A 72,089-nucleotide genomic window follows, 5' to 3' on the forward strand; every position below is an offset into this window, starting at 1 on the left:
TTGTCATTGGGTCCATTAAAAGGTATTTTTAATTTTAACACAATAAATATAAATATTTGAATACCTTTACCTTATTACTGTCACAATTTACTTTAGAGTACACCTCGTCATAGGAATGGAACACACAATAATTTTGCAATTTACAATGGTGTACTTAGTTAACAAACAATTTCGTTATTACCCATTGAACTCCATTTATAGGATCGCCATTTATGTGGAGACGGGTGTCCATTGTTGCAACTAGTTGATGGACTTTAGTCCCATACCCCTCGACGATTCAAGTACTTATTGACGCGTCAACCCTTTTGTGAGTGGATCCGCAAGATTATTTTCAAACCTGATAAAATTAACAGAAATAACACCATGAGTTATCAAATTTCTAATAAATTTGTGTCTTATTCTCAAGTGCCTTCTTTTTTCATTAAATTTTTTGCTAGTAACTTTAATAATGGCAACTTGACTATCACAATGCATTGAGATTGGAGGTATATGTTTATTTAATAATGGCAAGTCATATAATAAATTTTTAAGAAATTCGGTCTCACTACTAGTAGTATCTAAGGCAATTATTTCAGCTTTCATAGTAGAACGAGAAATAATAGTTTGTTTTTCAGATTTCCAAGCTACTGCACCTCCAACTAAAGTAAAGACATAACCACTAGTAGATTTAGTTTCATCAGAGTCATAAATCCAATTTGCATCACTAAAGCCTTCAATTACAACAGGATAACATGCATAGTGAATGCCATAATTAATAGTTCCTTTAAGATATCTAAATAACCTTTCTAGAGCAAGCCAATATGAATGATCAGGATTATGAGTATATCTTCTTAACCTACCAATAGCATATGCAATGTCTGGTCTTGAGAAGTTAGACAAATGCAACAAGGAACCAATAATTTGAGAATATTTAAGAGGAGAGACACTTTCACCAATATTTTTCTTCAATTTAATACTAGAATCAAATGGGGTAGAAACTGGTTTCACATCAAAATAATTAAACTTTTTAAATAATTTTTCAATATAATATGATTGTGTCAAAACAATTCCATCATGATTCTTAATCAACTTAATACCTAAAATAACATCAACAAGACCAAGATCCTTCATTTCAAAATTACTAGACAAGAAAGACTTCATATCTTTTATAACATGTAGATTACTACCAAAGATTAAAATATCATCCACATAGAGACATAAAATAACACACGAATTATCATCAAATTGTTTCACATAAACACATTTATCACTATTATTAAACTAAAATCCATATGAAGAAACAACTTGATCAAATTTATCATGCCATTGTTTAGGAGTCTGTTTTAAACCATACAAGAATTTAACAAGTTTGCAAACTTTATTTTCCATTCCAAGTTCTATAAAACCTTCAGGTTGATTCATGTAAATTTCTTCTTCCAAGTCACCATTTAAGAAGACATTTTTTACATCTATTTGATGAATTTCAAGATGAAAAACACATGCAAGTGTAATTAAAACTCTAATAGTAGTAACTTTAGAAACAAGAGAATATGTATCAAAGAAATCTACACCTTCTACTTGTTTATAACCAATAACAACAAGTCTTGTCTTAAACTTATCTATGGAGCCATTTGTTCTTAATTTTTTTCGAAAACCCCATTTACAACCTATACTCTTGCAGCCAGGAGGAAGGTCAGTCAAAAACTAAGTTTTATTGATTTTAAGAGAATCTATTTCATCATTAATAGCTTCTTTCCAAAAAGGTGCATCAACATATCTCATAGCTTCACTATAAGTTTTAGGATCATTTTCAAGTAAAAAAGAATTAAATTCAAGACCAAAATCTTTAGCTTTTCTAATTCTTTTACTAATTCTAGGTTCAAAATCCTTGTTAACAGTACTACTAGAAGGTAAAACAAAGCTAGAAGTATCATAAACAAGTTTAGACAATTTATTCTTCAAAGGAAAAATATTTTCAAAGAAAACAACATCTCTATATTCCATAATTATATTATTAGAAATTTCAGCAACTTTAAAATTAATAACTAAAAATCTATAAGTAGTACTATGTAAAGAATATCCCAAAAAAACACAATCAACCGTCTTGGGACCAATTTTTCTTTTCTTATTAATAGGAATATTCACCTTTGCAAGACTCCCCCACATTTTGAGATATTTCAAATTTGGTTTTCTATTTTTCCAAAGTTCATAAGGGGTTTTATCTGAATTTTTATAAGGAATTATATTCAAAATGTGACATGTAATAAACAAAGCTTCCCCCCACAAATTATCAGGCAAACTAGAACTTATAAACATAGCGTTTATCATGTCTAATAAAGTACGATTTTTTCTTTCAGCAATTCCATTAGATTGAGGAGCATAAGGAGGAGTGACTTCATGAATAATGCCATCTGTTTCAAAAAATTCACTCATTTCATTAGAAGAATATTCCCCTCCTCTATTAGAACGAAGAATTTTAATACTCCTTTCTAATTGATTTTCAACTTCTGCTTTATAAACCTTGAATTTTTCAAATAACTCACTTTTATGAATAATCAAGTATATATAGCAATATTTTGAGAAGTCATAAATGAAGGTAATAAAGTATTTCTTTCCACCACAAGTAATAACACCATTACTATCACATATATCACTATGAATGAGTTCAAGCAAGCAAGTTTCCTTTCAGACAGAATTTTGAAAAGATTTTCTAGGTTGTTTGGCTTGAACACAAACTTCACATTTTTGTTTCAATTCATTAAAAGATTTAGGAATAAGATCAAGTTTCATCATTCTTTTAATAGAATTCAAGTTAACATGTCCAAGTCTACCATGCCAAATGTCACAACATTCAACATTTGAAATAGAAGATGAAGAAATGCTAGAATTTTTATTAATAAAGGAAGACATGATATTAAGTTTAAATAAACCATCACAAATATATCCTTTCCTAACAAAAGAACCATGTCGAGAAATTACAACTCTATTGGATTCAAAAATAACTTTAAAACCTTGTTGAACTAACAAAGCAGCACTAATCAAATTTTTTCTAATTTTAGAAACATGAAAAACTTCATCTAAAACAAGACAATTTCCTGAAGATAATTCTAATTCTACTCGGCTTAGACCAATGACACTTGCTAGGCTCCCATTCCCCATGCTTACAGTACGTGTGCCACATTCTTGATATGAAGAAAATAATTTTTTATCAACACACACATGAACATTAGCTCCAGAGTCAATCCACCAATCATTTGAGTTATAAATAAAATTTAACTCCGGGCTAGTGACATGATACCTGTTAGATGAGGAATCCGAGCTAGCATTAGCAGTAATAACATTAGCTTGAGGCTGAGACAATGATTTGGGATCAGATGTAATGTCTTTTGGTTGACGACGATGATGAAAACAATCCCTAGCAAAATGATTGTTTCTTCCACAAACAAAACAGAAGGACTCATTTCCTTGAATTTTACTCTTTGGTTTGTAGTTGTTATTAAAAGCCTTGTTTTTATTTTTGGAGAAATGAGAGCTTTGACCAAACTTATTGTTATTGGAAAAACCAAATATTTTGAAAAAATTTTGTTTAGGCTTATTAGCGTTTTCCACTAAATGAGCCTTAGCCTGAAAAAAGGGTTTATTAGAATCCTTTTGTGAAATACGATGCTTATCTTCAATTCGCAAGGTAACCAATAAATCAGATAAAGTGAAGTGATCAGGTTTATGCTTAAGGCTTCTTGCAAACTCAGACCAAGAAAGAGGCAATTTAGAAATTAATAAACTAATAAGCATTATGTCAGGAAAAGTAATTTCTTTCATTTTCATACCATAAATAATATTTTCAAATTCATGAACTTGGTCAGAGAAAGGTTTTCCATCTTCCATTTGAAAATAAATCATTCTTTCACAAAAGTATTTTCTTAAACCCTTTTCAGCAGAACCATACTTTAGTTCAAGAGCGTCCCATAACTCCAAAGCAATTTTTGTATGACAAAATATTTTATAAATATTATCAGATAAAACACTCAAAATACGACCATGACACAAAATATCTTTATCACTAGAAGAACTAGCTTCAACCAAGGCACATTCAGAACAATTTTCAGATTTTCCATTTAAAATAACAAAAAATAAACTCAACTCTGTAAGCCAAAATTTCATCTATTGTTGCAAACATAAAAAAAATTTCACCATTAAATTTTTCTAGCTTACTACTCAAAGACTTTAAAATTTCCATTGCAGACATGTTGATATTGAACAAGAAAAGAAAAGATTTTTCTCTCTAAGATTGTTAAAAAAAAAAATTTAATAGAGCACAAGAAAAAATAAAATATTTAGATTTATTAATAAAACCAATATCAACAATACAATGAATACTATAAAATTAAAAGCAAAACAATAAGTAACAACTAATTAAACACAAAGAGTAAATTAAAATATTAATAAGTTTAGAGTAGCCTGGATTGAAGCACGCAGAGCGCTATCCTTAGAGAGAAAACGCCCCCACTGCATTGGTAATTTTGAGTCTTATAATGCACGCCTCTCCCAAGATACGTCAACCCGTTAGATCGTTAAAGTGCAGTGAAAGATTCCCGAACCAAAGAACACCGCTCCAAAAATATATTTTAGTAGTAAAAATAATTTTGAGGGAGAAATAGATGAACTTGTGTGTTTTTTCGTATGTATTTTTCTCACCTACTAATGTATATATATAGGCACTATTAGATACCTTTCTTCAATAAAAATGAGACGTGCATGCATCAGTTTTAATTGTTTGTTTATTTAGCAAACTTTCCGGTGGTAACAGTAAAATAGTGGATGCACATTGTGCTAACCACTTTGAAACAAAAGCAAGACTTGGTCAGGAGAAAAATCGTATCATATCCATTTTTTGGTTTTGGAACGTTAGAATAAAAAGGAATTAATTAGATTAAATATTTAATTTAAATTTTAAATTATAATATAATTTCTCAACATGATCTATCACCAATTCATTCTTCATTGAAGGATTTTTACTACAACTTGAGACTACAAACCAAATATTCTCTATCTTTTTAGGGTTTACAAATTATTTGTCATAATCTTGCACTAGACTTTACCAAGTATTCTTTCTTACCAACCTCTTTAGGCTTTTACAACACAAAAGCTGAAGGTTTGCAAATGTTTAGCTCATGAGGGTGAGGGTATGAAAGTTACAAAGTTGAGATACAAAGATCACCCACTCAAAAATTGAGTAAAATCTTGATAGCTTCTTCGAAAATGACTTGTATGAAATTTGCTTAAGAATATTGTTTCAAATTCACTTGAATTGATCAACATCTTTAATGTTGTAGGGTCTTTTGTGTATAACATTGAGAATATGAATGTCAAAGACATAATATGGGGACAAAACATTCACAACAAACACTACCAAACACGTCCTGAACAAAGTATAATACTCTTCTTATATATATTTTCAATGTTAATTGTTATCATCAAAACTTTTTTAAAGATATAAACATCAATTTTTTTATTCCAACAATCTCCTTTTTTTTTTTATGAAGACAAATATTACAACTTTATGTTCATCTGTTATAAAAGAAAATAATGTTTTTACAGTGAACTTAATTGATTTGCTATATTTTCAAAAACTTTCTTTGGCCAAATTAGTTTTAGAAATACATCACTACACCAAAATTAGGTTTTTGTGGCAATTAATTTATTCTTTAGCGACCATATAAATGGTCATTATTTTTTTTACCAGCATTTAAATAATGGCTGGTGTATCCAGTGTCGCTAATACTATTACCGACATTTATATAAAATGCTGGTAAAGACCTACTAAATTGTCGGGAAAACTTATTTTTTTTAGTGGCAATTTTAGTAGCCATTTTAAAGGCTATTAAACGTTATTTTTTCAATTGTCTCCTTTCCATCCATTTAGTGACTTTTATTCCTTTTTAATTTATTTTTTTAATTGTCTTATCTCTTAAGAGATGTGAGATTTATAAGGTGAAAGTTGCTCTCTAATTGTTTTATAGCACTATTGAACTTGGTAATAGTGGATGGTTTTATACTAATTTATTATAGTGAATTAAGAGTCTAACTCAACCCTATAAATTAACTTATAAGATGATAGTTATTACTCACTTATATACTATTTAATTATCTTATCTCTAATCGATATAGGACTAGTTTTTTTCAATAAATAATTATCGCTAATAGTAAACTTTAGTGTAATATAAATACACTTTTAGTGGCTATTATATATTAGCCATTAATATTTTTATTATATAATTAAATAGCGGCAATTAAATTATTGCCATTAAACAATTGTCGTTAAAAACAATTTTTGTTATAGTGCATTAATTGTTTTTTTGAGTGTCGGACTCTACTTTTTTGAAAAGCAACATAGTTCAAGTTATATGTTAGGATGTTTACGTATATATGAGAGCATATGAAAACAAAATATATATATATATATATATATATATATATATATATATATATATATATATATATATATATATATATATATAAAAGACCAAATATCAAGACTATTACAAGTAAAATATCCATGCAACTTAACATCAATTTTATGCTACCAACATATATTAGAGCTAAAAAAAAAAGATATGTATCATATTCATAGTATAGCATAGAATAATGATTACATCATAACAATCAGTAGAAGCATAACATTGTATATACATAAATATCGAACAACAAGAGTTATATACATCAAAACAAAGGACAAATAAGTATGCTTATTTTTTTTATTATTATTTTTTTTACAACAATTGATATAAACGTCTATTTTTTCCTTTAATCCCCTTTTATCATTAGACAAATAGCATAGGAATCACATTATTCTCTAAAAAACCAAAGTTTTAGAAAAATATATATTATTGTATGTCTAAAAATCTTACATTATTTAAAAATCAAGATTAAAAGTAAATTATAAATATCTTTCCTTTTTAACTTAGTTGAACATTTTTTCAAACGCAAAATTACAACAGTTAATATCAAAGCGAACAATACTCTAATAGTACTGACTGACTTATGATTAGAACAACATAGCAGAAAAAGGTTAAGGTGAAAGTATAGGTAGTTGAGTAAAGGGGGATCAAAGCCTTCAAACATGACGCTGGACATCAACAAAGTCCTTTTTATCTTCTTCTTGTGCCACAAGAAGGTGTAGAGGTGCTTCATTGGATGCACTGCTTGTGTGCTCCCAAGAGGTTTAAGGGCATGTAAAATTATCATGGCTGTGCACCATATCACAAGCTCCAAAATTCTTTTTCTTTTGTCCAAGTGCTTCTCTCATGATTGAACTTCATTTCCTTTGCTTTAATTTGAATAATAATAGCACCCATTTATGCAACTTGCCTAAGTGCTTTGTAAAAATTATGATGATATGTGGTGCATCATTTTTACGAGAACCAAAACCTAAACAAGACCATTTTTTTTTTGTTGGTTTCAATTAGGTCAGTTTATTTATTTATTTTTCAATTTGGTGATTTAAAATGGTTTGGTTCGATTCTTAACAACCCAACATGTATCTAGTTAAAAAAAATTAAAATGATTATTTATTAACTTATTTTTATCTATATATTTAATTTTTTAACAACTTTTTATTTTGACGTGAATCAAGGATATTCTCAATTGATAATTAGAAATTAATTCTTTTCAACAAAAAAAAGTAGAGATCACTTAAATAAATTTTGTCTCTTTTAACAAAATCTTCTGCAAAATCAAAAACTATCTACTTATTTTAATTATAATTTAAACTATTTTTTATAAATCTAAAACATAATTTATAAGTAAACATGGATTAATTATATTTTTAATCCTTCAAATTTAATAAGTTTTTTTGCCCCTAAAATATAAAAAATTATTTTTGTCATACAAATTCACGATTTATCTTCTTAATTCCTGTAATTTCAAAGAAAAATAATTTTATTTCTTACATATATCTTTTTGTCCTCAAATTTAAAATATATGTTTTTTAGCTTTTAAAATATAAAAAAATATTATCGTGTGGGGCATGACCAACTTTTCCATGATCCTCTGCTTCTCCTACAAAATCTTAATCATAGATCAAATTCTCTCTTTTGTTTTCCTTACTCGTCACTGTTGCAATTATGATTCAAGGGTTCAGATTTTGATAGATGGTGGTGAAGTATTTAGCCAGAGAGGATCCAAACCTTAAGTAGTTGAGGAAGCTGACCCCATGCCACTACAGAAACACACTATTACATTATTCACAACATGAGACACAGACAAACATTTCTAGTACCCTACCCTACCCATTGGCATTGCACAAGATCTCTCTCCTCCTCTCTCTACCATCACCTTTAAAATAATAATAACTCTCAGACCAAAACAGAAGACAAAACAAATAATAATATTATTTTTTATCACAAACGTGTATTTATTGATTTACATCATATTATATACACCACCTTATTATATAAACTATATATGTAAACCACTTACAAATTACAATTCTTTCTAAACTCATAAATTTTTTGCCCCAACCACACTATGGATGCCCTGCGCGTCACACCTACACCCGCGCCACTGCTCCGCCGCCACCACAGCCGCGAAATGGCGCGCTGCCCCGTTCCGCCGCGCCCCCGTATTAAGCCCTTCGTCGCCGCCAAGCTGTCCAAACCGCCGGAGGCTGCGCACTCTTCCACCGCCTCCGCCGTGGTTGTGGAGGATCTCTCGGCGGTGGCTCCTCCGCGGCCCCGGGTGTCGCCGGAATCCCTCCAGTACCCGCCTGGCTACGTCGGCGCGATTCCGAGCCGGTCGGGTTCCGAAACGAGCGAGGGCGTGATGGGTGCGATGACTTATTTGACGAATATTCTCTCTTCCAAGGTCTATGACGTGGCCATTGAGTCCCCTCTTCAATTGGCGCCAAAGCTTTCTGATAGACTCGGTGTTAATGTTTGGCTCAAGAGGGAGGATTTGCAGCCTGTAAGTTCCCACCTTGTTTACATACATGGGTCCATGTCAAGTTTTCATTTTGATGTGCAATCATTGTTCAAAATTTTATTTTTGTAGCTACGTTACACTCTGTACTAATCAGAAATTACCCTATTTTTATTTATTATAAAATCCAATAATTTGAAATTCTTAAAAATAAATCTTTTGCTCTTTTAAAAGATTTTTTTTTTTTTTTTTTGCTCCAGTTTTTCTTGTTTTTGTTTATAAGTTTTAGCCATGGCAGGCTTAATGTGTTTCCTTGGATTTTGTCATAGTGGGGTTTTGTTTTGTGTTTTAGAGATACTATCTAGTTTGCTGAAAAATGAGTAAGCAACATACGTTTGTGTGTTACTGAATGAGTATTTGAAATTGCGGTGTAGGTTTTCTCGTTCAAGCTTCGTGGAGCTTATAATATGATGGCAAAGCTTCCGAGTGAAACGTTGGAGAAGGGGGTTATTTGCTCGTCTGCTGGGAATCATGCTCAAGGAGTTGCATTATCTGCCAAGAGGTTGAATTGCAGTGCGGTGATTGCTATGCCTGTTACCACTCCAGAAATCAAGGTGTGTTTTGTTTGTGTTTGTTATTGCTTTCTTGTTTCTTAAGAGAAAGAAAACATGTTCAATTAAGTTATTTGTTTTTGTTTCTTGTAACTTTACAGTGGAAATCTGTGGAGGCGCTGGGTGCCACGGTTGTGCTTGTGGGAGATTCCTATGATGAGGCACAAGCATATGCTAAGAAGCGGGGGCTAGAGGAGGGTAGGACATTCATACCTCCTTTTGATCACCCCGATGTCATTATGGGTCAGGGGACGGTTGGGATGGAAATTGTGCGCCAAATGCCTAATGAATTGTTTGCAATCTTTGTGCCTGTGGGAGGTGGTGGTCTCATTGCTGGTATTGCAGCTTATGTGAAGAGGGTTTCTCCAGAGGTTTACATGATTTTATGTTATTGGTTGTTTTGATTTTGATTGTCTTTCTTCATTTTAAGATATGATTGTTGATGTCTAGTATGAACTCACAGGTGAAGATTATTGGGGTGGAGCCCACTGATGCAAATGCAATGGCATTGTCACTCCATCATGACCAGAGAGTGATTCTGGACCAGGTTGGAGGATTTGCAGATGGTGTAGCTGTTAAAGAGGTTGGTGAAGAAACTTTTCGCATATGCAAGGAGTTGATAGATGGTGTTGTTCTAGTAAGCCGTGATTCAATATGTGCATCGATAAAGGTGAGATGTTCATTTGCTTGTGAAGTTTGCATTCTAAATCTCTGATGCTTATCAGATTTATATTAACTTCATATATATGATATTCTCCTTAGTGCAATTCATATATTTGCAAAGTATTTGATTGTATTAATAATTGAGATTTGCTTGATGACTTATGAAACACACAGCAAGTAATATCAATTTTCAAATTGGATGCTGGAGGAGTATAGTTCATACAATAGCTAGAGGAACTAGAATATCTTGGCAAACTATTTCTAGTTGCTGTGTAATTAAAGAATAATCAAATACTTTGTGTTTATACATCTTTGGTTATGCTTTTTTTCTTCTGTATCTCGGTTGAGGTTGGATGAAGGATATTTGAGAGAATGGTGGCAGTAATTAGAAGAGCCTGTTAAGAATTTCTTAACACCAGATTTATCTTTATCTGTTTCCCGTTTCCCGTATCTATATCTGTTGCTTACTCGCCGTCTCTAGGTGCATAGCTGTTCAGCTGTTGGAGTTTTTATTGGTCCCAATATAGCTCTTCTATTCATACTATCATAAATGTGAACTTAATTTTATGTAGAATTTTGATTGCCTAGTCCATTGAATGAAAAGAAGTACATATTTGTGTGACTTAAATTTTTGGGATATAACAAGAGTAAAACTTGTTGCAGGATATGTTTGAGGAGAAAAGGAACATATTAGAACCAGCAGGTGCACTTGCACTAGCTGGAGCTGAGGCATACTGCAAGTATAATGGGATCCAGGGGAAGAATATTGTAGTAATAACCAGTGGAGCAAACATGAATTTTGATAAACTTAGGGTTGTAACTGAACTTGCAAATGTTGGTCGTAAACAAGAGGCTGTGCTAGCAACTGTTATGCCAGAGGAGCCTGGCAGTTTTAAACAATTTTGTCAATTGGTATGTCTGCTACTTTGACCAACATTTTTTCTAGAAGTGTTCATGTTTGTACTTATTTTCTATCTTGCCTTGCAGGTGGGGAAGGTCAACATCACAGAATTCAAATATAGATATAACTCTAATGAGAAGGCGGTGGTCCTATACAGGTCAGATCAATAATTTTTTCTTATTTCAGATGTTTAAAAAATTCTTAAGAAGTGGATTAAAATCTAACTTAACCTTACAAAACCTCTTAAGAAGTAGATTGGAACTTAACTCATCTTTACAGAACTAACTTAAAATGTGAAGATTATCCTCATTCATATACTATATATATTTTTCATATCACTAGTCAAACATGGGATCTCCAACAAAATCAATATGTACCCTCAATGTTGACATCTGTGTCCCAATTTATTAGTTTCCATTGACTATCATTTTCTCTAGGGCAACTATCTGTTTACCACTAGTATTATGTTAATTGACATCTCTCTGTCCCAATTTATTAGCTTTTATTAACTTCCATTTTCTCTGGGGTAAATATCTGTTTAAACTGGTATATGTTAAGGCGGCTCATAATATTTTATTGTCTATTGTATTTGCATGCAGTGTTGGAGTTCACACAGTCTCAGAACTAAGAGCAATGCAAGAGAGGATGGAATCTTGTCTTCTCAAAACTTACAATCTCACAGAAAGTGACTTGGTGAAAGACCACTTGCGTTACCTGGTGTGTAGGCGACAAAACTTTCTTTTCTAGTGAAGCTTATTATATCTTTACCTTTTTCTCAACACTATTCCCAACCACCAAACACTGTAAAAATATTGATGTTAGGTATATAGGATTTTTCTGATAATTCCAGTCCAAATTAAGCTAACATGTTGAAAATTATGTAACATCACATGACTAGGCCGCCCCATTTGATTAGTTTGTCTCGTCTTCTTGGTACAGTCATATTAAATATGTAACTATCATGAAAAGTTGAATAACTGATCCTGTGTTTGTGTTGTTGTACTAAGTTAACTTTGTTCTGAACACATTTCAGATGGGAGGCCGGTCAAACGTTCAGAATGAGGTTCTTTGTCGTTTCACCTTTCCAGAAAGACCTGGTGCTTTGATGAAATTTTTGGACTCCTTCAGTCCACGTTGGAATATTAGTTTATTCCATTACCGAGGGGAGGTGGGAAATTTTTGACTTTCTATCCTTTTTTTGCATGGTGTTTTACTGTTTTTATGCATATCTGATGATTTTATGGCCAACAGGGTGAAACTGGAGCAAATGTACTAGTTGGAATACAGGTGCCCAAAAATGATATGGATGAGTTCCACGGTCGTGCCAACAGACTTGGCTATGATTATAAAGTGGTGAATAATGATGATGACTTCCAGCTTCTAATGCATTGATGATGGTGTTAGGCACTAGTCATTATTGTGTATTTTAGTGGACAAGTTTGTCATATTTAATTCCACGGTCGCTTCCAAGAGTTGGAAAGGAAGTGGCCCCTTCGGGCATGTCATTAGTTAATTAGAGGAAACTAGTGCTTTTTACCTAGTGTGACAGCTTGTTACATTTTTATAATATGTAACTTATGTTTTGTTTTTGGAACCTTTGAAATACCCTATTGTTGACTAGTCTTTTGTGTCTGTAATGTAATATAAGCGCCCTCAAAAGGTTGTTGTTTGCTTAACAGCAGCCTGAGCATTGTGGTGCTGCGTTTTAACTTTTAAATGCTGAAAACCTTGAATGAAACAGCCTTGTGTTCGCAGAAGAACACTAGTCGTGAAGGACTAGTTTGAGAAGAACCAAGGGAATAACCTTCACATGAGCCTCACGAGAATGACATGACTAAAGGAGCTGTTTGATTTGAGAAATTCTTATCAATTTATATATTTTTTTTTCCACTTTTTCTATAGAAATTTTCTTAAATAAAAATAAGGTAAAACCAGAAAATGCAAATATTTTTTCAATTATGTAGTCCATATGTGACGACATGTCATAGTCATTCATGCAAATGGCCTCGGCTAAACATTGTTGTCAATTTTCTTGTTCTTATTATAGTTATTCCGTTCTTTTAACAAATAGTAAGTATCAGGCTCTTAGTAAAGAAAGGCTTCTCGAGTATAGTAGTGAAGGTATGTTTATTATCCTTGAAATAAAATGGATTAAATTTACGAGATATTTTTATTTAAATAAGAAATCAAGTATACAGTATACTGCGGTTAGTTGGGTTGAGATTTGAGATCGATGCTAGTGGGCCTAAGGCATGGTTCATTGTAATTGTCACCTCTGCTGTAACTTTGTGTTTTATTTTATTTATGAAAAAAAATGAAAGGAAAGAAAGTGAAAAATAAAAAATAAAATTACTTTTAGATTATATAGTAGCAGAAAAAATAAGGGGAAAGAAGGTTTTTTTTTTATTTTATTTTATCGTTTGATTGTGTAAAAAATAGAATGAAAAATAATTATATACATATAAAATATGAATATTTTAAATAGAAAGGAAGTATATAGAAGAAATAGTGTTTGAACCAGGGATTTTAAGAGTGTAGTTTATATATATATTTTTTTATCAATTTGAAATGTCTTAGGATGAAATGTTACATTTGGGTGAAAAATTTATAAAGAATTAAAATTTAAGTATTTGTAAATTATTTTAAATTTTTTTCTTCATGTTTTTCATTATTATCTCATCTATATGTCTTTCATTTTCTTTTTTTTTTTCTTTCTCTATCCTCTCTCTTATAATTTAAGTATTTGTAAATTATTTTTAAGATTTTTTCACCTATATTTTTCATTTATTATTTTTATTAGCATCTCTCACTGTCCTTTCTCTAAGTTCTTTGAGAAAATAAGTTTTTAAAGTTCAAGTCTCAAAAGAAACTTTAAATATCTTCTCTTTAAGATCAAATTGAATCTCTGCCTAGAGAAATATCTTTAGATACCAAAAGAACTCATAAGAAATTTCATAATTTCAGAGTTTCTCAACAATCAATATTAAATCATCACAATAAAATAATTAAATAAAATCAATAACATCTAGTAAAAATGTATAATTTTACATCTAAAATAAAGAATTTTATTTTAAAAAATAAAATACAATAATAATTATTAATTAAAAATTTAATGATTATTATTATAATTAATTTTAAATTTTATTATATATATGTGTGCATTCGATTTTATCATTATTAATAATTGTTAATTTTTTTAATTAATAATTATGAATGTACTTTATTTTTTAAAGCGCACTCCTTCATTTCAAAGGAGTGTACTTTAAAAAATTTGTTAATAAATTTTTTTTGAGATTAAAATTAAATAAATATATTTAAAAATTAGAAATAAAGATTAACAAAAGTTCGTAGATTAAAAGTATATTTAATTTGAAAGAATAAAAGTAGTCCATTTACCTTTTGATGAGTTTCTTTCTTTCCATGTAAAAAACTAATGGTGGAGTGACTGATTTTCAAAATCATTCCGTTTCATTCTGTTCTTTTTTTTCGTTCCATTAGTTTAGCAATTTGAGATATATTTTATCCTTAAAATAGGTGACTAGGTAGGAGGAAATTATATTTCAAAAGAAAAAACTAATACTAATTATGGTTTATTCTTTAAAATTTGGTTATCTTCCTTTATTTGGTTACTCTGCTAGTAATTGAGGAAATAAATTTGTGTGGGACCCGCTCTAATTTTTGTTCTTCCCAAATCTGAAAGATAGCTGCTGAAAGGTTGCTTTTTTGAAAGGGAAAAACCAATTTAACCTTATTTTATACACTTCTTTTTATTGGCCATATTTATGTCATTGTACGTACATTTTTTCTTTATTTTTATTTTATTCAATTAAACAAGAGACAAAATATTTTCCCTTTTTTCTTTTATTTTTCTATATCCAAACAACTTAAATTATCTTATTTTATTTACATTTTTTTTACCCTTCTTTTCTTTCCATTTTTTTTTTCTAGTCCAAAAAGTCTTTTACAACTTGAGCCTGTAAAAGACGAACGAGTTAATCTCTGGGATCAATTGTTGGTGGAGGTTTCTTTATTGGGAGTTGATATAATTGTGGTGGTGGTGGATTAAATGTCATCACAATCAAATGATTCTAGCAATTAAATTACAATACAAAACTACCACCTTACCTCTTCAATGGTGCTACATTTTTCTCCCCATCCTAATTCACGTTGGATAATAATTAGGAAAAGTTTGGGGAAGACTGCTAATACGAAGCATTTACATCCTTTCGGATTGAAAGCTTAAAAAAAATTGTACATATTTTTAATGGTATTAATTTGATAAGTTCTTATTAAACACAATTCTTTTTACATCACGATGTCTTATTAAATTTTATTATGAGAAAACTCATTCACCATGTATTCCTATGTAGCAGTTTCAGTTAGTGGCACAAAAACTTGTGACTTGTGAGTTCTTTGAGGTCTATTCAATTAATATGAAAATGAATGCATGCTACGTAATTCTTCACTTCAGTTTTAAAACAACACGTAAAGAAAAGTACATGCAGGAATGACACGTGGGAACAAAAGGGCAAAAAGAAAAGCTCATTACTCGTTTATAAACTTAAAAGGCTGAAAAGCGAAAATATATTAGGAAAAATCCAACAAGAAAAACCCAATCCAAAAATTACATGGCGAGTGCTGAAACTGAAACTGCGGTATATGAGTCATATATCTGTATAATTAAGGTGTCAAAAAATAGCAAAAATACAAAGATTAAAATGTTTTTAAGCTATAATTTCACTTATGTTATATTTTAATTTTTATAAAATAAATATTTTTAGTTTTCATATTTATTTTTATTAATTCTTTTTAGTCTCATAGTTTAAGATATATTTTTTTAGTCATTGTACTTATTTTTTATAAGAGTTAATCACTTATACACTGTCGGTGTAAAGTTTTTTTTTGTACTAGCAACTAATTATATCTTTTAATAGTGTCATATCATTTTTTTAATAGTGTCATATCTAGAAGTGGAGAAACGACTGGATTTTCAACAATAAAAAGGAAGATATAAATGACATTTTGGAGATGGTGCAAATTAGAGTCTGGCACTGCCTCAAAGCAAAATGTAAAGGATTCACTTTCTCTATCCACGATTGGTGTTCAAATCTTATTCCATGCTTTGATTCTCTTAAAGACTGTTAATTGTACTACGATTAAGGCACTTTAATTTTGTTAATGTAGAAGGTCCTCTCTGATTATAACTATGGAGGTACAAGCTAAGTAATCCATAGTAAGTTATTATTTAGGCTTGCTTTGTGACTTTTTACATATGTAATTGAGTACCTCTGGTACTTCCATATTATATATAATACTTATTGCTTGGCTGATCAAAAAAAAATATCATTTTGCTTATTTAATGAACTAAAAATAAAATAAAATAATTTAAAAGATATGATTGGTTGCCAGTGTAAAAAAACTTTACACTAGCAGTGTATGGATGATTAACTCTTTTTATAATCTTTGTTTAGTCTTTATCTTAAGGGTACGGTCTTTTATAATTCAGTATGTAAAAAGTGCAATCATTTAGAGGGTCTCTAACTTTGTGACACTAAGCTTTGGTGGAATGGCATCCAACATGATCAAGCTAAAACTCTTTGCCTAAATAATGTTGGATGTTAATATGGTGATGTTGTGAGTCGGATAGAGACTCTTTGGCTGAAATGAAGACGGACATGGAACTTTGCCACACTAGGAGTGAGGTCCCAAGGGTCTCTATCGTATCCATGTCAAGTGCAAAGTGTGTAGTGTCGAGCGTGGACGAGGTAGAGAATTCTCTATCTCGATGGTGTTGAACATAGGGTGTGTGACATCGAGTGTTGGTTGCTTGATGAAAACTAGTTGTCTAATTTCACAATTTGTGAACATAAGTATAGTAGATTAATCTATTGAAAGTTTTAATTTGATAAATGTTTATTTTGTACACAATGATAGAGGATGATAATTATAGACAATTGATGGTTGGAAGTTGAAAGTGAGTTGAGTTGTATGTAGGGTGTTGTATGTTCTATGTTGGTTGTGTAATTATGTTGAATATGCTTTAAGCATGTATGTTGTTGTGTTACTTAGATGATGAATGTTAAAAATGTTTTAGACATTTAGATATTACGTTGATCAACCTAGGACTAGAGGAGGAAATTTTTTAAAGTTGCATATCCCGTCGTATGGATATTGTCTTGTGGTGCTTGGAAAGCCCAATTTTGTTGAAAACCCTTCTTGGATAGTTGACCCTAGAAAAAGATAGTTGAGTCTCCTTTAGGACTTTAGTTGATGCCATATGTGGGCAAGGTTGATGCACATGTATATAAAGTGACTATAGTATAAGGACAAAGTTGAGTTATACTAATTACAAGTGACCAACCAAGTAAAGTATGAAGTCGGAAACTTAGTTCCTAGCTAATTAAGTATTGAAAGAGCATAGTATTTAGAGGGTAATCAATGGGTTAATCCTATGAGAGACTTAGTTGAGCTAGTTAATGTCATCATAGACGCATATTCAAGTTATTCTACCTTAACAATAGTACTAAACTTATTAGTTTAAATGGTAACATCCAAGAAACCATGTTGTGTTGTGAATTAATATTCAAATTTATTGTTGATCTAACAAGTTTAAAATGATCACCTTGTGTTATTAGTTTGATATGATCAAACTATTTAAATTACTCACTTATAAGAGATCTCTAAATTAGGATGAGTGACAAAACATATAAATAATGAAAACAAGTATATTAATAAATAAATTATTAATATATAGTGGTCTCGAAAAATTCTAGATATATAATTATGTAAAATCATTATGATGAAGACTTTTTACAGTAATTTTTGAATAATCTAAATTATTAAACTCTAGTAGTTTGATTTTGTTTTATATATATATATATATATATATATATATATATATATATATATATATATATATATATATTTATTTATTTGTTGATACATCATATTGTCAATATGATATTTGCATTAACAATTTAACTTTTTATTAGTACATAGTATATTAAAAAAAAGCAATATCTCAAAAGCTTAGCCAATTGAGTAGAAAGTGTCCAGACTTGTTTTTATTATGATAATCTCGTGAAGAATTTATGAGAAGCATTAGAATGGTTTGTGGTCTAAGGACAAAATACAGGACAAACACACAACAACTTGGATCTGATTAGAATGTCCTCAACTGTAGAAATCCCTTATCGAGATAAGAATATATCAAGGATCAAGCCTATGTTATGAAGACTTCATTAGAAATAATCTCTATCAGAGTAGAACTCTCATCAGATTCATCAAAATGACTTTATGATGAATGATCAGAATGAAACATATTCAAAATGACTCTTTGGAACAAGTTCCAATTCATCACATCATGTTTAACTGGCAACATTACTAGAATTTCTCTTATTACATGCAACTTTTTCTGTGAATTTTGTGCTAAAATTCGTAGCAAACACTACAAGAAAAACGCAAATTTCCGACGGATGCAAATCTGTCGAAAATTTTATATTTCGACGGATATAAATCCGTCAGAAATTATCGACGGATATAAATCTATCAAAAATTTCCGACGGATTTAACCGTCGTCAAAAATTACCGACGGATATATTCGTCGAAAAATTTATTTTTATGATGAAAAAAAAATTCGTAGGAAAAGTTATATTACTGATGGAATATTTCCGACAAATTTATATTTGTCAAAAATGTAAGAATTTTTTTATAAAAATTGACAATCATATATTAAAAAAGATCAATAAAATTATATATATATATATATATATATATATATATATATATATGAGAAGGGTTATAATAACACCGGTATAACTTTTACTAAGTATTACACCAATATAACTTTTGCTAAGTATTATACCGCTCAATAACTTTATATTAACTGAGAATTTTGTGAATCCAACTATTAAATTGAAAATTCTTTACTCTTAAATCATATATAAATTTTTTTTATATATATATATTAATCGAAGATGATTTCTTATAAAACAAAATTAATAATGTAATATATACATTTCAAAATATACTAAAATATGAACATTTTGATTACCTTCACATTGTTGTTCAATTTTAACAAAATTTGATATAAACATATAAAGTGATATGAAATTTTAATCAAACAGTTGGATTTACAAAATTCACATTTAATATAAAGTTATTGAGTGATGTGTAATACTTAATAAAGGTTACACCGGTATTAGTATAACACTTCTTTCTCTCTCTCTCTCTCTCTTTATATATATATATATATATATATATATATATATATATATATATATTCTCTCTCTCTCTATATATATATAAATATATATATAGAGGAGGAATCAAATAATTTATAAAATAACTCTTGGTAAAGTTATTCCGCTTAATAACTCATGGTGTGTATTAAATTTCATCGATCTAATTGTTAAATTAAAAGTTATTAAATTTTACTAATAATTAATATAGAAAAAATTAATTAGCTTTGAAATAAATTTTTTGCTAATTAACAATATAATTGAAATATTAATTATTTTAAATTATTTAACTAAAATCTTATTGACAATTTACTATATGATCTTGATATTTTTGTATAACTAATATTTGATTTTAAATTTGATATAAAAATATTATTATACAATTAGATAAGATTTTAAGTTAGTATTTTATTAATGGTCGATAATTAGAAAATAAAATAAGGATAAATACATTTTTTTAAATTTTATATGTTTGATTTAAGATAAATAAATATATTATATTAATTTATAATTTATTTAAAATATTAGAATTTAATTTACAAGTATGCAATAAATAAATATTTATAATTTTATAAATTATTATCATTATAAATTATAAAAATAAATAATTTAAATTATAATTTTAAATAGAAATAAGTAGATTGTTAATTATAAAAGTAAGTATATACAAATAAAGATTAACTAAATATATTATTATTATTCGTAATATAATTATTATATATTATTATATTTTTATAGTAATCTAACGGTTGAATTTACAAAATTCACATTTAATATAAAGTTATTGAGCGGTGTATAATACTTAGTAAAAGTTACAGTGGTGTTAGTATAATCTCTCTCTCTCTATATATATATAGAGAGAGAGATAGAGAGACACAGAAAATGAATGGAAGATAAATAGTTAAATAGTTATTTTATTATCTATAATAATAGATAAAGGAAAATATACGTCATCTTGTAACTGATTTTTGTCTCCAAAATAATGGATAATTATACCCTTAATTCTTAAGAAATAAATAAGTAATTTTTAATTATTTTACTTTTAAAAATATTTAAAGACAAGAAGTGTCTGTTTCCTCTTTTTCCTAGTATATATAATGGTACGTGATAACCTAATTTAATATATGATTTGATACTTCATTCTTATAAAAAAAAACTTAACGTAATATATACATTTCAAAATATACTAAAATATGAACACTTTGATTACCTTCAAGTTGTTGTTCAATTTTAACAAAATTTGATATAAACATATAGAGTGATATGAACTTTCAATATAATGGTTGGATTTACAAAATTCATTTAATATAAAGTTATTGAGTGATGTAATACTTAGTAAAAGTTACACTGGTGTTATTATAATCCTTCTCATTTTAAAATATATAAATTATTATTTAAACTTTTAAATATATAATAAATAATTTAAATTATAACAATATTAATTTTAAATATAAATAAATATATTTTTAATTATAAAAGTAAGTATATATATAAATAAAGATTAATTAAATATAATATAATTATTTTTATTGGTAATATAATTATTATATATATTATTATATTTTTATAACGGTCCGGATACATCAAAATGAGAGGGATCCAAAGGTAATATAAGTATGAGATTGTATAGTTGATGATGACTTAAATGAATTAATTTGTACTACCTATATTGACAACATGCATCTGCCTTTCTATAACTTATTAGAACTCCACAGTTAAGCGTGTTTGACTTTGAGTAGTAAGGGAAAAATACGCTGAAAAGTGAAGTGTTGTGAAATAGAATCCTTGAGAGGCCAAATATGAGCGTTGCTACGTTAATAAATTTATTAAAATTAAACAACAAATTTCTGATGGATATATCCGTCGGAAATTTCCGACAAATGTTTCCGTCAGAAATTTTCGATAGATTAAATTTTTTCGACGGATTTTTTTTTTTCTGATGCCCATTTTTTTGACGGATTTGGATCCATCGAAAATAGAGAATTTTTGAAAGACTTTCCTTCTTTCCAACAGATTATGTTCGTCAGAAATTTGCGTTTTTCTTGTAGTGAAATATTATTCCTACGAATTTTTTGTGAAATTTTATCTACAGGTAATACTGTTATCTCGTTTGGCAAGTGTACCAAATCGTATACGTAGTTCAATGAAAGTATGAGTATCGTCTCCCAAGGGACTTGCGCAACACTTTGCAATTTCACTTGAGCAATAACAATTCTTTTTGGTATTTTGGTAAACACTTAGAGTGCAAAACTTGATCCTAATGCAATATTAATAAATTGTTGGGGTTTGACTTCACTAAACCTTCCTCTCATGCTTATCACTAATTAGATAAGAGTTTGATTTGCTGCAGTAAATAATGTAAACAAGCAATAACAATTCTTTTTGGTATTTTGGTAAACACTTAGAGTGCAAAACTTGATTCTAATGCAATATTAATAAATTGTTGGGGTTTGACTTCACTAAACCTTCCTCTCATGCTTATCACTAATTAGTTCACAATAGTTATTATTCAGAATTTATCAATCACTCTCAAAAGTAACCAACCCTAATCTCTTACAAGTTGGCATCTAAGTTGCTAGCTTAAACTATCAATCTCTTGCATAGTTTAACCTAGAAACCAGCTTTAAAAACAAGAGCTTAAGAAAGACCAATGACATTTACTCTATCTCTAGCAATAAGCACCATTAGCTGCTCTATTTCAAGTCAAAGGTTTAAAATCATTTCTCAATCTCTTAAAAACCTTAAGTTCAAGTTAAGGGTGATCAAGCCATAACAAGCATTATGCACAGAAAAAGAGCAATAAAACTGAATAACAACTTAGATTGATAGCTTAGAATTTACACATGAGAATGGGTTTAGTTACATCAAACCCCAACAAGGGTGAGTTTAGCTACACATAGACATGTAGAACTCTACAAATGATGAAGAAAGGAAGAAGCTTGATCTTGAAGGTTCTAGAGCTCTCTAGCCGCCACACAAAGTCCAAGAATGATCCTCCTTCCTTCTCTCCTAGCTTTCTCCTAAACTACAAAATAACAACCAAATACTTGTAAGTTACCTAAAAACATGATTCAAAAACAAAATGTGATCACCTAACAATTTAGATATGTTTTGAGTTAAAAACAAAGTCTAAAGCAAGGAAAATTGATATAAGTGCTTCAAACTAGGCCATAAACTTAATGAAATCATAGCACTTATCAAATACCTTCGTGGATAGTATGTTTTTGCGTATATTAAAATTCGCAAGAAATTTTCCAGCAAAATTTCTTGCGAAAAAAATTCGAAAGAAAGTTTCCTGCGAATTTTTTCGCAAGAAATTATGTAGGAATATTTTTTACGAAAAGAATTAAAGAAATTACTACAAATTCTATCAATAATTCTTCAACTTTCAAATGCTCCTAATGAATTCATTCGAAGCATTTGTTTTCACACCTCCAACATGTGATACATAATCTTTTAAACTCTAAGGTACGTGTTGCCCCAACTTATATACATTTTAATTGTTTTATTTTCAATCGATATGGGACTTGAAGCTTTTTTAAAATATTAAACTTATAAATTTAAATGTGGATTAAAATTGGTAGGAAAAGTTACTTGCGAAACTTTTCTACCATTTAGTAAACATTACTTGCGAATTTATTTTTGCAAGAAAATCTACAAGAAACAAAATAAAATTCTTACAATATTTTTTGCAAATTTTTACCATGAAAAAAAATTTCTATGATCATTAAAATTATAGCAAAATTTACAAAAATTTCTTGTAGTTTATTTTTCATAAAAAAATTTGTAAGAAATATCTATAAATTTTTTTTTGCAAATAAATTTGTAAAAAAAATTTGTGAAATTATTGTTGCAAGAATATTCATAAAAAAATTTACGAATATTATTTTGTAGAAAAATTCGCAGGAAAATGACACTTTTCTAGTGGTGCAAGTTTTTTTGAACATTTATTTTCCAACGTGCTACCTACGTTTCCCTCAACGGATAATTTTTCAATATTATACATAATTATTATCAATGGACAGTAAATACATATTCTATAAGTAAAGTATCTTTTTAATAAATTTCATTAAAAATAAATAAAAGAAATGTTAAAATTAATAATTTTTAAAAGTGAACTCTTTTTTAAGGGGAAAATTTAAAAGGTGACTCATTTTATAATCATAATAAAATAAAAGTATATATATATATATATATATATATATATATATATTTTATTTTATTTTTTGTTTCTCAAGAGTGTATATTATAAGCAAGCTTTATTTGATTTAAAAGGGAAATTTATGAAGGGGGTGTGAACGAAAGGATATGGATGGAGTAGTGTGTTTCTATATAACGTAGGATTCTTTCTCATTTTCTTTAGAAATGTAGGCTTTTAGTTTTTCCATAATATTGACTTCAAGTTTGCACATTTATTTATTAAGTTTATATTTGGACAAATAATCTATTTAAAATCTTATTTTTTTTTATAATTTAAAATTTTATATAATAAACTCTTTTGTAATAAGAACTTATTTTATAAGTGTTTAAAATTTAATATATTATTGTATTTGGATATATATATATATATATATATATATATTAATAAATACTTATATAATTTCAAAGTATTTGAATGTATTATTATTTAAGTACTTATAAGATGTTATCTCATTTTAAAAATTAAAAAAATTATAAAGTTAATTTTGATCGAAAGTAAAATAAAAATATAAAGAGTAATTAAATAATTTTGATCCTTTGTCGTGTAGGTTTGGTGGCTTATTATTTAGCGTTACCTCCAGTTTTGTCTAACCTACATGATGTATTTCACGTTTCACAGTTGAGGAAATACATTAGAGACCCGAGTCACATGGTGGAGATGGATGAGGTGCAAGTTAGAGAGAACTTGACCTATGAGAAGAAATAGATAGTTGTGGTCGATCACAAGTTGAAGGAGTTTCGGGGCAAGTCCATCAGCTTGGTGAAAGTTCTTTAGGATGCAACTACTGGTGAGGTGACTTGGGAGGTGGAGTCAGTTCAGGAAACAGTATCCATTCCTCTTTACAGGTAGGCCTATATATTTTCGAGGACAAAAATTCCTATTTGTTGGGGGGTATTGTAACAGTTTACATAGTAAGTTAATTGTTTAGAGTTTAATTAACGTTAGAGAAAAGAGTGTATAAGGTTTTCTCTAAAAACAGAGTCTCATAAGCTTATTCTCAAAGAAATTCTATAAAGAGAAGTTTTAGATAAAAGGGTTTTGGGTCTATGAGCTCTTTTCTCTCCCAAATTTCTCTATTTGATTCTTCTTCTTTTCTAGATCACTAATCTCTTCTGTCTCTTCTTTGAATTCAGGATAGGAAGCTTGATTTTGGCGGATTGAAGTCTGTGGGTTGATCGTTCAAAAATTGTTCTCCTTCTTCCTCTTCCTGGCTGTTATGAGCCAATTTTCAGGTAAGAGAAGTTATGATTGTGATAGATTGGTTGCATGTGAGTTTAGAAACTCAATTGATGCACAAATTGAAGATTGAATTGCTTATTTGAGGGTTTTTTTTTCCCATTTTCAAAGTTTTCAAGCTAAAACGGGATTTTGATTGATTTTGATGCATCGGATGAGTCTATGTTGTTTCTAAGACTTGAATTGAATTGTTTTTGGTGTATGGGTGTTATCTCTTCCATTGCATGTGAAATTTTTCTGAGTTTCAAGTGTGGAGGTCTAAAAATGGTGAACAACATGATGTCCTTTATCATCAAACGACTCAACCGTTTCAAAAATGTTGAGCCCTTTGGGGGTTGCGTGAGAGGGGAGAATCCCTATAAGCAAAGTGTTGAGCGTTATGGGAGGCGCTAAGTGGTTTGGTGTTTCCAAATTAGACTTTGATGTCTTCATAAAAGTTGTAGCCTTGGATTTTAACTTTCCGATGGCGTCGAAATCACCTAAAAAGGAGGTATAGAACTCCAATTATGGTTGTTTTAGTGAACAAGGGTCAAGCTGTCAGCATTGATTATATCTGTTGCAATTTTTGACATTTTTAGCTAAGTAGATGATTTGTTTATAATTTCATATCTTCATTAGAGTTATAAATTATCCTCTTATTTTTCTTTTGAGATAGATTTGAGCTTATTTGGATGAGTATAACTATCTGTGTGTTATTTTCTTTGACAATTGTTGAAGGGAGATGCATGTTATTTTGATGTTCTAAGGTGTTATCATGTGGATTAAAAAGTTGTATGATACTATGTTGTATAGTTGGTTCATATATGTATGATATATGATGTAAATTGGTGCTTGATTCATATGTATGCTTGGTAATGATATATATGAATGTTTAAACATGATATGATATGTATGCATGTTTATATGAGGATGATATTGATCATAGTGGTGGATTGACCATGTATGATGCATTATTTGCATATGATGCCTTATGGCATCTGATTAGCCTAGGACTTGAGGAGAGGGAAAAATATTTTTAAATTAGAAGAGCTCCCATAGAGTTTCTTGAGAGTGATGCTTAGATAGACCACTGGTTTGGATGAGAGTGACGCTTGGATAAGTCACTGATTTTGGGTGAGAGTAGTGCTTGGATAGGCCACTTGTTTGGGTGATATGATGATTGTATAACATAAATGTGGACCATTTTTCTTGTATGATAGATTTTTGAACTCTATCTTACCCTTTTGTTTTCATGTGGATGGACTGTGATGATCATACTTTATATGGGAGCATGTCAGGACTAGCTTGGAACTGTGATAACCATTGCGAAGGTGTGGGATTTTGGTCCTGATGTCATATTGACATAGGATGTATTAATTATAGGGTTTGACTGACACTAAGACATTACCATGATTTTTGGATGACTATATATATTTATATACATATTTTCTGGGGTAGTTTGTATATATAAACAAAGATTTTATTTATTTTACTCATATATATCCATATGTGCATTATTATTGACTCAATGATTATATTGGTCGACTAGTATAGTTGCATGATTCACATGGTATAAAAACCTTGGCGGGTCGTTACAAAAATACTCCTATGATAATAAATAAGAACACTTTCTATCATAAGTATAATTAATGATATTTTAGGAAATGTATTGTATATTTTATGTCAAATTATAAAAATTAAATATATCTAATAACTTTTTTAATTTATATAAAATTAATTATTTTTATTTATATATAAATTCAAGGAAAGTATGAGTTTTGAGACACCGTATAAATTTTATAATAAAAAAATATTAAAACCCTGACTCCACCTCACCTGCCTCACCACTCTTTTGTTTTGGTTTTGGATCCTATGTTTCCATACCCTCTCTCTCTACTGTTTTATCAACAAAAAGAGACAAGAAAACAAACAGCTACATGCATGAATTTTCTGCTGCCATCAAATATAACTATAGGTAAGAGAAAGGCATCCAGCTGTGGCAGGAGTGAAGGCATGCTTGTTGAGTTGAGTTAATTGTCCCTTTTCCCAATTCTGCAAAAGCTGTGTTATCACAATGGATGGTAGCAGAAGATGGAGTTGGTGTTCACAAGCATGTTCAACAATCAACCTCTTCATCTTCATGGTGCCTCTCATTCTGCTTGCTGCCTTTGCCTCTTTAAAGGGTCCAACCGTTTGCAGATGGGGTTTCATTGCAAAATGTTCTTTCTCTTTCACTCCTCCTTCAAATTCTTCTCTACAATCTGTAAGACCTCACTTCTTCTTTCTATTTCTGCTTCTGTGGAAGGTTTTGTTTTTGTTGTTTAATTTATTTTTAGTTAGTCAAACACAGGGAAGATAATTGATGCAATGTGAGATGAAATTATTACATTTCATAAATAAATAGATGTAATTAATGCCACCCTACCCATTTTGGCTTAAGACACTTTATTTTGTTCTTACGGAACTACGCCACTAAACCCTTGTTTATTTTCATTCTTTCCTAATTTAGAAACAAAAAATAAGTTGGAAAAAAAAGGTAGGTAATCAAAAAGTGCAAAAGAAAAATTAATCACATGCATCTTAATCTGACTTTTTTTCATTTTTTTTAGAGGATCTGACTTTTTCATTGAATAATAAATAATGGTTTTTAATTAACTTGTTAGCATAATAATCGTTTTTAATTAACTTTTTAAAAGGGAAATTCTTTTAAAGTTGAGAAATTTAACTGAGTTAAATCCAAATATTTGTAAAAAAATTTAAAATAGTATAATTTCAAATTTTCCTAAAAAAATAATAATTTAAAGTTCTTTATATTTTTTTCTTCTCATCTCACCCATATATATATATATATATATATATATATATATATATATTATATATTTCTCTCCTATCTATTAATTATTGGAAATTCAATTTTTAAAAATTATTAAATATTAACTAATATTAATTTTTAAAATGATTAATTATTTAACAATTAACTAATATATTTTTTTTATAAAATTTAATCTTAAAACCTCAAAAAAAAAAAAAAAATATATATATATATATATATATATAAATAAATTTTACTCATGATAAAAATGAATTTAACTCTATAATCCTTCTTGCATCCAAAATATAAGAGTTAAATCTTTGGGCTTTACAAGCTAACGAGGCTCGAGTTTTTGCACTCACAAGTCACAAATGCTTTTTCCCCAATTTTAATGCTTTCTTATTGGGTCCAAAAATGTTAATCACTCACATGCTTTGCGATTTTCTGATATTCGTTATGCATCTTTTTTTACACATTTTCTGCTACACAGTGATATATATTTTTGGTTTTGTTTCTTTTATGGTAAAATCAATTATTAGAGCATGCTCTTGCAACAAAAATCAAATGGATTTTGGTATCGTTGATTTACTTTCTTCTTTGAATTTACCGTCTGAAATGCAATTTTTTTCTTTCAATCAAAGGATTTGAACCAACGGAAACTTGTGTTTCTAACTTGGATGTTCCTTTCTAATCGTTGCCTTATTTTACTCTTTAATTCATATTTATAAAAACAATTAAAAAGGTAAATATATCTCTTCGATTATAATTGGTTTCACAATTTATTCAATCCACTTATTCCACTAAATCCTCATGTTAGGAGACTATTCTTTTTTAATATGCGCCATGAATGTTTTCTCTCTTTTCTGATTTCTCATTTTTTTAGATAACATAAAATTTAAATTTTCATTCACACTTATTTTCACTCCAAGAAATGTTACATATAATGACATACAAAAAGTGTCACTATAAGTATAATATATGTACGTATATATCTATTTGACATATAGTTACACACAATTTTAATATTAATTTTGAATGAAATTTAATAATATATTATCTGTGTCACTATAACTTATATCAACACTTTTTAACAATATATCAACATATATTATATTTATTGTGTAAGTAAAAATAATTTTTAATGACACTATTATATTACTATATGGTGTGTGTCATTATATGACAAATCTTTTCTTGTAGTTTCACTTTCTAAAATCACACCAAAATAAAATATTAAATTCAATTTTCATTATTTGATAGCGATAGGGTGAAATATAAAGATTTCAATTCGATTTTTTATTGTACTTAAAGATCTATAAACAAAACTGGAAATGGGATATGGTTGGAAGTATAATTGCAGGGTGTGCAGTTTCATCGTGTACCATTGGTTATATTTTAATTATGTTTTTTTTATTAATATTTTGTATAAGTAAAATTTCATTTCAATGTGTTTGAAAACTGATGAAAACTCCATAGGATCGTGTGACCCACCGGAAATTTGTTTGAAATAACGGTTGCAAATTTTATATGTGTTTGAGTTGTATTAATAAACGTTAGGTAAAAAATTGATATATTTTCTCAATCAAATTAACTCTTATATATTAAACACATATTTTAGAACTATTCTTTAATAGAAGTATTTATAATTTTTAAATTTTTATCTAATTTAATTTATGTTTTAGTATTTTTAAATAAATCATCAATAAATAAATATATTTTTGAATTGTAATATAAATTATTTATTTTAAATTTAAAATATAGTTCTTATATTTAAAATTCATTTACACAAATTTGAAATTATAAATATATATATATATAAATATAGAATTTATTCATATATATACATATATATATATATTATGAATGTGAGTTATATATGATAAATATTTAATAAAATGTATATATTAAGATATTAATTTTATTAAATGTCATTAATTTTTGTGAAGCAATTTTTTTTTCTATGGCATAGTTAATTATGGCGTGAGACTCATTATTTTTTTTAAAAAAAAAAGTAATTATATATTTACACATTAAAATGATTTTACTCTTTTTAACAGAAACGATTCTACTTTATCTTCAAATTTAAAATGAATTATTTTAAATTCATTTTTAAAATAACATTTTCTAATTTCATAAAATATATACATGTATTTACATCTTAGATGATTATACTTTATCTGTTCATTAAAATTAATTATTTTGAATTCATGCTTAAAGTAATATTTTCTGACACAATAATTAGAATATAATTTTTTTATATATGAAAATCAAAGTTAATATTAAGAAATTTAATTAAAATATTCACACACTTATTAAATCGATCAAGTTATACTTTATCGATATTAGAATATATTGACAATATGATATTTTTTAGAATATCAACTAATTATATATTTTATGTATTATAAATTTATTAATTTTTATAGTAGTTAATTTCAAAATAATTGATTAGAAAATAAAATAGAATAAAAATCTTTGATTAGAAAAATCAACAATGAAGGAATGTTTAGAGGTGGTTTTTGTTGATTGATAGTATAAAAAGTTCATACAAATTAAAATCTTAATTTTTAAAACATTTTTTTTCCCATTTGAATAAGAGTAACCTAAATTTTTTGGAACCGTTGATAATGCCGCATAAATTGTTTTCTACTGCCTCACTGTCTATGGTTTAAGATTGTGGTACTACATTAAGAAACATAATTAATTTTTTATTAAAAATTTAAATAATTTTTAATATAGTTATATATCTTATATTGATTGCTTTTTATTTATTTATTTATTTTGGTAACCACAGTATTGGAATAGATACTTCGCGAACAATTAATTTCCATTGAGAAGTTTGATTGACTATCTTTAGTAGAGTCTTGACAATAATTTTTTTATACATAAAATTTAAACTTGAGATCTTATTTAAGATAATTGAGTTTAATACCATTAAAATTAACAACTTATTGACCGTTTATATTTCTTTATGTTCGTCAATGAAAGTCACATCTTATAGGTGCAAACTAATTTTTAGTTGTCAATTTTGGAACACTGTCCAAATTAACTATGCTCATGTATAAAATAAAATTCTAATTATTTATTTCACTCTCTTTATTTTGATAATAAACTTATAAAATAATTTAAAAAATAAGTAAAAATTGAGTAATTAAATTTTATTTCAAACTTTAAAAAATGACAAATAATTTTTTTTTCTCTCTCTTAAAAATCCATCCTTAAAAAAGAATGGAGGTGGTATATTAATTTATCCCATTCTACTTTTTAAACATGGCTTGGTTCATATGAATTGGAGGGTACGAAGATAACCTTATTCGGCCAAATTGAATGTATTTTCATTTATTTTAGGAAGTTTTATCCTCAAACTAAAAGAATTGAGGGCAAAAGATAAGCATGCTCTGCCCTTGAAATCAGTCATTAAGATTACATTATTGAATACACAAGGGGTGTTTCTATTAAAAGCTAGGATAAAATCAATTTCTGCTTGAAATCGGTTATTGATATTACTATGGTCAATTAATGATTGAGTGATTGATTTCATTTGTCTATTTTTTCTTATCATAGTTTTAAATTTTGTATATGAAAAAATTGCCGGTTGAAATGCTAGATAATTCTATCAATTAACCATATCTAATAATAAGTTTTAAGATAAGATACACACGGTTTTAAATTTTGTTGCTGTTATTATAACTCTTCCAAATAAAAAAAATAATTCTATCAGTTTGCCATTTAAATCAAAATCTTAGCATTCGACAGTTTGACCTAAAGTTGATGACTTATTTTTGAACAGCACGAACCTAAAGTTCTCAATGTCTCCAAACCATGGTTCAATTCATCAGCTCCTGTGAACGAATCTGATGAACCCAAACCAAGACACAAGCAAAAGAGAAAGTTCAGCATCTTAGATAGAACTGAAGCTATTCTAGCACAAGCTCGATCTGCTATCAGAGAAGCCAGACACGAGAATCAAACACAAGATTCAGATTACGTTCCAATAGGTCCAATGTATTGGAATGCTAAGGCATTTCACAGGTACATGAATGCACCACTTCATTTTCTCCATCAACTATTTGATATCCTTCTAACATGTCTTCTGTCAAATTTGCCGCTGCTCTTCATAATAACCAATTACAAATATATGCATCGTAATATTATATATCCCTATGAATATTGGAGAATGGCAAATATGGTCACACCCTTATATATATGTGTTGTCAGTGTAATATCAAAGATTTTATTAAATGTTAACATATATTATCTAATATTGCTGACAGGAGCTACTTAGAAATGGAGAAAGAGTTCAAAGTGTATGTGTACGAAGAAGGGGAGCTTCCAGTTTTCCACAATGGACCATGCAAAAGCATATACTCCATGGAGGGTAACTTCATCCATGCTATTGAAATGAATGACCATTTTCGAACAAGGGATCCAGAGAAAGCACACGTCTTCTTCCTTCCTTTTAGCGTAGTCATGATGGTGCGATTCGTGTATGAAAGGGACTCGCGCGACTTTGGCCCCATAAAGAAAACTGTCACAGACTATGTCAACCTCATTGCTCATAGATATCCCTATTGGAACCGAAGCCATGGAGCCGATCACTTCATGCTTGCATGCCATGACTGGGTCAACACTCAACACCACTATTTCATAATCCATGCATTCTTCATTCATAATTTAGTGTTTTTGTTTATGTTGTTAATTGTTACCATGTTTAGGGGCCAGAGACATCATTGTCCTTACCTCACCTACACAAGAACTCCATTCGAGTGCTTTGCAATGCCAACACATCAGAAGGATTCGAGCCAGCAAAGGATGTTTCATTTCCGGAGATCAATCTTCAAACGGGTTCGATAAAGGGCTTCCTTGGTGGGCCATCAGCATCGAAAAGGCCCGTTTTGGCCTTCTTCGCAGGGGGGGTCCACGGGCCCATTAGGCCCGTTCTCCTGGAGCACTGGGAAAACAAGGACAAAGACATTGAGGTCCACAAGTACCTGCCGAAGCATGTTTCGTACTACGGCATGCTGAGGAAGAGCAAGTTCTGTCTCTGTCCCAGCGGGTACGAGGTTGCTAGTCCGAGAGTTGTGGAAGCGATCTACACAGGGTGCGTTCCTGTGCTGATTTCGGAGCACTATGTTCCTCCCTTCGGTGACGTTCTGAATTGGAAGACGTTCTCGGTTGAGCTTTCGGTGAAGGACGTTCCCAAGTTGAAGGAGATTTTGATGAGTGTTTCTCCGAGGCAGTATATAAGAATGCAGAGAAGGGTGGGGCAGATTCGGAGACACTTTGAGGTGCATTCTCCGCCCAAGCGATTCGATGTGTTTCATATGATACTGCATTCTGTGTGGCTTAGGAGACTCAATTTCAGACTCCATCATCATCATCAATGACTTGCAAGTAGTGTTGTGGCCATCTTTGACAAATTAGTGAAATTACTTGGTACAGTTTCTCAATGCAATAATGTAATAATGCAGCAAAGTTATAAGAATTCACGACAACAAATGAAGCACATGGGAGTAACAAGATAGAAATCATCGTAACATTTTCTCTAATTAATATTTTCTTTTTAACATTATTTTTATTGACCAAAATTTATTAAAAATAATAAATTATGATAGGTTTTATTTTAATATTTTTAATGGTGACCAAAATTTATTGAAAATCAAATTTTAATGAGTCTCAATTCTCATTTAAAGAGTCTCTCCTAATTAAGAGGTGAGATTTGTTAAAATATGTAATGTTAATAAATTTCAGTTGCAATGTTAGGAAGAATGTTAAAGATTGTGTCACTAACATTCTTCTAACAACTTATATATGATAGTCACAACTTATATATGATAGTCACTCCGTGAAACTTATGATCACTATAAGAAATGTTACATCAAGTGAAATAAAAAATGTTATTGTAGATACAGTATATGTATTCATAAATCTATTGACATGTATTTACACATAATTTTAGTGTTGATTTTAAATGAGATTTAATAAAATATATTGTGTCATTATAGTTTATTCATAAACCTTTTAACAATTATGAAAATATATTTACTAACATATACTAACATAAAGGTAAAAATAATTTTTAATGACAAATATTGTGTCACTATAGGGTGTATATTACTACACACTAGTGTGCATGATACTTTTAATGATAGGTAAAAATAACTTTTTATGTCAATTTTGGACCTATTATAGATTCCGACAATATAGAAAGTATTAACTTTTTATGTCGATTATAAAAATAATTGATATAGAATGTCTTAACTTTCTATGTTAGTTATAAAAATAGTTGATATAAAAAGTCTTATTTTTTAGGTTAACAAATGCTTCTCTGTTGCGCTCTTTCTCTTATGTTATATCTCTTTGTATTTCATTGTCCCATAGTTATTTTGTTCTCATTATCGTTTCTCTTTGCATTTCGTTGTCACACTTTTTCTCTCTTGCCACTCTTCATGTTTTGTCGCATTTTTTTTTCTCGTTGCGTTTTGTTGCCACGCTCTTTCTCTATCATTGCATCTCTTTCTTTCTCGCTAAACCAACAACATTAAACAACACCAACACCATACTCAAAATGCATGAAAAAGAGAAGAGAATGAACCTGGGAGAATAAAAACGAACAAATGGTTATGAGAACAAAAACAAATCGGAGAAGAGTATGAGCGAACAAAGGGTTTTGTTGAAAATGGCCTCGATAGTCAGTTGGTGTCATTGGAAATCGCCTCAACAGTTGACAAATGTTTGTCGTTAGAATCGTCTCTATCGCATGAACGAAGAAGAAGATAAAATAATGAGCGCGAGCTGGGTTCACACTCTTAGTGTATATATGTAATAAGAAGACATTTTATGATGGGTGATGATTTACCTGTCATAGAATGTTTCTTTTTACGACGGATAAGTCAACACCCATCGTAGAAAGGTTGGAATCAAAAGTTGACCAACACATTCTATGACCAATGATTTACTTGTCATGGAATATTTCTTTCTATAATAGATAAGACAACACCCTTCATAAAAAAAAATTGGAATCAAAAGTTGACCAACACATTTTATAACTGATATTGACTTACTCATCAAAGTATATTTTTTTCTATGATGGGTAATTCAACAACTATCATAGAAAGGTTGAAGTCAAAATTTCACCAACATATTCTATGATGGGTGTTGTCACAAAATGTCTTAACATATTTACAAGTATATCATTGGACCACTTTCATTGTCGTATATCATCATAAATTTTTCACATTCTTTTAAGTAATTAATATTTTAAGAAAAAATAAATAGACACAGAGTAGCTCTTTCGCATTACTAAGTTATGAACGTCTAAAGAATTACATTCATTGCAAAATTGTTTTTATTAGTACATTGGCCTACCTATACGCAAGCAAACGCAACATTCTCTCAGACTTAATAAAAAAATACATAAGAAAATATTATATATTAGCTCTTTTAAGTGATTTCTATATTTTGGACCTTATATAGACTTTGAGACATTTTATTTTTCTTTTAAGTATTATGACCATCAATCTTGTACTCTTTCTAGAATCTTCTCACTCATGTAAATAGGCTATAATACCTGAATAATGGGTATGAAAAAATATTCATCCAAAGAAGTAAACAATTTAAATAGATCATAATTTAAAGTACTTCGAATGATTAGTAACTTTCAATTGAGAAAGGAAAAAAAAAAAAAAAAAACTTTAATGTATGCTTTGTAATCATTTGATATAAGGCCTCTGCAATGAATCTTTTGGAACATAAGATTTTCATACTAGAGCCGTGACATTCTCCACACCTTGATCTCTCTTGTTATGTAATACTCTTTTGACATGATAGTTCTCTATCAATAACATAGATAACAATGTTTTTGGGTAAATAAACATTTAGGAAGAAGAAATGACAACTCAATCTAAATTATGAAAAATCTCTTAAAAAAATACTTTAAGAGAAATGTACATTTATCTTATTCTAAAAAGATGAATGAGAAATTTTGTAACGTAATAAGTATTTCAGAAGGCGATAGGTGATTTAGTAGTCTAGAACGGGTCGTTCCTAAACTTGAACGGACTGTTCTAAACTACTAAATTGGCCTATAAATCCTAGACTGGAACGGGCCGTTCTAAACGGGCTTTTTGACCAAAGTAGGGCACTTTGGAAAGTTATTTACCTAAATGGGGTTCTTTTGAAACTATTTACGCCTTTGGGGCTGTTTACAACGGTGTCGCTATGGGCCATAGCGACACCAATGCCACGTGGCTTTTTTTACACTTCAGGAAAACCATGAAAGCTATATTAATAGTGTCGCTACAGCCTACAGCGCCACAAAACAGCTAAAATAAAGTTGTTGTAGCCTAAAGCGACACATATATAAAAAAACATTTATTTTTAATAATTAAAAAGTAGTAAAAAAACAAAATATTTAATAATTTTTTTTAAAAAAATAGAAATATAGTGACGCTGTAGGCTACAACGCCCCTTTTTTTAAAAAAAATTCAGATATATAAAGGCGCTGTAGGCCACAACGCCACTATTTTTAAAAAAATAATTTTTAATAATTAAAATGTGATAAAAAAGAATTAAAAAACGTAAATGCAAAAATAAAAATGTATAAAATAAAGAAAAATGAGAAATAGGTAAATATTTATAAGTACATATTTTTATGTATTCGTAAATAAAATAAAATGTGATAAAAAATAATTTATTTTAATAATTAAAAAAAAACAGAAATCAAGTGGCGCTGTAGGACACAGCGTCACATATTTTTTTAAAAATAATTTTTAATAATTAAAATGTGATAAAAAAGAATTAAAAAACGTAAATACAAAAATAAAAATGTATAAAATAAAGAAAAATGAGAAATAGGTAAATATTTATAAGTACATATTTTTATGTATTCGTAAATAAAATAAAATGTGATAAAAAAACAATTTATTTTAATAATTTTTAAAAAAATAGAAAATTAAAATGTATAAAATACAAAAAAATCAGAAATAGATAAATATATAAATATATATTTTTATGATATGCGTAAATAAAATAAAAGTTGATAAAAAATCAAATATTTGAATAATTTAAAAAAATAATAATAATAATGTGGCGCTGTGGCCTACAGCGACTCTTGGGCGCTGTAGGCCACAGTGCCTATTTAAAATTATTTAAAGGACAAAAATATATATACAAAAACAATATAAATTATAGAAAAATAAACTTTATAATTATAAATTAATATTTAAGTGCTAAATATAAATTAAACAAATTTCCAAACAAAATAAGTTAATAACTAAAAAAAAATTAATTAATTAGTGGCGCTGTGGGCCACAGCGACACTAAGAGTCGCTGTAGGCCACAGCGTCTATTTAAAATTATTTAAAGGACAAAAATATATATACAAAAACAATATAAATTACAGAAAAATAAATTTTATAATTACAAATTAATATTTAAGTGCTAAATATAAATTAAACAAATTTTCAAACAAAATAAGTTAATAACTAAAAAAAAAAATTAATTAGTGGCGTTGTGGGCCACAGCGACTCTGTGTCGCTATAGGCCACAGCGCCACTTAAATAAATAATTAAATCTATTTTTTAAAATTACGTTTTTAAATAATTTTTTTTATAAATATATAATAAGTATACTCAGTTGATTATTTTAAGGTTACATTTAAATTATTTCAGTTTTTTTCGTTTTTTTCTTAAATGGTGTCGCTATGGGCTACACCAGCTTTGTTGGCTCACAAACTGTGTTGGTCCGGCCTATAGCGACACTGTTGTGGCTCATTCCAGCCATCCGTCCGCCAAAAAAAAAAAAAGCCACGTGGCATTGGTGTCGCTATGGCCCATAACGACACCGTTGTAAACAGCCCCAAAGGCGTAAATAAATTCGAAACAGCCCCATTTACGTAAATAACTTGGTCAACGACCCCACTTTGGTCAAAAAGCCGTTCTAAACGTGATTGTTGTGAGTTAAATTCAACTCTAGAACGGGTCGTTCTGGTTTGGGAACGGATCATTCTAGACGTGCCAGAACGGGCCGTTCTGGTTTTAGAACGGGTCATTCTGCATGTGAATTTTACACATGATGAAGGAGCCCAGAACGGGCCATTCCGAATTCGAAATAGGCCGTTATGGCCACTCTTGACCTCTATAAATAGGCTTTAAGGAGGGAGAGAAAGGAAAAGAAAAAGGGAAAGAAGTTTAGAGAGAAGAACTCTGGTCTATTAAGAAGCTTGATTTTGAAGGATTGAAGTTCGGGAGTCGAGCTCGGAGGAAAGTTTTTCTTATTCCCGAATTCTTGGCTATTCGGAGCCCATATTCAGGTTAGGAAAGCTTTATGCATTGTGTTTTTTTGTTGAAATGGTTGAGTTGTTGGGTGCTTAAGTTGATTTATGCTATTTATATTGTGTAAGTTGGCAAGATAGATGAACTTTAAATATGTTGGTTGATTTGTAAAGTTGTTAAGTTGCCTGATGAAGATGAGTTGAGTAGTTGTTGGCTTAAGTTGTTTATAGGTTGTGTGGTTGATGAAACTAAGTTATTTACATGTTGTTTATCGTTGAATTATTAATAATTCGATAAGTTGAAGTATATTATTGTTGTAAAGTTGTTTAAAGTTGTTAAGTTGCGTTAAGTTGATATTGTAATGACTATAGTTGTTCTAGTTGTTTAATTAAGTAGTATAAAGATGCTTATTGCTGTAAAGTTGAAAGTTGCCTTAAAGTTGTTAAAGTTGAGATTGATGACTATAGTTGCTTATTGTTGTAAAGATGCTTATAGTTGTAAAGTTGTTATGATGCTTATAGTTGTAAAGTTGTCTATTGTCGTAAAGTTGTAAAGCTGCCTATTATTGTAAATTTGAAAAGTTGGGGACATATGGTGAAGATATATGTCCTATGTTGAGATACATAGTACTAAGGTGATAAGTTGAAAGTTGTTTTAAAGTTGAATCCCTTAGTACTGTGTGGGCGACATGGAAGTAGTCGATCCATGTCATGGTTAAATGACCAATTTGAGTAAGGTATCTAGTTAGAGATGTAGTCTTTGACTAGGTACTGGAGGGTGCGTGGTACTTGGAAGACAGTGGGTGGGTTAATTCCATATGAGGATTGGTGATGCTAGCCAAGGCCATGGTAGGCTCATACCCAAACCCTTCTGTCCTGACAGTAGTTCTAGACCTCCGAGTCTAAGTGGCACACCTGAGCAATCACCTATTGTTGTCTATATCTGGTTCTCTTCGGAGTTCCTAACGATGTCCTATACCTGACCTAGTTGAGATAGGTCAAACGCTGGATTCGGTAGGGTTTATGCCACCTAGACTGCTCAAGTTGTATATGCGTGACAACGCATTAGTTGATGTTGCATGGGTTGTTGCATTCAAGTTGTATACAATGTTGTATGAATGAGTTGATAGTTGAGCTATTGTGATAAATACTATGTGATTGTGTTGTGATGAGTTGTTGATCACTAGGACTAGAGGAGAAGTTTTCAAAGTTGCTCATCCCATTGTGTGGATTGAGATAGTTGTGGTGCTCTGAGAGCCCAATTTGTTTAAAAACCCTCATTGGAAAGTTGTCCCTTGGAGTGAATGATATGTTGTTCTCCTCTAGGACTTGGTTGGTCTCGTGTGTGGGCAAGGTCGAGGCACACGTGTATGAAGCGACCACGGTATAGGGGTTAGGCCGAGCTATACCGATTACAAGCGTCCAATTTGAATAAAGTGTGATGTTTGAAAATGTTGTTGCTAGTAGATGATATTATATATCTATTGTTGTAGATATTTTGTTGCTTTAAGTTGCAAGTTAAAAGTAGAATTCTATTGTTGTTTATTATATGTTGATGCTATTTTTTTATGATTATTGTTGTGAGCTTATCCTAGCGTGTTTTTTCTATGTGGTTGGGACTGCGATGACCATACCTTGGTATGCGAGCAGATCAGGATTAGGTGCTCTGCTGGACTGGGTGAGCTTCTTTTTGGTTGGGACTCAGGAGGAGGGTTGACGTTGTATTTAGTTGATTGGTAGCTTTTGACTACCTCGTTGTTGTATAGTGTATTATTCCCTACTTTCAGTTATATATATTATGGGACTTTTTAGTTGTGTATTCTCATTATATATATAATTGTTTAGTAGTGAGATTTTATTTATACTTGTATCTGAACACTATAGACAATGTGAGACTTGGCGGGTCGTTACAAATTTAACTTATAACTTATTAAATGTGAAATTTTGTCATGTTTTACTTGACTGATTCTTGTGAGGTTAATTACAGATCACAATTTTAATATTAAAAAAATTATAACACTATATGATGTATATATTAAACATCTCATAAGTGGAGCAACTACAGGGTTCTATGCACAAACTTCTCCTCGAATATTTTCACATATATCTTTCTACAATATTCACCCATTAAAATTTTCTACTTCCTCTATAAAGTATTAAACATTAAACATGTTTTACATTTTACAGATTTCAAATTCTTTTTATTTTCATTTAATACTTTCTTTGTAAAGAAGGAAATAATTAATACTTGAGTTGATTTAGTCATTGATAAAAAAAAATATTTGGTTATTCATGATATAGATATTTTCATATATTATACATCTCATTGACAATTATCATTTTTTTATCTCTGACTTTCTATTACATTCACTACTAGAAAAGTTTCATTTTCCTTCGAATTTTCTTATAAAAAAATATTTGTAGAAACTTTTTACGAATTTTCTTGCAATAATAATTTCACAAAAAAATTTATGAATTTATTTGCGAAAAATAATTTACAAATATTTCTTAAAAAAATTTATGAAAAATAATCTACAAGATATTTTTTGCAAATTTTGCTACAATTTTAATGATCATAAAACAAATTTCATGGTAAAAATTTGCAAAAAATATTGTAAGAATTTTATTTTGATTCTTGCATATTTTCTTGCAAAAATAAATTCGCAAGTAATGTTTACTAAATGGTAGAAAAATTTTGCAAGTAACATTTCCTGTGAATTTTCCTGCCAATTTTAATTTGCAGGAAAAATAAAAAAAATATTTAAATTTATAAGTTTAATATTTAAATTTATAAGTTTAATATTTAAAAAAAACTTCAAGTCTCACATCGATTGAAAATAAAACAATTAAAGAGTATATAAGTTAGGGCAACACTTACCATACAAGTTGATTTTTGTATGGTTGAGTGTTACGCTTATAATCTACAGTCTTAGAGTTTAAAAGATTATGTATCACATGTTAGAGGTGTGGAAACAAATGCTTCAGATGAATTCATTGTGAGCATTTGAAAGTTGAGATAGAATTTGTAGTAATTTCTTTGAATTTTTTTTTTGTAAAAACTATTCCTGCAGAATTTTTTGCGAAAAAATTCGCAGGAAACTTTCTTGCTAATTTTTTTTGCAAGAAACTTTCATGCAATTTTTTTGGCAAGAAGTTTCGTAGGAAAGTTTCTTGCGAATATATTATCCACGAAGGTATTACGTACCTGCAGATAAAATTTCGCAGAAAAATTTGTAGGAATAATGTTTGCTGCATATTTTAATACAAAATTTGCAAAAAAAAATTGCATGTAATAAGAGAAATTCTAATAGTGATTATATCACTTATCAATCGACAAGCAAGTGCATCAATTGATACACAATTGTTCAAGCTTAATAGTTGTACCAGTAAACACCCCCTCGGCCGGATCCTAGGCCGAGAGAAGCGCCTAAGCTGACAAAATCCACACTTGTGTTACCCCTTTTCGGCCTTGAGCTTAGCCGAACACCTCTTCGGCCTTACTCTTGGCCGAACCCCCCTTCGGCCTTGAGGATAGCCGAGTACTTTTCCCACAACGAAAAGGGGAAAGAAGCACTCTAACAAGTGGACAAAAAGCATCAAAGAGAAGCATTCAAAAGGACCCCTCGGCCTTCAGCTTGACCGAATACCCCTTCGGCCTCAAGCCTGGCCGAGCCTCCCTTTCGGCCTTGAGTTTAGCTGAACACCCCTTCGGCCTTACTCTTGGCCGAACCCCCCTTCGGCCATGAGAGCAATCGAACACCTCTTCGGCTAAAAGCCTGGCCGAAGACTCAAAGAATGTCAACTCATGAAGAACATAAGGCAGATTAGGATATCTATTATACAGTGATTATCACGTCTAATTAAGAGAGATTAAGGGTAACCAAAGTATTACCCATCCCCTAAGACAGAAGGCCCACCAGGCCCAAATACGTCACTATAAATATACAGGTGATGGGACATAAATGAGGTAAGTTTTATCCAATATAAAAGCCTTTATTGCTCTATACCGAACACTTACTTGATCGTTGGAGTGCCTTTGCAGGTACCCTCCCCCCCTTTGGAGATAGTATTCGGTCGGCACCGAAGACTTAGAAGAGCACAAGAAAGGAGCAACAAGAGGAGTGTTTCTAAGCAGGAACATTTTGGCGCCCACCGTGGGGCCGAAACCGAAGCGGTTCTCGACCCTGAAGTAAGATGGTAGCAACTAGAAGTCAGCAAGAAAACGCAGCAGTTCATAACCTCGGGATGCCCCGAGAACCGAGACAACAAACGAATCAACACGAAAAGGGAATGAAGGAGTCGTACGTGGATCGATCTCAACCTCCCAACCTATCATCAGCCATAGAACAACTGAAGGCCGAGATGCTAGAATTGAAAAGACTGCGGGAGAAAGACGCACACGAGCTGTCACTCCTAAGGAAGGAGAATGCGGAGCTCAGGAGCGACAACCGTTCCTGGCATCCATCTCGCGACACCCCCAACACTCAGTCAACACATGACCAAGGGGAATCATCAAGATGGTACAAGGAGACAAGAGTCCCTCGGCCACCCGGCGGAGTGACGACAACGACCATGGATCAACAACGACGGCAAGGGAAGACGCCATTCACACCAGACATTGCCGGAGCCCAGTTGCCCAACAATTGGAAAAACTTGGCCTTAGAAAAGTATGATGGAACTGCAGACCCTAAAGAACACCTTGAAGCATTTGTTACTCAAGTCGGGTTATACACCGATGATGACGTTATCATGTGTAAGGTCTTCCCTACCTCATTAAAAGGATCGACACTGAATTGGTTCACAAGACTCCCCCCTAGATCAGTGGACTCCTTCACAACTTTGTCCTCTCGGTTCGTAATACAGTTCGCTACAAGCCGACCTCATCAGCTCACTTTGATTGCATTGGTCAATATCCGACAAGAAAAGAAGGAACCTCTAAGGACATTCATGGAGCGGTTTGGAAAGATGACCTTATCAATCCGAGATCTAGACCCAGCAGTGGCAATGCACCACCTCATCACGGCATTAAGGCCAGGCCCTTTCGTAAACAGCCTATGTAAAAAGCCGCCCCAAGATCTGGATGACCTTAGGCAGAGAGCCACTAAGTACATGCAGATGGAAGAGCTGGCCGAGTACAGAAATCAGAACCGATCTAACCTTTTCATCGAAAAGAAAGAGGCTAAAAAGAAGCACACTCTCAGGACTCGTTCCCGCGATGTGCCTGATCGAGAAAGGACCAACAGGGGGCCCCGATATGCACAATACACGCCGCTGAACGCCAACAGGACCAAGGTGTTGGAGCAGGCCTTGGCCACAGAAATCCTGGCGGTGCCCCGCCGCGCTATGACTCCACCCCACGCGGACAAGACCAAGACATGCCAGTTTCACAAGAACCGAGGACACACCACGGAAGAATGCACAGCCCTACGAGATCACATCTAAGACCTTGTTAAGTCAGGCCATCTTCAAAACTTCACCCAACCTTCAGGTAGAAAGAGATACGACAACTACCATGATAAAAGGGAGTCCGAAAGAGGGAACCATGAAAGGGCACCTCTGAGACGTAGATCCCGGGAACGAAGTAGGTCTCCGGAGAGAAACGAACAGCAACGAGACCGGAACCAACCTAGGAGGGTAATTAACACAATCGCCGAAGGATTCGCGGGAGGAGGGAGCTCGTCCTCAGCTCGTAAAAGACACCTATGGGCAATCAAGTCAATAAACGTTGTATGTCGGACAGCTTCGGTCCACATGCCCCCTATCACTTTTACTGATCAAGATTTTCAAGGCGTCGACCCTGTGCAAGATGACCCAATGGTGATTAGTGTGGAAATTAACAATTGTCGTGAAAAAGACACTCGTCGACCAAGGGAGCTCAGCTGATATCTTGTACTGGAAGACATTTGAGCAGCTTGGCATTCCTGAACAAAAGTTGGCACCTTATGATGAGCCCTTGGTTGGATTTTCTGGCGAAAGAGTGGATACCCAGGAAACGGTAGACCTATATACCTACTTTGGGGACGAACAGCAAAGGCGAAGGATTAAAGTACGATACGTGGTGGTGCATGCTAACACCTCGTACAACATCTTATTGGGCCGACCCTCCCTGAATAAGCTCCGAGCCATCGTTTCCACTCCCCACTTAGCTATGAAGTTCCCGTCGAAAGAAGGAACGATCATCACTCTGCACGCCGATCAAAAAACGGCCCGCGAATGTTACTTCGCCAGCCTAAAGGTGCAGCCAACTTCGAAGCCAAGGCGAGATGTCAATGTCATCGGCGATGTTGACCAACAAGAGCCAATTGAAGACCTAGAACTTGACCCGAGAATGGAAGATGAGCATAGGGTCGAACCAATAGAAACAACGATCCTGTTTCAACTCGGGAGGAATGAAGAACAAGTCACTTATTTGAGTTCCCAATTGTCGAAAGCCGAAGCAAGAGACATTAAGCAGGTCCTACTGAAGTACTCGGACCCTACTGAGGTGCATTCTCCGCCCAAGCAATTCGATGTGTTTCATATGATACTGCATTCTGTGTGGCTTAGGAGACTCAATTTCAGACTCCATCATCATCATCAATGACTTGCAAGTAGTGTTGTGGCCATCTTTGACAAATTAGTGAAATTACTTGGTACAGTTTCTCAATGCAATAATGTAATAATGTAATAATGCAACAAAGTTATAAGAATTCGCGACAACAAATGAAGCACATGGGAGTAACAAGATAGAAATCATCGTAACATTTTCTCTAATATTTTATTTTTAACATTATTTTTATTGACCAAAATTTATTAAAAATAATAAATTATGATAGGTTTTATTTTAATATTTTTAATGGTGACCAAAATTTATTGAAAATCAAATTTTAATGAGTCTCAATTCTCATTTAAAGAGTCTCTCCTAATTAAGAGGTGAGATTTATTAAAATATGTAATGTTAATAAATTTCAGTTGCAATGTTAGGAAGAATGTTAAAGATTGTGTCACTAACATTCTTCTAACAACTTATATATGATAGTCACTCCGTGAAACTTATGATCACTATAAGAAATGTTACATCAAGTGAAATAAAAAATGTTATTGTAGATACAGTATATGTATTCATAAATCTATTGACATGTATTTACACATAATTTTAGTGTTGATTTTAAATGAGATTTAACAAAATATATTGTGTAATTATATTTTATTCATAAACCTTTTAACAATTATGAAAATATATTTACTAACATATACTAACATAAAGGTAAAAATAATTTTTAATGACAAATATTGTGTCACTGTAGGGTGTATATTACTACACACTAGTGTGCATGATACTTTTAATGATAGGTAAAAATAACTTTTTATGTCGATTTTGGACCTATTATAGATTCCGACAATATAGAAAGTATTAACTTTTTATGTCGATTATAAAAATAATTGATATAGAATGTCTTAACTTTCTATGTTAGTTATAAAAATAGTTGATATAAAAAGTCTTATTTTTTAGGTTAACAAATGCTTCTCTGTTGCGCTCTTTCTCTTTTGTTATATCTCTTTGTATTTCATTGTCCCATAGTTATTTTGTTCTCATTATTGTTTCTCTTTGCATTTCGTTGTCACACTTTTTCTCTCTTGTCACTCTTCATGTTTTGTCGTCGCATTTTTTTCTCTCGTTGCGTTTTGTAGCCACGCTCTTTCTCTATCATTGCATCTCTTTGTTTCTCGCTAAACCAACAACATTAAACAACACCAACACCATACTCAAAATGCATGAAAAAGAGAAGAGAATGAACCTGGGAGAATAAAAACGAACGAATGGTTATGAGAACAAAAATAAATAGGAGAAGAGTATGAGCGAACAAAGGGTTTTGCTGAAAATGGCCTCGATAGTTAGTTGGTGTCATTGGAAATCGCCTCAACAATTGACAAATGTTTGTCGTTAGAATCGTCTCTACCGCATGAATGAAGAAGAAGATAAAATAATGGAGCGCAAGCTGGGTTCACACTCTTAGTGTATGTAATAAGAAGACATTTTATGATGGGTGACGATTTACCTGTCAAAGAATGTTTCTTTTTACGACGGATAAGTCAACACCCATCGTAGAAAAGTTGGAATCAAAAGCTGACCAACACATTCTATGACCAATGATTTACTCATCATAGAATATTTCTTTCTATAATAGATAAGTCAACACCCTTCATAAAAAAATTGGAGTCAAAAGTTGACCAACACATTTTATAACTGATATTGACTTACTCATCAAAGTATATTTTTTTCTATGATGGGTAATTCAACATTTATCATAGAAAGGTTGAAGTCAAAATTTGACCAACATATTCTATAATGGGTGTTATCATAGAATGTCTTAACATATTTACAAGTATATCATTGGACCACTTTCTATGTCGTATGGATAACACTCGAGACAGAAATTGCGTTAAGTCTTATTTTTACACTAGTGACAAGACAATTTTTTTTTGTATGGGCCAATAGCATGCATCGTTGAAGTGGCATACAACCACTTCATATGATGAAAATGAATCCTTTCTATTTTCTTCTCTCCATTTCTTCCATTTCCTAAACTTTTTGAAAAGTTCAGTTGATGAAGTTGATGGATACATTAGGAAAAGTCAAATTTATACTTTTAAAACTTTAGTAATGGAAGAAATTGAGAGAAAAGAAAATAGAGAGTTATGATATGTGCTCTATAAATGATAATCCCTTCGAAATAGATTATAAGAAAAACTAACAAACTTGTGAGCTAATTAAGAAAGTTAGTAAACATATAATTTAATTTTATTAAACTCTATTAAAAATAAGTTTTGTTATAGTAGTCTCCATTGGAACTTGATATTAAAAATGAAAAAGAGTTAAATAGAATCTCAATTAAATTTAGAATATTTTGAAGATAATAACATTAAATATATGTAAACCTAATTAAAATTTACTTATATTTAAGTCTACTCTAGTCAAAGGAAATAAGCTTTAAGACTCTAGAAATTCATTTGAAATTTGACCAATATACTTGCAATAAATATTGAATGATTGATAGGGACAAGTACCACATAAGAAAAAACTTCTAATAAAACTGATATTTTTGCGCAAAACACAAAATTATCTATTTTAATAGTAAAGAGAATAATTTTTTTAGTATATATATTTTATAAATTATTTTCCCCTATAACTACCTTTATCATGTATTTATTTATTTTCTCTTTTTTATTTCACCATAAATTTCTCACATTCTTTTAAGTAATTAATATTTTAAGAAAAAATAAAAAGACACAGAGTAGCTCTTTCGCATTACTAAGTTATGAACGTCTAAAGAATTACATTCATTGCAAAATTATGTTTTTATTAGTACATTGGCCTACCTATATGCAAGCAAACGCAACATTCTCTCAGACTTAATAAAAAAAACACATAAGAAAATATTATATGTTAGCTCTTTTAAGTGATTTCTATATTTTGGACCTTATATAGACTTTGAGACATTTTATTTTTCTTTTAAGTATAATTATGATCATCAATCTTGTACTCTTTCTAGAATCTTCTCACTCATGTAAATAGGCTATAATATCATAATAATGGGTATGAAAAAATATTCATCCAAAGAAGTAAACAATTTAAATAGATCATAATTTAAAGTACTTCGAATGATTAGTAACTTTCAATTGAGAAAGGAAAAAAAAGAAAAAAAAACTTTAATGTATGCTTTGTAATCATTTGATATAAGGCCTCTTTCATAACTTTGGTCCTTGCTCTCGTCATTGGACTCACAATTTCTTGCGATGAATCTTTTGGAACATAAGATTTTCATACTAGAGCCGTGACATCCTCTTCCACACCTTGATCTCTCTTGTTGTGTAATACTCTTTTGACATGATAGTTCTCTATCAATAACATAGATAACAATGTTTATGGGTAAATAAACATTTAGGAAGAAGAAATGACAACTCAATCTAAATTATGAAAAATCTCTTCAAAAAAATACTTTCAGAGGAATGTACATTTATCTTATTCTAAAAAGATGAATGAGAAATTTAACTTATAACTTATTAAATGTGAAATTTTGTCATGTTTTTACTTGACTGATTCCTGTGAGGTTAATTACAGATAACGATTTTAATATTTAAAAAAATTATAACACTCTATGATGTATATATTAAACATCTCATAAGTGGAGCAACTACAGGGTTCTATGCACAAACTTCTCCTCGAATATTTTCACATTAATATTTCTACAATATTCTCCCATTAACTTTCTACTTCCTTTGTAAAGTATTAAACATTAAACATGTTTTACATTTTACATATATTAAAATCTTTTTATTTTCATTTAATACTTTCTTTGTAAAGAAGGAAATAATTAATACTTGAGTTAATTTAGTCATTGATAAAAAAATATATTTGGTTATTCATGATATAGATATTTTCATATATCATAAATCTCATTGACAATTATCATTTTTTTTATCTCCGACTTTCTATTATATTCACTATTAGAAAAGTGTCATTTTCCTGCGAATTTTCTTATAAAAAAATATTTGCAGAATTTTTTGTGAATTTTCCTGCAATAATAATTTCACAATTTTTTTTACAAATTTATTTGCAAAAAATAATTTACAAATATTTCTTACAAAATTTTTTTATGAAAAATAATCTACAAGAAATTTTTGCAAATTTTGCTACAATTTTAATGATTATGGAAATTTTTTCCATGGTAAAAATTTGCAGAAAATATTATAAGAATTTCATTTAATTTCTTGCAGATTTTCTTGCAAATATAAATTCGCAAGTAATGTTTATTAAATGGTAGAAAAATTTCGCAGGTAACTTTTCCTGCCAATTTTAATTTGCAAGAAAAATAAAAAAATATTTAAATTTATAAATTTAATATTTTAAAAAAAATTCAAGTCTCACATTGATTGAAATTAAAACAATTAAAGAGTATATAAGTTAAGACAACAGTTACCTTACAAGTTGATTTGTATGGTTGAGTGTTAGACTTATAATCTACAATCTTAGAGTTTAAAAGATTATGTATCACATGTTGGACGCGTGGAATTCATTGTGAACATTTGAAAGTTGACATAGAATTTGTAGTAATGTCTTTGATTTTTTTCGTAAAAAATATTCCTGTAGAATTTCTTGCGGAAAAATTCGCAGGAAACTTTCCTACGAATTTTTTTTTGCAAGAAACATTCATGCAAATATTTTTCGCAGGAAAATTTCTTGCAAATTTTAAAATTCGCAAAAACATATTATCCACGAAGGTATTACCTGCAAATGAAATTTCGTAGAAAAATTCGTAGGAATAATGTTTACTGTAGATTTTAATACAGAATTCCTAAGAAAAGTCGCATGTAATAAGAGAAATTCTAGTAGTGATTATATCACTTATGTGACACCCTTACTACCCCAACACATACATCGAAATAATATAATTAAATTAAGAAAATAAACTTTCAAAGTTGGTAAAAGGGTTCACATAAAACTTCATAACTGTTCTTTCTTCAATATCCAAAATAATTGGAAATAAAACTTGAAAGATAAAATTTAAGAGTTTACAAATTGTTTTCAAAATAATATTACAATTTCAAATTCATATAAATATTTTGTCCTAGAAATTCTCTGCCCCGATATCACAATATCAGAGCATTTCCCATAATATAACCGTTGGCATTCTAGATGTCACTTGCAGCTAGATCTTCACCTAAAATATCCACAATTTATACGGTGAGAAAAGAAAATATCTATATGCAAAGTACATACAAAGACAACCCCATGTAATCTCATCACAACTCATTACTTAATAAACTATTTACAAGTATATATATTTATATCACAATTTATCAATCTCTCATTATCTTCACATCTCAATTCACAAATACATCAATCCATAACAATCCACATAAATCTTACAATTAACAATATCATTTCCACATCCATAATTCACGCCAATCTTACAATTAACACTATACCAAGACCTTGCCACATCTGACACAAGTGATACGGGTTATCAGTACAAGAATTCACACTCGCATCTTATTCACATTCCACATATCTCATTTCATATCCATATCTCAATCCATCACAATCCACACCAATCATACAACTATCACTATGCCAAGGCCATGCCACAACTGACACAAGTGATACGGGTTAATTACCTCACTCATCCCACACCATGTCAGGGTCACGCCCTCCCTGTAGCATCACTTACCCAGGGGTCGTGCCATCTCTAGTCATTGATGTGAGGAACCACAATCACATCGCAATCCACACAATCTCTTGTAATTAACCCTATGCCAGGACTGTCATAATCGACATAAGTGGTGTGTGTTAATTGTCTTACTCATCCCACACCATGCTAGGGTCACGCCCTTCCTGTAGCACCACCTACCCAGGGGCCGTGCCATCCCTAGTCATTAGTGTGAGGAAACACATCGTAATCACATTCATATCCACACAACATCTCATCTCATATCACAATTCCACATTACATACACAATTACATATCACATACTCAACAGATAAGTCCAACAAAGTAAGGGTTTACACACCCCTCAAGCAATTCACATCTAGATCATCAATTCTTATCAATCAATACAATAATAACATTCATAAATTAATATAATAATCAATGGAATTATCAATTTAATATAATTTTAACACAAACAGTGAAACCCCCAATTGTTCCAAAACCTAACTCACAGGCACTTTTCTACAGTTTCGTTCTCCCTCTCAGATCATCATTCTTACAAATTAAATATGTATTTCTAATCCTCAACACATACAAAATCTACTAGGATCATCCATTTCTCAAACATAAATATTCCAATTTTCCCAAAACCTAGCTTACAGGCACTTTTCTATAATTTCGTTCTCTCTCCCAGAGCATCATTTTTACAAATAAATCATATATTCATAATCCTAAATTCATATAGAATCACATAAAACCAAGAATTTTCCAAACAGAAATAATTATAAAATTAGGGTTCTTCCTCTACCCAACTCTACATATAAATAATTTCATTTTCCCCCGTACCTGGATAAAAGGAATTGAAACTAGGGCAGAACATCCTCCTCTCTTTTTCCTTAAACAAAAATCGGAACTAAAGCAGAACCTCCTCTAGATTCCTTTTGGCCTTCAGAGAGAAGAAGAGGGAAGAAGAGAGAATAGAAGAGAATAAGAAGAGAGAATGAGAGATGTCTGAAAATGAGAGGTGAGGGTGTTATTTATAGGATTTCAGGCTCACCTACCGGAACGGACCGTTCAAAAATTGGAACGGCCCGTTCTGGGTCCTTCAAACCTACGCAAATTTCTCAACTGGAACAGCCCGTTCCAAAATCAAAACGGCCCGTTCTCAATCCCAGCAGAACGTCTCGTTCTGCATCCAGAACGACCCGTTCTCCAAACCAGAACGGCCCGTTCTCCAATTGGAACGGCCCGTTCTGCCACTACATTTTTAGGCATTCATCCTATTCCGGAACGGCCTGTTTCAATTTTGAAACGGCCCGTTCTGGGCCACGAATTGGGCCTTTGGCCCACGAAAAATGGGCTGTTACAATACTCCCCCCCCTTTATGAAATTTCGTCCCCGAAATTTTGCAATGGTAGATTCTTCGTTTCTTACTTTCTAATTCTTATGCAACCTCACTACCTTGTTGATGTACAACTCTATCAATTTCACCAAAGGATATCTAAGGGTAAGACAAGTAAACTTGGCGAGTCTATCCACTAAAACCCAAATAGAATCGATCTCTTTAAGTGTCTCAGACAAGCCTACAATTAAGGTCTATCCCCTCACCATCTCACTTCCAAAATGGGACGTCTAAGTGCTACAAAAATTCCTAAAGACTTCTAGCATACTAAACACGAGTATACAAATTCCTCTACTTCTCTTTTTATCTTAGGCCACCATGCTTCTGCTGCACCACTCTGATCCATCCTCCTAAGGTCCCGATACATCTCAGTAGCTCCTAAATGAATGTTAAGAGTACTCTTATGTCCTTCCTCTAAAATCATCTTTCTTATTTCAAGGTTACTAAGCACCTAAGTTTGTTCTTGCACCTCAAAACAACGTTGATTTCTACTCAGAAATGGTTATCTATACTTCTACCAATCTTCTCCACTTGGTTCCCTAAGAAAGGATCTAACTCCTAGGCTTCTCTAATCTCATCCATTAATTCACTAGTCACTTTCAACATAATCAATTCAATGCTCCTAAGGATAATCTCACACACCAAGCATAAGTCTTAAATTCTTCAATCAAATCCAACCCTTAAATCATAAAAAATGATATATCAGAGATCATCATAATCAAGGCATCTACCACAATATTGGTTTTACTTCTATGATCATTTCTAAAGATCAAGCACCTAAGCGTAAGTACACTCGGTATTCATATCAGATCTCTAATTTCACCACTCCATCTACACCCGAGTCAAACTCTTATCCATCACCTTATCCTATAGCCTTATATCTTGTCACCAAAATGAATCAACTAATTATGCTTCTCCAATTTCCTTCAACAATCCATTCGTTACTCAAGTCATACTTAGTCTCACACTACTAAAGGTAACCTTATAAGCCCAACTTAAGTCTCTAATTTGAGCCAAAAGGATTCATCTCTCTAATCATAAGAGAAGATAAATATAAAGGTTTCTTACACAAAACATCGGTCACCACAATGGCTTTACTCAATTAACAACTAAGTTTGAAATATTAGTCCTCCATAAATTAAACTATCTCTTTTATCCCATAATTTAACTTCTTCAGTCAACAGATAATTAAGGCTCAAATGATCAATAGATACCTCAAGCTTAGAATTATATACGTAGTGTCTTCAAATCTTAGTATAAATATTAAAACTGCTAACTCAAGGTCATGGGTAAGGTAATTCCTCTCATGAATTTTTTAATTGCCTAGAATCATAAGCTACTACCTTTCCTTCTTACACCAACACTCCTCCCAAACCTATCTTTAGCAGCATAACTATATACCACAAAAGTCTTACTAAAATTTAGTATCATCAACACTAGTCAATCTTTCCTTAAGAGTTTGAAAACTACTCTCTCATTTGTTATCCCATACAAAGGCAACTCTTTCCTAGTCAATCCAGTCAAAGGTAAATAGTAAGCGACCCAGAGAATTAAGTAACGAAATGCTTTGGGTAGTTAAAAAAAATAAACATAGGTCTAGGAATTCTTGATATAGATTAACCTTTCGAACTACTGCTGAATCCAAGGGTAGGCAAAAGACAACTTAGTGAACTGAAACATCTTAGTAGCTAGAGGAAAAGAAAGCAAAAGCGATTCTTGTAGTAGAGATGAGTGAAATGAGAGCAGTTTAAACCTCAAACTGCTATCTTAGAAATTTACTTAATAAATCTCCTATAAATTATCCTAAGAAAGCTCTTAATTTTACTAATTGAATTGGTATCTCTCACTTAAGCACAACTTCTACCTTAGGTAGCTCTATGTTATACCTTCGCTAGAAATTACAGAACCTAGAAAACTCGTCTTATACAATAAAAAAAATCATACTTAGATAATTTAGCCTAAAACTGTCTAGGATAAATCCTCACTCTCAACTCTGATTTGATGATATCACACCTTAAGGTTAACCTTACTAAACGCTCGCTAATTGATCCATAAGGTCATCTATCCTCATATCGACATACATGTATATCAAATCATATTAGAATATCCACTTCAAACAATCGATATATATATCATTCCTAAGCATGTACGAATCAATTACCATTTACTCCATATAGCGTGTACACGAACCAACTTTACCACATAACATCATACAACCTTAAACAACCTCTCAATCCACATGACATCTTAGAATCATGACAAAAATCAATTTTTATTCTTGCTATGCCTAACAACTCAAAAACATCATAAGAGCATACACCTCCCTTCAACAACTGTCGAAGCAAATGACACACAGAGAGTCATACTCGTCCAAAAGATCTCAAACCTATCTCAAAAGAAGGCTAAGAGAATAAGTTATAACTCTTATGAAAACATAAGATTCAAAAAAAATCATCTTCTTAGCTAAAAATTCAAAAATCACGACAAATATATTCAGTACTTATAACTAGACCTTTGATCACCCAAGCAGCTGTAACTGGAGTTCTAGACCTTCATTTTTTCCTGATTCCAGTTCCATTGGAAAGATAATATCCAAAGCCACAACTTTCATGAAGACCACAAAATCTAATTCTATCAATACGATACTCCTACTGGCATAACAAAACTACAGCGAAAACATCTCCTACACTAGACAACAATAGTGCATTAACATATCTAAGGCCACAAAAATACCTCAACTCTTCCAAACTCACACCTCAACTTCACATTCAAGCTTCCCACTACAATCCTAAACCAAAACAACTCACATATTCCACACAAAGACTTATATCTGAAATAAAATCCTCATGTAACCTAACCCTTAACTAGGTTAATATGCAAGCATCAAAACTTAAGGAAATCACCAAAACTTTAACCTTCCATCAAGAATGCTCAAAGCTCTAATGCTCAACACATAACCTCTTGGATTTAATCACTACAACTATAGCTTTCAAAAACGCCACCAATCGTAAACTCTTAATACATTCGATAAGTCAATTTTTCACCCACATCCAAGGTTCCACTAGTTTTAGTTGGTTAGCAAGATACCTTATCTTCTACCACGACTTGCACCAATGCTCGCAACACGAGCGATGCCACCCAACCACTACTTCTGACATAAGCAAGAAGTACCAAAACAATTAAGCAATCATGAGAATAACAAAGAGCAATCGAAAATAGCATCATCAAGTTATATCATGTCTATCAGACAAATCCTAAGAACACAATGCACACAAATAAATAATAACATAATCAATCATCACCTTAGCACATCAATAAGTTCACCAATCAATTCATCACATTACTCATCTACCAAATAAACATAGTAGACTCATAACTCACGGCCGATTGGATCGACCTGCTCTGATACCACTAAATGTAACACCCTTACTACCCCCACACATACATCGAAATAATATAATTAAAGTAAGAAAATAAACTTTCAAAGTTGGTAAAAGGGTTCACATAAAACTTCATAACTGTTCTTTCTTCAATATCCAAAATAATTGGAAATAAAACTTGAAAGATAAAATTTAAGAGTTTACAAATTGTTTTCAAAATAATATTACAATTTCAAATTCATATAAATATTTTGTCCTAGAAATTCTCTGCCCCGATGTCACAATATCATAGCATTTCCCATAATATAACCGTTCGCATTCTAGATGTCACTTGCAGCTGGATCTTCACCTAAAATATCCACAATTTATACGGTGAGAAAAGAAAATATCTATATGCAAAGTACATACAAACACAACACCATGTAATCTCATCACAACTCATTACTTAATAAACTATTTACAAGTATATATATTTATATCACAATTTATCAATCTCTCATTATCTTCACATCTCAATTCACAAATACATCAATCCATCTTAATCCACATAAATCTTACAATTAACAATATCATTTCCACATCCATAATTCACGCCAATCTTACAATTAACACTATACCAAGACCTCGCCACATCTGACACAAGTGATACGGGTTATCAGTACAAGAATTCATACTCGCATCTTATTCACATTCCACATATCTCATTTCACATCCATATCTCAATCCATCACAATCCACACCAATCATACAATTAACACTATGCCAAGGCCACGCCACAACTGACACAAGTGATACGGGTTAATTGTCTCACTCATCCCACATCATGCCAGGGTCATGCCCTCCCTGTAGCATCACTTACCCAAGGGTCGTGCCATCCCTAGTCATTGATGTGAGGAACCACAATCACATCGCAATCCACACAATCTCTTGCAATTAACCCTATGTCAGGGCTGCCATAATCGACATAAGTGGTGTGTGTTAACTGTCTTACTCATCCCACACCATGCTAGGGTCACGCCCTCCCTGTAGCACCACCTACCCAGGGGTCGTGCCATCCCTAGTCATTAGTGTGAGGAAACACATCGTAATCACATTCATATCCACACAACATCTCATCTCATATCACAATTCCACATTACATACACAATTCCATATCACATACTCAACAGATAAGTCCAACAAAATAAGGGTTTACACACCCCTCAAGCAATTCACATCTAGATCATCAATTATTATCAATCAATACAATAATAACATTCATAAATTAATATAATAATCAATGAAATTATCAATTTAATATAATTTTAACACAAACAGTGAAACCCCCAATTGTTCCAAAACCTAACTCACAGGCACTTTTCTACAGTTTCGTTCTCCCTCTCAGATCATCATTCTTACAAATTAAATATGTATTTCTAATTCTCAACACATACAAAATCTACTAGGATCATCAATTTCTCAAACAGAAATATTCCAATTCTCCCAAAACCTAGCTTACAGGCACTTTTCTATAATTTCGTTTTCTCTCCCAGAGCATCATTTTTACAAATAAATCATATATTCATAATCCTAAAATCATATAGAATCACATAAAACCAAGAATTCTCCAAACAGAAATAATTATAAAATTAGGGTTCTTCCTCTACCCAACTCTACATATAAATAATTCCATTTTCCCCCGTACCTGGATAAAAGGAATTGAAACTAGGGCAGAACCTCCTCCTCTCTTTTTCCTTAAACAGAAATCGGAACTAAAGCAAAACCTCCTCTAGATTCCTCTTGGCCTTCAGAGAGAAGAAGAGGGAAGAAGAGAGAACAGAAGAGAATAAGAAGAGAGAATGAGAGATATCTGAAAATGAGAGGTGAGGGCGCTATTTATAGGATTTCAGGCTCACCTACCGGAACGGCCCGTTCGAAAATTGGAACGGCCCGTTCTGGGTCCTTCAAACCTACATAAATTTCTCAACTGGAACGGCCCGTTCCAAAATCAAAACGGTCCGTTCTCAATCCCAGCAGAACGTCCCGTTCTGCATCCAGAACGACCCGTTCTCCAAACCAGAACGGCCCGTTCTCCAAACCAGAACGGCCCGTTCTCCAATTGGAACAGCCCGTTCTGCCACTACATTTTTAGGCATTCATCCTATTCCGGAACGGCCCGTTTCAATTTTGAAACGGCCCGTTCCGGGCCATGAATTGGGCCTTTGGCCCAGGAAAAATGGGCTGTTACAACTTATCAATCGGCAAGCATGTGCATCAACTGATACATAGTTGTTCAAGCTTAATAGTGATCTTAAATTTGAATTTGAGTTTAAATACTTAAAGGAAGAGTTTTGTTGTCTAATATGATTCCACCCTACTTAAATAAGGATTGTCTCCGATAAAGTAACACATGTTATAACATCCCGAATTTTCTACTAATATAATAGTTTAATTATTACTTATTTTTATGTTTACTGGGATTATTTTCTTATAATTGTTTTAATTAATTAAATGGGTCTTACAGAATATTTTAGAGGTTTTTAATAATTATGAGTATTTTAATTAAATAATAAATATTTATGAAAATTATTTTGTGTAATATGTATTAGAGAACTATGTATTCTTATGATATTTTGTTATAATAAGTATCTGGAGAAAATTATGTGTTTTATTGTAATTATTTATATATTTTATTCTAATTATTTATAATAAGGGAATGAAAATTATTTTTAATAACAATGGTTCACATTTTTACTAAAGGGTTAAAGGGAGATTAGGTTTAAAAAAAAAAAAAAAAAAAAAAAAAAAAAAAAAAAAAAAACTGATCAGTTTTTACATTTTTCTCACGTACGCATTTACGCTCTAGAGCTCAGAGAACCGGAAGGAGGAGGAAACCACCCCAAATTTAACCATTCATCTTTTTTTGTTCAACAAGGTAAAGGGAGAGTGAGAAACCTCGCTCTAGGTGTGGGAATGTATGTTGGGTAGTGAGATTGGCCCACAATCCTATGTTTGTTGTATGCTCATATATGAGAGGTTTTTCTCAATTATGTCTGTTTCATCTACTGTTCTTCTTGTATGTAACTAATTGTATGAATTTCTTGAATGAATGATTAATTTTAGTTTTAGAATTGTAATTGTATGATTTGAGTGCTCTGTGGGTTCTATGGGAAACCTATGAGAAACAGACAAATTTCTAATGTTTTTTGTTTTACCTTCTAAGTTTTCTGTCATGTTTCTTGATGTTTACTGAGAAAACAAACAAGTTTTGATATGAATTAGAGTGCTCTATGGGTTCTTGTGGGAACCCTATGAGAAACAAGCAAATTTTGAATGTTTTCTATTTACTTTCTGAGTTTTCTGTTGTATTTCTTGATGATTACTGAGCATGAATGTATATTTAATTTTGAGTTTGAATATGTTTTGATGGAAATTAGAGTGCTATGTGAAGACTATGTGAATATGATGAGATAATGTGAAAAGTGAATATGAAACATGAGATATGATGATGATATGTGATAATAAGACATGATGATGTGATATGAGAATGCATAGAGTCTTAAATTACATGCATCATTTGCATAAATGTTTTAAGGGTACGATATGGAATACACCGCCAGGGAAGACCCCCTTGTCTAAAAGCTTGGGGATTAGTCCTTGGGGATAGCTCGGTTTGTAAGCCCCAGTCTTGCCCATAGGATGTATCTTACACGGCTTAGCTATCCCGACTAGACCCTGATAGTTGTCCTTCTAGTGAGAGTGCACAGAGGGTGTTACTCGGCATGTACTCCTAGACTACGCTACATGTGTTGCTAGCGACAATGCACCATGTGATGTGTTACTGATGCCACATGCATGATAATATGTAGTCCATGTCCATTACATGTGCATTTAATGTTATATGTTAAAGTGATTTTTATGTCTTGGATGAGTGGGATGTGATATTATTGTTAATCTATCTAGGCTAGGCATGGCAACGGGGCGGGGCGGGTACAGGTTTGATGATACCCGTCCCCGTCCCCGCGACTAAAACCCATACTCGTCCCTGTAACGACCCACCCTAGGCCGTCACATCAATAACCAACCAAAATAAAATATATAAAATAAAGAAAATAGAGCAAAAGCCAGCTACGCTAGAGTGTAATTATACAATAACATATAAATTGTTTCCAAAATATATAATATAATCTGCTATAGCAGAGTCATCATCCTTAGTAAAGTTATACAGTAATCCAAAAGATAATATAATATAGACACCCTAGGTGCTGGTCAAGCTCTAAACCTTGCTACTACTCAAAGCAGCTATCAGAAGACTTCTTGCTAACCCAAAGCCTCACACCTGATCTGCTCCCCCACAAAGTGAGATCATCACAGTCCAAACCACATGGAAAACATGCAAGGGTTAGCACATATAAAACCAACCATAGTACATGATAAAATATCATTAAACAGATATTTATCCATAATATATATATATATATCCGCACCAAGGAAATAAACCTTATAAATAGTTATTTCCATGCCAAATATAAATCAAATCTAAAATCCAATGCATACAATCCACACCATTTGTATACATATTCCACATCCAGAAACAAAGTCACACCACTGTATAATTATTCCATGATCTCACACCAACATATCCTCACAATGTTGGCCTCAACACCATCCACCAAGTGTTGACACGCACGCTGAAACATATCAGCAATCCAGGAATCACACCTGACCTCTCATGGAATTATACAGCTGGAATTACGTCGTCACGTAACCCTGGTGATCATGGCCACTTCATCCATCGGTATGACTCGGCCTGGCCCCCATACCGGTAGCAAATAGAATACTTAAAGGAGTACTTCAGAATCCACCTAACATCTGAAGTGGTTTATCATATAACCTTTGGAAAAGTTCCACATTGGAATCCTCACCATGGGATTCCCAATTTCATATTTTTCCAAAGATTATATCCTGATCTCACCAAGAGATCTAATCCATACCATAACCTTACTCCTTTAAGTCCTATTTACTTTTCCAAACCACATACATAGCATATTCCATAATTAAACATAACCATAATCATGCCAATTTGTCAATATAATAATAATATAAATATCCAAAACAACCATCAATTGATCCAAATTATACTATATGAAATGAAAATCTCCACATAAAATAGCATATTAAAATTATACTATTCCTATCATGGTCATACGCACTAGATTAATTTTATAAGCACTACCCTTACTTAACATACTAGATTAATTTTATAAATGCCACCCTTACTTAACATACTAGATTAATTTTATAAATGCCACCCTTACCTCAGAAACTTCAGAAATGCAAGATTTGGACAAACCCCCAAATTCCCAATTCAAACTTCAATCTCAATTTTCAAGGCTTTAGAGGCCAAATCTCCTGAAACTCCAGTTGTGAAGATTGATCCTGGCTTGATAAGCTTCCCAAATATGTCCTCAGTTTCCCTCCGGACCAGAGCCTTTCTCTCTCTACTTTCTCTCTCTAAAAACTGTCTCTGCTGACCAAAAATGAAAACCTCCGGTCCTAAGCCCCTATATATAGCCATTTTCGAAAATTTCCAAATTTCACCCTTAGCACCTATTCACCTCAAATATCCTATTCCTTGAAGTATTTCAACTCCCTAAGCTCTGAAACAACCTCAAATTCACTCAGAAAGACCAGATTTATCTTATGTTCCTATCCTTCGATCTCCTACCCATCTTATTCCTCTCCATGCAATACTCACAACTCACCACCATATGAAATGCAACATGTGTCAACACACAAACAAATATCACTTTCAGATATAGATGCTTGGAATAATGAGTTGCATGCCATAATACTTCACTTAACCAAGATGAGAAGGAAGGTGATCAGTCTTCTTCCCTCTTAGTACAAGTTCAGTATAATGGTGTACAATGCATCATTCACCAAATTCATGCACACACATGCCTATACAAACTATAAAAACATCAACCTCTCATCTCATACTATAAAATCACTATCATGCTTAAACAACTAATCAAAACCACATTAACATACAACATGCATAGAAGTAAGTACATTCCAAATCCACATAAATAACATATACATACATACATATATACTAAATAACTTAGTATTTTTCCATGGTGTTACAACTCTCCCCAACAACAAAAATTTTCGTCCCCGAAAATTCACTTACTCATAAAGAGATATGGGTATTGATCCTTCATTCTATCTTCCAACTCCCAAGTGGCTTCATTAGTAACCTCATCCCAAATAACCTTTACCAAATTGATAGATTTACCCCGCAATTGCTTAACTTTCCTATCTGCCACTGAAACTGGCTGTTTCTCAAAAGTTAAATTTTCCTTAACTTGTACTGCCTCTGATTCCAAGACATGACTTGGATCGTGAATATATTTCCTCAGTTGTGAAACATGGAACACATCATGCAGATTAGAAAGGAATGGAGGTAATGCAATCTGATATGCCACTGGTCCAATCCTCTTGAGAATTTGATACGGTCCAATAAACTTAGGATTCAACTTCTTAGCTTTGATAGCTCTTCCCACACCTGTGGTAGGAGTTATCTTCAAAAATACATGCTCTCCCTCTGAAAACTCCAAAGGTTTCCTCCTCTTGTCTGCATAAGACTTTTGCCTACTCTAAGTAGCTCTCATTCTTTCCTGAATTTGTTTCACCTTTTCAGTAGTCTGTAAGATGATCTCTGGTCCTACCATCACTGATTCTCCCTCTTTAAACCAACACAAAGGTGTTCGACATTTCCTCCCATACAGAGCCTCAAATGGTGCCATTCCTATACTTGCATGAAAACTGTTATTATAAGTGAACTCGACCAAAGGCAACATCTCTTCCCAATTCCCTAGATGATCCAAAATACAAGCCCTCAACAAGTCCTCCAAAGATTGGATAGTCCTCTCAGACTGCCCATCAGTTTGTGGGTGATAAGCAGAACTGAGCCTCAACTTAGTCCCTAACGCTTGATGCAAACTTTGCCAAAATCGGGATGTAAAACGAGGATCCCTATCAGAGATGATACTAGAGGGCACACCATGTAATCTAACAATCTCCTTAATATACAATTGAGTTAACCTTTCTAAGGACCACTTTATATTCACCGGAAGAAAATGAGCACACTTAGTTAATCTATCCACGATCACCCAAATAGAATTACAATTCTTAGCAGACCTTGGTAATCCAACAACAAAATCCATGGTTATACTATCCCATTTCCATTCTGGCACTTCCATCATTTGCAACAAACCTCCTGGTTTTTGATGTTCTACTTTAGCTTTTTGACACACCATGCAAGATGCAACATACTCAGCTATCTCCCTCTTCATACCATTCCACCAGAACATTTTCTTCAAATCTTGATACATTTTTGTCATACCTGGATGTACACTCAACTTACTTTTATGACCTTCCTCCAGTATCAACTTCTTCAACTCCTCATCTTGTGGAATACAAATTCTACCCTTATACCTCAAGATTCCATCCATATCTTGTTCAAATCCTTCAGCTTTCCCAGAACTCATCAACTCCTTAACCTTGTTCAAACTCGCATCCTGAACTTGTTTTTGTTTCACCATCTCTAAGAAATCACTAGTAATGGTAGTCATACCACAACTAATAAAATCTGGGGCAACCAAAACATTAAGATTCATATCCCTGAATTTCTCTACTAACTCCATCTCTTTAACCATCATGTAAGACATATGAAGAGATTTTCTACTCAAAGCATCTGCCACCACATTTGCTTTACCTGGATGGTACATTAATTGAAAGTCATAATCTTTCAAAAACTCAATCCACCTCCTTTGCCTCATATTTAACTCTTTCTGATCAAACAAATATTTCAAACTCTTATGATCACTGAACACATCAAACTTTGCTCCATAGAGATAATGTCTCCAAATCTTCAAAGCAAAAACCACCGCAGCCAACTCTAGATCATGCGTAGGATAATTTCGTTCATGAGTCTTTAACTGCCTAGATGCATAGGCCACAACCTGTCTATCTTGCATAAGAACACATCCTAAACCTTGATGAGATGCATCACAATAAACCTCAAAAGATTTATTAGGATCTGGCAGAATCAACACTGGAGACGAAGTCAACTTTTCCTTTAACTCTTGAAAACTCCTTTCACACTCCTCCGTCCATATAAAAGGATGATCCTTCCTGGTCAGCTGTGTCAAAGGCATAACTATTTTAGAAAATCCTTCTATAAATCTTCTATAATAGCCAGCCAATCCCACAAAACCTCTAATTTCAGTAACTGATTTTGGACGCTCCCACCTCAAAATTGCTTCCACCTTAGTAGGATCAACTGCAATTCCTTGTGCAGAAATCACATGACCCAAGAACTTAACTTTAGATAGCCAAAACTCACATTTTGACAACTTTGCAAATAATTGTTTCTCCTTCAATACCTGCAAAACTATCCTCAGATGTTCTCTATGTTCTTCCATAGATTTAGAATAAACCAGAATATCATCAATGAACACCACCACAAACTTATCCAGAAAGGGTCTGAAAATCCTGTTCATATAATCCATGAAAATAGCTGGAGCATTCGTCACTCCAAAAGGCATGACAACATACTCATAATGGCCATATCGAGTCCTGAAAGCAGTCTTTGGTATGTCCTCTTCCTTTACCCGAATCTGGTGATACCCAGATCTCAAATCAATCTTGGAGAAAACAGAAGCTCCCCTCAATTGGTCCATCAAATCATCTATCCTTGGCAAAGGATACTTATTCTTGATTGTCAATTTATTTAACTGCCTGTAATCCACACATAACCTCACACCACCATCCTTCTTCTTTACCAATAACACTGGTGCTCCCCACGGAGAGACACTTGGTCTGATCATCTGCTTCTCCAAAAGCTCCTCAACCTGCTTTTTCAATTCAAACAACTCCGCTGGTGCCATTCTATAAGGAGAAATGGACACTGGTCCCGCCCCTGGTATAAGATCAATACTAAACTCTAACTCTCGCTTTGGTGGTAATCCCGGAACATCATCCGGAAAAACCTCTGGAAATTCTCTAACAACATCAATACTATTTAACAACTTTTCATTCTCTATACTAATAAAAGATAGGATCATAAACCCAAGAGCTCCATTTTTCAACAACCCATCCACCTGTCTATTAGAAATAAATCTCTCCTGTTCATCAGTAGGAAAGATTAATTTCTTCTCTGAACAATCTATCAAAATCCTATTGGCAGAAAGCCAATCCATCCCTAAAATCACATCCAAATCGGATAGAGGTAAACAAAACAAATTCACTTTATAACAACGCCCTTCCACCTCCACTGGACATCTCAAACAAACCTCAGAAGTCAAAACAGACCCTGAAGCTGGGGTAGAAACAACTAGATCCACACACAAGGAACTCACAACCAAATTTAACCTTGCCACGCATTCATAAGAAATAAAAGAATGTGAAGCACCAGAATCAAATAAAATAGAAATATCATTACCATCAGCTTTGCCCTTTCCTTTTACCAGCTCAGATGTCGTTTCAGCTTCAGCACCTGTTAAAGCAAAGACACGACCTGCTGCAGTAGGCCGATCCACTTTCTGGTTCTCTCTAGCTGGAATATTTTTGACATTGCAATCTTTAGCCATGTGACCCACCTTGCCACATTTAAAACAAGCATAATTCTTTGTAGGACAATCCCTTATCATATGTGGGCCTCCACATCTATAACATCTAATACTCTGTACAGCTCCAGTAATAGCATTCCCCTTTGGTTTCTTATTAGCATTCCCCTTCTGAAACTGAAATGGTCTCTTTTGAGGAGGTTTCCCCCTACCAAATCCAGATGATCCCTCTGGACCCTTTTCCATTTTATTTCCTCCTTCAAATCTTTCCACTGTTTTTGCCTTTTCAACTAAAACTGGAAACTCCATAATTCCCATAGGGACAATAGTCTTTTTCAGCTCAAATCTTAAACCCTCACTAAACTTCCTGCATCTCCAGGCTTCAGTGATAGCTTGAGAATAATACCTAGCCAAGTGTTCAAACTTGACCACATACTCTTGTACTGACATATTTCCTTGTTGCAGTCTCAAAAATTCAGCTTCTTTAGCATACTTAGCACTATCTGGAAAATATTTCTCCAGAAACACCTTTTTAAAGTTATCCCAATTTACCGCTTCACCTCTAGCCTCCATCATAGCTTGAGCACCCTTCCACCAGAAGCTAGCCTCACCCACTAGCATATAAACAGCATAATTTAGCTTCCTCTCCTCTGGGCATTGCATCACCATGAAAATTTTCTCCATCTCCTCAATCCATTGATCAGCAACTTCAGGTCCATTAACACCTGTAAATTGAGGAGGATTCCCTTTTCTGAATTCTGACAAGCCCCTATACTCATCAGGTACCTCAGTCCTAGCTGCTTCAGCTGCAGCCCGGTTAATCTCCATCTGAGCCAACAAGGTATTCTGTTGTCCAATAGCAGCAGCAATTAACTCCATAGCCTGAGCAATCTGCTGCTCATCTACTCCTGAAGAAGGATTAGAATGATTTCCCCTACCAGCCATCCTAAAAAGGTCAAAGAACTTTATGAGTTTACACGAAACTCATAAGAAATTCCTAATCAAGATCAAGAAACTCATGAAGTTCCTTTCATTTCCACACAACGGAAATGCAACAAGACCATTTCCCACAAACCCTAAAGAGACTTGACCAGCTCTGATACCAAAATTGTAACGACCCACCCTAGGCCGTCACATCAATAACCAACCAAAATAAAATATATAAAATAAAGAAAATAGAGCAAAAGCCAGCTACGCTAGAGTGTAATTATACAATAACATATAAATTGTTTCCAAAATATATAATATAATCTGCTATAGCAGAGTCATCATCCTTAGTAAAGTTATACAGTAATCCAAAAGATAATATAATATAGACACCCTAGGTGCTGGTCAAGCTCTAAACCTTGCTACTACTCAAAGCAGCTATCAGAAGACTTCTTGCTAACCCAAAGCCTCACACCTGATCTGCTCCCCCACAAAGTGAGATCATCACAGTCCAAACCACATGGAAAACATGCAAGGGTTAGCACATATAAAACCAACCATAGTACATGATAAAATATCATTAAACAGATATTTATCCATAATATATATATATATATCCGCACCAAGGAAATAAACCTTATAAATAGTTATTTCCATGCCAAATATAAATCAAATCTAAAATCCAATGCATACAATCCACACCATTTGTATACATATTCCACATCCAGAAACAAAGTCACACCACTGTATAATTATTCCATGATCTCACACCAACATATCCTCACAATGTTGGCCTCAACACCATCCACCAAGTGTTGACACGCACGCTGAAACATATCAGCAATCCAGGAATCACACCTGACCTCTCATGGAATTATACAGCTGGAATTACGTCGTCACGTAACCCTGGTGATCATGGCCACTTCATCCATCGGTATGACTCGGCCTGGCCCCCATACCGGTAGCAAATAGAATACTTAAAGGAGTACTTCAGAATCCACCTAACATCTGAAGTGGTTTATCATATAACCTTTGGAAAAGTTCCACATTGGAATCCTCACCATGGGATTCCCAATTTCATATTTTTCCAAAGATTATATCCTGATCTCACCAAGAGATCTAATCCATACCATAACCTTACTCCTTTAAGTCCTATTTACTTTTCCAAACCACATACATAGCATATTCCATAATTAAACATAACCATAATCATGCCAATTTGTCAATATAATAATAATATAAATATCCAAAACAACCATCAATTGATCCAAATTATACTATATGAAATGAAAATCTCCACATAAAATAGCATATTAAAATTATACTATTCCTATCATGGTCATACGCACTAGATTAATTTTATAAGCACTACCCTTACTTAACATACTAGATTAATTTTATAAATGCCACCCTTACTTAACATACTAGATTAATTTTATAAATGCCACCCTTACCTCAGAAACTTCAGAAATGCAAGATTTGGACAAACCCCCAAATTCCCAATTCAAACTTCAATCTCAATTTTCAAGGCTTTAGAGGCCAAATCTCCTGAAACTCCAGTTGTGAAGATTGATCCTGGCTTGATAAGCTTCCCAAATATGTCCTCAGTTTCCCTCCGGACCAGAGCCTTTCTCTCTCTACTTTCTCTCTCTAAAAACTGTCTCTGCTGACCAAAAATGAAAACCTCCGATCCTAAGCCCCTATATATAGCCATTTTCGAAAATTTCCAAATTTCACCCTTAGCACCTATTCACCTCAAATATCCTATTCCTTGAAGTATTTCAACTCCCTAAGCTCTGAAACAACCTCAAATTCACTCAGAAAGACCAGATTTATCTTATGTTCCTATCCTTCGATCTCCTACCCATCTTATTCCTCTCCATGCAATACTCACAACTCACCACCATATGAAATGCAACATGTGTCAACACACAAACAAATATCACTTTCAGATATAGATGCTTGGAATAATGAGTTGCATGCCATAATACTTCACTTAACCAAGATGAGAAGGAAGGTGATCAGTCTTCTTCCCTCTTAGTACAAGTTCAGTATAATGGTGTACAATGCATCATTCACCAAATTCATGCACACACATGCCTATACAAACTATAAAAACATCAACCTCTCATCTCATACTATAAAATCACTATCATGCTTAAACAACTAATCAAAACCACATTAACATACAACATGCATAGAAGTAAGTACATTCCAAATCCACATAAATAACATATACATACATACATATATACTAAATAACTTAGTATTTTTCCATGGTGTTACAGTCCCCGTCCCCATACCCGTCGGGTATGGGATTTTTGTCCCATCCCCGTCCCCGTCGGGTATCGGGTATACCCGTACCCGTAAAAAAAATAATTTTTTTTTACAAAAATTTTTTTAACTTATTTTTACAGGGAAAATCACGGCCGCGATTCTAAATCACGCCCGTGATTCACCAGAGAAAATCACGGCCGTGACTCCCAATCACACCCGTGAACGCCACTGACCCTTCATAGATGTGCTCCAGAGAAGATCACGGTCGTGATTCTCAGTCACGGCCGTGATTCAGCAAACTAAAACTTTCATGTGTTTATTAGATTCAGCATTGTGTCAATTTATTTCCTTAGTTATTTAAAAAATTAAAAGTCATATAAAATATATTTAAAAATTCAAAACACCGAGATAACCAATACAAACCAAACTACAAAGGTCAGTTTAGTTCGAATTTGATATTTCATTTTAACCAAACCAAACTGGAACCATATCCTTCTCACTGTCCAAGTGAGAAATTGTGAAACAGGTTATATCACTTAACAGTTCACATGAAAGGGCAAGACAAACTGAAGAAAGAGAGGGAAACAAAAGTACACTTCTTTCCAGTTCCCCTATTTAAACAGAGAGAAACCCAGATAATCAGATTATATACTTGAGTCGGAAGGCTCAAGATACCAACTACGGAGTGCTTGTGCGAAAGGAGATCCTAGAGAGATTGAGCGAGAGAGAGACGTACCAGTGTGGTGAGGGAGCCGCTCGGAGGGAGAAAATGTAGGCTGGAGTGGCTGGTCCGTCGGAGACTGGAGTGGCTCGTCCGTCGGAGGCTGGAGTGCGCAGTGTGAAACCCTAACTCGTGGAGGCTGGAGTGTAATCGTGTGATTCGTGTTGCTAAACTTGCTATAATCGTGTTGCTGGAGTGAGTCACTTTAGACTAGAGACATTATTTTTAAAATTTTAATTTTTTTTAAATAATTAAACCGGGGACGGGTATTTAACCGAGGACGGGGATGGGGACGGGGACGGGGACGGGGACGGGGACGGGGCGAGTAAGTATATACTCGTACCCGTACCCGTACCCGATTTAATTTATCGGGTTTTACCCGTACCCGTACCCGTACCCGGTCAAAGCGGGTATTCCCCGTCAAAGTCGGGACGGGTTCGGGTATTACCCACGGGTACGGGTTTATTTGCCATCCCTAATCTAGGCTATGTACATATACATGTCTTGTTTGTATTTGGCTATCTAGTGTGTATTCCTACACCGTAAGCTAGAGTGAGATGTTTCTCACTCCTTTTTCTTTTGTGTTGTTTTCCTTTAATTGCTATACAGGTAATCATCAGCATGAGGATGAGGATGTTGGTGATGAAACTTAGGCTTCAATGTTGGGCTTTGCTATGATAGGACATGTGACATCGGGGCCTGAATAGGATTAGATTAGGATGTTGTTTCTATTAAATTATTTTTGAAAACCTTAGCCTTATTTCTTTTGTAATTTTCACTGATTATGTTATTTATTTAAGTCATAGATGTGATGCTCTTTATCTAAACACGTTTGGTATTTTAATAATGAAAGATTGTGTTATTCAAGTTTTATTATTTATGTGTTATGGTATGCGGGATATAAGGTATCACACATGTAGTTTATAAAAAAAATCACCTAGCATAATTACACTTCTTTATTTTCCATCCCAAAGTTCAATTAACTTTTAAATGTTTATAAATTATTTTTCTTAGTTTTAATGTGGACCCGTTGTTGTTAAGAAAATGGAAATATTTTTATTTTATAAGAAATTATTATATGATAAGAGATTATCATAGTTACAATTAATTTTCACATTGTATAAAAAAAATCTCACATAACATGTAATTGAATATTATTAATTATCTTTCATATAAATTGACAAACTCAACTCCCGTCAGGTAGAAATAAATTGAGTAATCAATATATAGTAAAGGGAAAATAAATTATTAGTTATTTTTGGTATATGGGAAAAGAAGAGAAGAAAATGGAATGAAAAGGTGGATCCCATAAATCTCACATGTTTTTTAGCACCCAAAAATAAAGAGTAGATTTGAAGGAAATACAAACATGAGACTCATTCTATGACCGCGTCTTTGGTGTCAGGGGTACATTTGTAAATTAATTTATAATATTATTTTTAATTTTTAATTTCTTTCAATATAACCTAATGAAAAATTTAATCATCCTCTGATACTTCACTGCTTTTCTCCTATCAAATAATTTTAACTTTCACTTTATTTTTCATTTATTTCTCTTCTTCTTTTCTTATTTATTTCCTTTATTTCACTTTCATCTTAACTATCAGACACCAAACACAATATTAATAAATAAAAAAATTATAATACCTATATTATTTGAGAAAATACCGATATAATTATAATTATAATTTTATTTTATATTTTATATTTTTAATAATTTGTTTAAATAATATTTATGATATTTTATTTTTTATTTTTTAAATTATTTAATTATTTAATTTTTATTTTCTGTTTTAATTTTATTTGTAATAATATTATTATATATTTAAATAGTTTAATTTTAATAATTTTTAAGTATATTTTTATTTTTTTACTTTAAATTTTTGAATTTCTATACTGTAATTTTAATAATTTTTTTTATTTATTAATTATTTTATTTTTTAATGTTTAGGCTTTAGAATTTATTTATATAATATTTATGATATTTTATTTTTTGATTTTTTTAAAATTATTTAGTCATTTTATTTTTATTTCATATGTTCTAATTTTTTTATATAATAATATTATTATATATTTAAATAGTTTAATTTTAATAATTTTTTAAGTATATTTTTATCTTTTTACTTAAATTTTTGAATTTCTATATTATAATAATTTTTATTTTTATTATTGATCAATTCTTTTTTTAATGTTTTATAGAATTATTTAAATTTTATAATTTTAATCTCTATAATTTTATTTTATTTTTTATTTTATAAATATAATTTAAATTATTAATTTTATAATTAAATTAGTATTTATTTTAAATTTTTTGTAAGTTTACATAAGAAAATATACTAAAATTCTTCCATCTTTGAGGGGTAGGTATCAACTCTTTATTAATAATTAATTACATTACATCATATATTCTATTAGTGTCTTCTTATTCCTTTCTTCATTATCGAACTACTAAAGAATCATCTAATTGTCTCATTTTCCATTTTCTTCCCTTCTACTTTTTTCTTCTAAACCAAAGTAAACGGTAAGAATCTCTTATAAAAATAGGCAGACTAAAATGATTTTGTTTCTTTCACTGCACTAAGACGTACGAGTCCAGGAGAGGAATTGTTTGACTTTGATTTGCTTACTCCCCTGACATGCCACGATTTTGAGTTAACCTTCATCATGTGAGGCTTCTATTCTATGTGACCGATTGAACGTGAACGACCACTCCTCTCCCTGGATCAAAACACATAAGACCGCTAACTAAAGCTTATCTCATCATGTTTTCCTCAGTCCTCCCGAAAACACCCAAAATCCAATCACACACATGCACATCCAGGTTTACGTTACATTGCACTATAGACACATGCTTTCAATAGTAAGACACACGTCACAACCAAAAACCATCCCACCACGACGTGTCACAACCCCCAAGCATGCCTGCCACGTGTCCACCCACCCACCGACCCTCCCCACCACCACCCGGCGAACCTTTCTACAAGCCCACGTGTCACTCACAAACAACCCTCCCCAACCCATCCATACACAGCACAACCCTCTCGTCTCATTCATATAAATCATCAAACCCTCACTTCATTCTCCCACACCCACATATACAACAAAAAATCATTCCATTCCATTCCATTCCATTACATTACATTACATTCGAGTGTTGAAAAAGTAGGCATACAACTTCAATGGCGTCAAAGCAACAGCAACGGGAGGATCGAGCCGAGGCAGCTGCAAAACAAGCTGCCAAAGACCTGGAGCAAGCCAACAGAGAAAGAGACCACACTACAAGCTCCGTGGACCAGCACCACCATGACCTCGATGAACAAAAGCGCGGCGTAATCGGGTCCATGCTAAGAGCGGTGCAAGGCACCTACGAGAACGCCAAGGAAGCCGTGGTTGGTAAGAGAGACCCCTACACCACAGAGGTAATCCACGATGTCACCATCCAACCCGACCATGACGTGGCAACCGGAGAAGTCAGAGACATTTCAGCCACCAAGTCCCCCGGAATCTACGACTCTTCTGCCACTGACAAGGATCCTGCTTCTCAGAAGGCAAAGGAAACCAAAGATGCAACCAAGCAGAAAGCTAAGGAAACCAAAGATGCAACGGCGCAGAAAGCTGGAGAGTACACAGACTATGCTTCTCAGAAGGCAAAGGAAACCAAAGATGCAACGGCACAGAAAGCTGGAGAGTACACAGATTATGCTTCACAGAAGGCCAAGGAAGCGAAAGATGCAACGGCGCAGAAAGCTGGAGAGTACACAGACTA

General features: G+C 32.1%; 3 protein-coding genes across 3 annotated transcripts in view; all 3 read left to right on the top strand.

Annotated features, from left to right (window-relative positions):
• Window positions 1–8,387: 8,387 nt before the first annotated feature.
• On the top strand, window positions 8,388–12,787 carry OMR1 (L-O-methylthreonine resistant 1). Its single transcript, XM_020353221.3, has 9 exons — window positions 8,388–8,940; window positions 9,330–9,509; window positions 9,608–9,877; window positions 9,970–10,176; window positions 10,833–11,081; window positions 11,157–11,227; window positions 11,670–11,787; window positions 12,104–12,238; window positions 12,322–12,787. Exons 1-9 carry the CDS (start codon window positions 8,506–8,508, stop codon window positions 12,460–12,462), a joined length of 1,806 nt encoding a protein of 601 aa, XP_020208810.1. The 5' UTR covers window positions 8,388–8,505; the 3' UTR covers window positions 12,463–12,787.
• A 12,566-nt stretch (window positions 12,788–25,353) lies between these two features.
• LOC109793923 (putative glycosyltransferase At5g03795) lies at window positions 25,354–33,110 on the top strand. The gene is made up of 4 exons (XM_020353400.3): window positions 25,354–26,989; window positions 31,329–31,570; window positions 31,813–32,161; window positions 32,254–33,110. Exons 1-4 carry the CDS (start codon window positions 26,801–26,803, stop codon window positions 32,923–32,925), a joined length of 1,452 nt encoding a protein of 483 aa, XP_020208989.1. The 5' UTR covers window positions 25,354–26,800; the 3' UTR covers window positions 32,926–33,110.
• Window positions 33,111–71,389: 38,279 nt separating this feature from the next.
• The window catches only part of ECP63 (embryonic cell protein 63), a 2,023-nt gene continuing 1,323 nt past the window's right edge, over window positions 71,390–72,089 (top strand). The window contains exon 1 of the mRNA XM_020354983.3: window positions 71,390–72,089. This exon is cut by the window's right edge and continues 682 nt beyond it. Within this exon, the coding sequence (XP_020210572.2) occupies window positions 71,503–72,089 (587 nt within the window). The 5' untranslated portion in view covers window positions 71,390–71,502.

Source organism: Cajanus cajan, chromosome 7 (assembly GCF_000230855.2).
Source record: "Cajanus cajan strain Asha chromosome 7, NIPB_CcT2T_4, whole genome shotgun sequence".
NCBI classification, from domain to species: domain Eukaryota; kingdom Viridiplantae; phylum Streptophyta; class Magnoliopsida; order Fabales; family Fabaceae; genus Cajanus; species Cajanus cajan.

Excerpts from the sequence above, each read along its gene's own strand:
- OMR1 (XM_020353221.3), top strand. The coding sequence starts at position 8,506 with ATGGATGCCCTGCGCGTCACACCTACACCCGCGCCACTGCTCCGCCGC. Across the intron at positions 8,941-9,329 it reads AGAGGGAGGATTTGCAGCCT|GTTTTCTCGTTCAAGCTTCG; the intron begins GTAAGTTCCCAC and ends ATTGCGGTGTAG. Across the intron at positions 12,239-12,321 it reads TATTCCATTACCGAGGGGAG|GGTGAAACTGGAGCAAATGT; the intron begins GTGGGAAATTTT and ends TATGGCCAACAG.
- LOC109793923 (XM_020353400.3), top strand. The coding sequence starts at position 26,801 with ATGGATGGTAGCAGAAGATGGAGTTGGTGTTCACAAGCATGTTCAACA. Across the intron at positions 31,571-31,812 it reads AATGCTAAGGCATTTCACAG|GAGCTACTTAGAAATGGAGA; the intron begins GTACATGAATGC and ends TATTGCTGACAG. Across the intron at positions 32,162-32,253 it reads TGCTTGCATGCCATGACTGG|GGGCCAGAGACATCATTGTC; the intron begins GTCAACACTCAA and ends TACCATGTTTAG.